This window comes from Volvox carteri (genome assembly GCF_000143455.1).
Source record: "Volvox carteri f. nagariensis unplaced genomic scaffold VOLCAscaffold_25, whole genome shotgun sequence".
NCBI classification, from domain to species: Eukaryota; Viridiplantae; Chlorophyta; class Chlorophyceae; order Chlamydomonadales; family Volvocaceae; genus Volvox; species Volvox carteri.
The window spans coordinates 1,435,743-1,502,581 of NW_003307568.1; the positions used below are offsets into that span (position 1 = coordinate 1,435,743).

Sequence of the window (66,839 nt, forward strand, 5' to 3'; positions counted from 1 at the left end):
CAGACAGCAGTTGCCCGCACAGGTCGATGATGAGCTGTTCGGTTGGGTGGCGCGGGTGGGGTGGCATAGGGTTCGATTGGCGGCGGAAGCAGGGCCCAGGGGTTTACAGCAGGGCCAAGCAAGACCAGGCACTTACGTACCCGCTTGGACGGTAACAAGCGCAAACACGTGAGCCTGGCGATGCTGCGAGTGAGCGCGAGCACAAGCACTTGCTAGTCAAGTATTGCCGCAGTTTACATGCAGGTGCGCGCCTACTTCCCACTGGCTGCTTCCAAGGGCGCATACGGCAGAGGCCGCGGCGGCGCCCCCAGAGCGGGCCCCCAGTGCTGACCGACCTTGTGTAGTGACTGATCGCTGGTGCTAAACGCCGCATCACTCAGAGCACTCAACAGCGTCTCCACGCCGTCCACCTCGTGGCCGTTACCGCTGTCCATTGATGCAACGCCCACGGCCGCGGCGCAGGCTTCCTGCAGCTGCCTGCCCTCCAGCCGCCGCGCCAGTGCAAGCAAGCAACCCAAGAGGTGACGAAACCCAGGCGCTGGTGTCACAGGGCCTGCGGCGGCGGCGGCGGCGGCGGCATCGCCGCCGCCCCGGGCGGCCAAGCGCCACGCCAGGGCGTGCGCCACTAGCAACACCGGCAAGTCGGGCATCACCGCAAGCGCTACCGCAAGAGCTGACGGCTGTAGCGCCTGTAGTAACACCTTCAGGCCCAGCAACAATGACTCCAGGGGCTGTTGGAACAGGGGCCGTCCGCCGGGACCTGCTGTGGGAGCCACGGCAGTGACGCTGGCGCCGTCCGTCGGCGGCGGCATGGCTTGCCGGATGCGCGTCGCCCATTGGGCCAGAACCGCGTCCAACTGGGCAGCCTGGGCGTCCTCCCACAACGTTATCGGCCCTAGTTTATGGATTGCGGGAAGGACCTAGCGACGGGCGGAGGAAGGAAGAATGGGAGGCAGGAATGAGAGGCGTGAGAATAAAAATGTGAATGATTCAAAAGTCATGGGCCAAGGACCAGGAATGTGCCGAGTTCAAGGCATGCACTCCTCCCTGCGAACGGCCCTCTATCCCCTTCCCCCTCCGCTGCTGCCGCTGCCCCTCCTCCGGCTCCTGTTCCCTCTGGCCCCCAGTCGCTCACCAGCGCCCGCACCGCCTGGTCAGGGTGGGCCGCCAGCAGGTACAGCCCCGGGTAGCGGCCACCGTCTGCCAGCTCATCTGACAGGGCCTGATCGCGGGAGAGCGTCCGCAGCGCCACCGCGAGGCGGAAAACCACCTCGGCATCCGCGAGGAGGGAAGGGTGGCTCAACGCCTCGAAGAGACCCAGCACCAGCTGTGGTGGGGATTGAGCAGGGCAGGCCCGGGGAGAGGAACTGGAAACACCGGCAGACGGGCTGATGATGTGGGATAACCTGGTGGTGGCCGAGCGTGCATGGGTTCTAAACCCGGTGGTTCCTTGATGCGAATAATGACAGACCGGCGCGGCATCAGGCGCGACCCACATCGTTGTAAGGCGGCAGTCACCCACAACGTCGACTTGGTAAAATGGCAAGGTAACCTACTGCGGCAGTGTTGTGGATGAGAAGGTAATACGTGCAAGCCCGCGCACGCATCAAAACGAAGCAACTAAAACAATGCTCTCCCTACATGTAGAACCTTAGAAACCCGCAGTGCAACCAGGATGGAACGCACCCGGGGAGAGGGAGCTCACCTTCTGGGGCGGTGCCGCGAGCCGGTCCGCCTGCTGCAGCTCCCGCTCCCCCTCCTCCAGCCACCCAGCCACGCGTTCGGCATCCTTCCGTGCCATGATCTCCAACAGGACTTGAACCTGGGTCGCCAGGACACGCCGTACAGCGGCCGGGCAACAACCAAGATGTCCCGCAGCCAGCCAGGACAGGGGAAAAGTCAGCAAGACCAGTTGCCACGTCCCCATGAGCGCAAATCAAGGCCATGCGAACGGCGAACGGCAATCGCCCGTACTTCAGGGGAAGTGGGTTCCCCTGTGATGCTCCTGTTTACGACCGTCGCCAAAGTGTCGCCAAAATCCCGGCGCACCAACTGGGTTGCGGCTGTACGGACTGCACCTAAAGCAGCGGGTCTCATAACGTCGTACGCGGGCCTATGCGGGGCGTTCACGGGTATACTACACGCTGCTGGTCCGTGCACACCTCAAAGGCACGGGCCAGGCTGGGGTATATCCGTGACCTGGCCCTCCTAAGGGGAGCAGCCTTTTGTCCCGTGCACCCACTACTATGCATAAGGTGTCTCGACCCGTCTATGTATTCACAGAGTCGGGTCGTTCGGAAGCTGACCTGGGGTCCAACGGACACGGTGGCAAACGACGCCCAAGCCGCATGGTACTGTCGGATGCACTGGGAACATGTCGACAACTGCTGTGAAATCTCTTCCCATATGATTTTCACAACCGGCTGTGTTTCGTAAGACAGCACCTCCGATAGTGCTTGTGTAACTGCCGGGTTGGGGAGGAAGTGAGGGGAAACGGACAAGCAATGAGACGGAGGGAACTTGATTTGGGCGGCTCTCACGCCTGGGTGAGAGTGAGGTGGGCTATGACCAGGTCGAAGAAGAGATTATGACCACTTCAAGGCATAAGAACGACCCAATCCTGTAACTCTGTTATTCTAAGCATAGCTGGATCCACCTCTTGTGTGCGAACACCACCAATGTTGATGCTTCCTCAGGTACTCGTACGCCGCCTTGTACCACCCCTATTCAGCCATGCCGAGTCAAATGAAGCATAGTTATATTGTGGTTGCGAAGAAAGAGCCAAAGGTCACCACACCTGCCGAGCTTTCTTGTCACCGCTAGCTTTAACAACATCCAATTGCTGGATTAATGCATCTTCCTCGGATGCATCCATAACGGCAAGCCCGGAGCTTATGAACTATGGCACGCTTCTTCAGCGGCCCTTCTTCTGACCAAGGAAAATCATGCGCGCCTAATCCTGACTACCCCTGCAGAAGAAAGCCTATTATAAACTTTAAAAAATAACCTTACCTACCTACATATCAGGATCGACCATCTACTGTGCTTATTTCAGGGTCTTCGCATGCGGTACTCGCGCAGCATATCGGTACATGCTGTGCTGCAGCACAAAGCAGGTAGCACGCTCCGCTTAGGAATTAAATGCACCTCAACGTGAACGGTGTCTAAAGATTACATGTGTAGCCATTCTATTTAATAGTTAGTACTGGCCGAATTGTCGTGCGAAAACGTTACGTCCTAATATGGTGACCTTGTCGCCCGGCAAAGCCGGCGCTTTCTCGCTATGCTCTACACAGCACGTTACAGAAATCCGGTGAAAGCAGCACAGATAGCATAAAGGCATTGAGGAATGAACTGGTATCCAAAGCGTCAGCAATCTCCCGTGGCCCACATGCACGTCAAAGTCTTTCTTGCCATCTTGTTCGTCATCATGACTCGCATCACATTTAAGGCGGCCACGACTATTAAGGTTTCCATTATCACCGAATATGGTCCAACGCCTGGTCACAAAACAAAATGCCTAATCGGTACGACCCCAAATGCATCATTTGGCGCATATTACACACTCCGGGACTCACTTTCGCTAAAAGACGCCCTCTGCCCGGAGGCTGCCCGGGGTCAGCCCTTGTCGTACATCAGACTAACATGTCTATGTAAAATGGACAAACGCTGCAACATGAGTACGATACGATGCTTAGAAAGCAAATGCGGACAGAAATGTCCACATATATAGGAAAAATATTTTCCTGCGCCAACGCCGCCGCTCGCGGGCCCCAGAGCGCAGGACGGCCGCAGTTGCCCCTCCCGCGGGTTACCGCTCCCATCCCCCCGGCAGCCGGAAGCTGCGATCAAGGGCCATGCAGCAATGGTCCCAAATCTGGACAACAGCGCATGCGTATGCTCTACGGCCCAAACCGCGCCAGCTGCAAACAGCCATGGAAAAGGCCGCTACAACGTCGCATTAAGCTCAAGCGCGTGAAGAAGCACCTTCTGCGCCAGCATCCGCCTGCCCGCGCTGCTACTGCTGCTGCTACCGTTGTTCAAGATGCCGTTGACCGTATTGGTGACTTTGCTGGTGATTGTGCTGCCTACGTCGGTGCTGTTAATCGCCGAGGTGACGTTAGAGATGATCGCCTGCGCGCCCTCCTGGACCTTTTTCCGGTTGGGATTAATGATCTTGATAACGATGATCGCCACGACACCCAGTACGACCAGAAGCAGCAGAAACGCGATGCACCTGTGTCCGCAAGGCCACACCGTTGATCTTCGCGACGCGTATACAACCCATAGCGCTGCTTGCAACGCAGTAAACTAGCGGCGCCACTTTGCTGGTAATGCAAACTGGTCCCTTCGCATCACATCACAAGTTTTCCGATCCTACGCACAAAACACGCTGCTGCAGGACAGCATAGCGTGTAGGTTACATTAGCTGCCCAGTGTGCCTAGGAACGTCTGTGGGCTGTCATGCCGTCTGGCCCGCCCTTGCCTGCTTGCTGCCATCGCCCCCTCCCACTGCTAGCTTACTTGTCTGTGAGGAGGCCACGCGTGATATCGCGGATGATCTGTGTGGCCTTCTTCATTGTGAACTCGATTTCATTCAGCTGGTCCACAATGTCCTCCATTTTCTTCGTCTGGTCGTTTAGCGTTTGCCCAAGCTGCATGCAGACAAATAGAACAGTGAAATAGAGTGCGGCCGTGGTCAACCCAAGCACGCGATGCTGCCTGAAGCGAAGTACGGACATGGGGATAAATGGACCTTCCTCCAAACCTGAACATGCATTGCGCATTCGCTGCGCACCCCGCATGCCTTTCACGACAGCCAGAAGGGGCATATACCTAACAGCAGCCCCCAGGGTCGCTTACCGCGACGCCCACTTGCTTGGTGTCCTCAGCGATTCGCTGGGCCCGGTCCAGCGTCTTGTCGATATCCGCGATGTCCTTTCGCCCCTTACTCATCAGCTGCTGCATGGACATGGCTGCATAGCAGGCAGCGAGGTGTCCGCATACCACAAGATCCACATGAATACAATAGCCATTGCGCTGGCGCGGCCTGGGCTGCTAGCCCTTCACTATGTAGTGTACGGGCTCCGCGTAGCAGACCTTTTCCCCGTGACTTAAGAGAATCGTAACCCCTTCCCGTGGTTCTAAACCCGATCATATCTCCCCTTTCCCAAACCTGACCTACCCCACCTAAACCACCCTAAATGTAGCCATACAAAGAAGGCAATTTCCCAAACTTCGTCAAGCCAACACCAATGGTCACTCGCCTTCAAGGCCCATCTCAACTTCTCCAGCTTGAGCACCACTCAGGAGGTCACCCTTATTCCCCTCATTCTGCGCAAACTGCTTCTTCATCTCGATAAAGCCGTTAAGCTCTGCTGCCATGGCCCGTTTGCGAGCGGTAAGCTCGCTGGCTGGCATCCCATCCGCGCGTGCCTCCCGCTCAAAGTCCTTGATAAGCCTGAGGGGTTTGAAGGAAGCAGCTTGTGTGCTGTATGCACTGCTAAGCCGAGGAATACTCCTTGGCAACTGCCTAGTGCAACCCAAACACACGACTTGACTCACGACTTCGCCTCCTTAAGCTTGTTGGTAATATCCTTGATCTGTGCATGTATCTTATCCGGTTTTGATGTTTTATGTAGTTTCTTAAAAGCCCGGTCCAAGTCCTTGAATATTCGGTCACATTGCTCCTCATACTCCGTCCGCTCAAAAACTATTTCCTCCTGTGGAGGCGGAGACTCCTCTTTAGCCGCTTTAGGAGGCATGGTTTGCGAATCGCCAGACGTTAAAATGGACAGCAGCTGCAAGTAGTCGGCCTAAGTCACATGGCAAGCCTGCCCTACAATTGACATGGCAAGAAGCTACCTATACACCAGAGGAATGGCTTAGGACACAAGAACCGCGAGGAGGTGAACAGAGGTTTCTTAAGGCACACGTATAACAAGAGGTCGCACAGTGATGTTCCTGACTTAATAGGTACAGAGTCACAGCGATAACCCTCGCATGTTTACATATTCACTATTAGCTGAAGGGGAGATGGCATGAAACAAGCAGTAGTTACTGTTCTTTACGACACCGGTTGACGAGCAAACAAACAACTTTGATACATCTAGCATGGAACGGGAACTATCCCATCTCATGCTATTTCTCGGTGTTATTTTTCGCGTCATGGCAGATCCCGATGCAGACCGTGAAGCCCGAGGCCCGCTAGATGCGGACTCTGACAACGAGGACGGCCCCGAAGCGCCGCTCCAGGGCCAGCCGCGCCGTGAGCGCTTGGAAAGGATTGCTCTATTCGACTTTTTGAGGCTCGTAGCGGGCAACCGCGACCTCCAGCCAGGCTTCAGGACCGTCGAGGAGCTAGTGAACCACCTCAAGGCAAACGATACCATTACAAGGTACTTAAAATTGTTGGTTCCGAAGGCTTTAAATTGTTTGGACATCGATCTATATGAGCAGCTGTCGTGAACACGCTGGCTTCTCCCGGTCGTTGCTGCGAAACAGGTCCGACAGCTGACGTTATACGCTGGGTTCCTCGGACGTCCCGTCAATACCATCCCGAGGCTAACCATACCTATGTCTTTGGAATTTCAGTGTTGAGGGCTTTGTTTTCGTCAAACTTGAAATCCTTCCGCATTTTCGGTTTGTTGCCAAACCCTCCACTGGCCCGAGTTAATGTTTGCGCCATCGGGTCCCATTCCCCTTTTCCCTTCCCACCCAGATGCTGCTCCTAAAGATGTCGATCCACACACTCGACGCGCTGACAATATACAATTTCTGCATGTATCGCCGTCGCCCCGCGCTTCAAGTCTCGACCCACATCACCATACGACCTTGCAACCGTTATTACTAGCTTATTTTAAATTGTAGATTTGACACATTGCAGTGAACCGTCAGACACAACTCCCAAAATACGAGCTAAGCATCGAAAAGCCCGACGCACCAGCACCCGACAAGCCGATGCTGCAAATCCCCTGCGTTGTCCCATCCTTAAATTTCTGCTCTGTTAGGCCCCCGCTTGCGGCGATCCCAAAAACTTTACTTCCACCTCCTTGTAGGATTACCATGTGGCTTCGTGCCGGACATGCGCACCCGGTTCGGCAATTATTTCCAGCAACCCTTTCCCTTTCGCTACTTGGTAACGCTCTGGACGCACAATATCCCATCCTCGTGCAACCCTTGAATGACCACCGCGACCCCACCTCCACATCGATGCGAGCGTCATTACCTCGAAACCCTCAACCCCCAAAGTCCCCTCGCGTTTCCCACGCAAATGCGCAAGCCTTTCTTGTGTTTGAAAACCCCCAACAGCCATCCTGGCCCCCCTACGCCCTGTCCTTACGCTCCATCCTCTTCTTACCTCGCTTCCTCTCCCAGCTGCGACACCTTAACCGTCGTGCTGCCTACCGGCAACCACCCTTTATCTCCTCCTCCTAGTCTCCTGCCTTATCCCTCCCTCTCCTCTCCTTTCCCCGCCTCCCCCTTCTCTTTACTGACTTCCCGCGCTTCAATAAGAGCCTCGCATTCCATTCCACCTTCCCAACTAAATTTTGTCGGGTTTAACACGGTCCCTCCTCCTCACATCGGCCCCTTAACTCCCGCCTTCTCTCCTCTGCTACGGCTCAGTGATGCGGTCTCCCGCGCCATGTTGGCCTGTCCTCGTGACCTGTTTGTGCCTCCGGCGCACCGCGGCGAAGCTCTGGCGGACCGACCCATCCGCGTGGCGGAGGCCGGGTTCAACATCTCCGCACCTCACGTGCAGGCGGTGGCACTGCAGGCCCTGGCATTGGACCAGGGGCAGAGGTGGGGTAGGCGAGCTGTGGAAGGTTGGAGGTTGGGTGCTGCTTTGGGTTCACCGCTTGCGGTTTCAGAGCAGGGCGGGGGGGAGAGGGGCAGCAGCAGTAACGTTAATCATGGTGGCAGTGAAGCTGAAGCTGCGGATAGGGGCGTGCTGGTTGCTATGATGACAGGCGATGAAATTGAAGAAGGGCGGAGCTTCAGCAGTAGTGGTTAGTTTGGCAGCAAGTGTGGTTCGTTTCATAATGCTTGATGTTCGCGACGTTGTTTTAACTGATCCCAATTGTCGACACTTCCACCTTCCACAGCTCCTCCGGGTCTTCCCTTCCTCGCCCTGCTGCCGTTGTGCTCTCCTTGCAACGTGGCATGATTCCCTCCTTTCCCCCTTTCCTCCTTTCCCTCTGCAGGGTTCTGGATGTGGGATGTGGTTGCGGCATCGTTACGGCCTATGCAGCATACCTGGTGAGGGAGGGCCGGGATGAGGGCCTCCGGGGACAGCGGAACAAGGGGCAACCAAAACACAGATGGTGCTGTGGTGGGCCAAGTGATTAGAAGTCAATGAACCAAGTGCCGACATCCAAGGTTGCTGGGGGGGAAGTGCGGGGGAGCGAGGATAGCAAGGGGGACCTGCGAGGTGGCGTGGTAGGATGGAGTGTTGAAAATCCTCCGAGCTGGGGTCGTGCCCTTACCTGACGCCCTTGGGTGGCGCCCTCCCTTTCCGAACGCACATACATACATACATACATACATACATATATACATTCATACACATACTAGGGTTTGGCACTACTGGTAAGGCGCGACCATTGCCCCCGGGAGATCCCGGGATCGATACCCATTAGGGTCAAAAGTCCTTCCGATGGTGGAAGGCATTGCGCCCCTAGTTGATGGACGGTGGTGACCTGGGATAAAGTTAACCCGCGAGCCGACCAGGAATGGAGTTGGGCCGCTGTCGACCCGGCAGATTCCGTTGGATGCTGGTGGTGGGTGCGGAACCTGAGCGATCCACTGAGAAGTTGACTAGGGTGACTGGCTGAGGGTGCCCCGAAATACCGGGGAAGGCAGGGTTTCGCAGGGTAGCTGCCACGGGCGAAGATACACCCCCCTGTTTCACACATCATACACATATACGGCCATATCATCCATCCTCACAACGTTTTACTCGCGCCGCGGTCTTTATGAAAATAAGCACACACCCTCATCCATGTTTATCTCCTCCCTCCCTCCCTCCCGCACCGGCGGCCGTGTCGCTCCAAGACTGGCTCTTCTGGCGATGTGGTGGGTATTGACATCCGCGACAGCGCCATCAACTTGGCCACGTCCAACCTGCAACGACTGATTGCGCACAACATTGAGTGAGTGAGTGTGTGAGTGAGCGAGTGAATGAATGAATGAATGAGTGGGTATCCTAGGAGCCTTTTTCCGCCTCCATCAGCACCACACCACAACATCCACCCATCCATCCACCTATGTTACCCATGCGCCCACTCATTCGCCCAACCACTCCTCCTATATGATTAAATCCAGTGGATCCTGTCACAGTGGATCCAAAAGTCGTACAAATGATTACGTATTGTTTGCATGCGTTGTAGTTTGGATGTTGCAATCCACCCTGGCTTCCTCCCTCCGGGGGATGGGAGACAAACCCCACCCAATCCCAAACAAACACGTCGGCAGTTGCTTTCCCCCTTGACATCCCCCTGCTGGGGGCTTAGGTGATGTATGTGGGCCTCCTTGACGCCGTACATCTGGGCCCCCTCCCCCCCAAAAACAAACAAACTCCACCTGCACAGGTTCTCAGAGGTGTCAGCGCCAATCCGCATCGAGCGACACAACGTGTTTATTCCCCTGCAGCGGCACCGGGGCAGATACGATGCGGTGCACGTGGGGGGAGCCATGCCGGCCAGCAGGCTGGGGGCGATACTGGATCTGCTGGGACCCAAGTGAGCGTGGTAGAGGTGGTAGTGGTGGTGGTTGGACATGGGGCCAGGAGAGGGAGCAGCTAGCCGAGAGAGGTCTTATAGAACATTTCTGTTATTTGGGGGGGCCGAGAGACACTCGGTATGGGTGTGTGGGGGTTGGGGTTGCGGGGAATTGGGGGTGGAGTTAATGCTTATTGTTCACTGTATTATTAATGGGTTAGTAATGGTTTATTGAGACCTCCCTGCCCCCGCCAGAGGTACGAACTATTCGTAAACCGGGTTCTTTGCATCCTGGATGTACCCATGATTACGCGCGTTTCCCGCCTCCTTTCCGTGCGGTGGTATTTTTGCTCCAGGGGAGGCCGCATCGTGGCTCCCATAGACAGTGAGCTACGACTGATATCCAAGTAGGTGGAGGGGTAGGGATGGGGGAGGTGTGTGAGGGCAGGTCAAAGAAAACACAGCCGTATTCAAATGTTGTTCAGACCTGGACGCAAATGCCCTTAGGGCCGATACGCGCCAAGGGTGAGGGAAGGAGCGGGGAACCAAGGGGGACAGGAATGTGCTTAGTAGAGGATAAGGGGAGATTGTGATTAGGGGAACAGAGCCACGGGAGGCGAGAAAAGTCAAACCAGCGGGAGATGGCGAGCGGGAATGGCCGGTACGAGGGGTTGGAGTAAGGCCAGGAGAAGGGCGTCAAGGGAAAATAGGGCTGGAGGGCTCCGAAATACGGTTTCACCTTCCATACGAGGCGAGAGCGGCAATAGGTCCACCGCGGGTGTGGAGACTCCTCTTGCTGACGAAGGTGCACGGATCGAGAGCTCCTCCACTCGTCCCCCCTGCATGCGAGGACGTGACGTGCGTCCTGCAGTCGGGCGTGCGGTTGCGTACCTTTCACCTTCCCATTTCTTGATACGATGAGTGAGTAAAGCAACCTTTCAGTCTTCTTGCCGCATGTATGCCCCTGTACGGCAGGTTTCCCGATGGAACTGTACGGCAGCGAGTGCTCAGCCAAGTGAGCTTCAGCGAGTTGGAGGTGAGGCGGAGGAGGGGATGGCGGAGGAGCGGAAAGGGTGTGCTTGTGTGTGGGGGGGGGGGTACCTGAGGTGGCTGGACGCGCAAGTGCTTCAGGCGCCTTGCCGCTTGCGCAGCGTCAAGTGTATGACTGTACTGTGTTGCTCTCTACCCCCGTGTCCCCGTGTCAGATTCCTCGTGATGTGGAGGTGGTTCGGGCCCTACTCGAGGAGCAGGCAGAGGCCGCCAGGTGAGGTGTGTGTGTGTGTCTCTGCACTATTTTCATCTGGCTGAGGCGCGAGGGGAAGATGTGTATGTGGGTCCCATGGCGGTGCAGTCTTGACGTACCAACCAGCCTTGTCCGTTGATGTGAGAGAGAGAGTGTGTGTGTGTGTGTGCTTAGGTGTTAACCGAGCCGCGAGTGAGCCGTGCGGACACAACGCGGCGAAAGAGAGTGGGCTCTGATGGGGCAGCGGGGTTCACAGCTGGGGAATGGAGAGGATATGTGCTGATGCTCACCGACCCCTTGCCTTTATGAGCGACAAGATAGTAAAAAGAAGACAGGGGGCGAGGAGGGCGATAGTGTGTGGAGGGCAAAACAGGTATCCACCGGATTTGGAAGCTGTGCCCTTGTATCGCTGTGATTGTCCAGCTACGGGAAGTAGATAGCCCCGCCCACACAAACTCGCACCGCAAGCAATGTCTGTGCCCTACATCACGTCACCGCGCCTCCGGTGCTATTTTTCTCTTTCCCCCCCCCCCACGCCCCTTGAGTCTGCAGATAATTCCCCCCTTCTTTACCCTTCCCTCCCCTCCGTCGTATCCCGAGGTCGCCGCCTTTAAGAACGCCTACTGGCCAGTTCTGCTCCTTGGCAGCAGCTTCACTCGTTCATGGTTCGTCTTTTCCCCCTCCGTCGTACGTATCCCCTTGCTTACCCCCTCGTTCTGTCTCCTCCCCGCCTGAACCCGCCCTCAGGCGTGTGGAGGTGCCTGCGTCCACCTTCGCATCTGACCTGGCGGGTCTGGGAGCTCCAGGGGTGGATCTACAGCAAGCGGCGCAGAAGGCAGCAGCCGCTGCGGCGCCGTGCTCAGGGCCGTCGTCGTCGTCATCGGGTGCAGCTGCTGCTGTAGGTGGTGGTACAGCTCCAGTGTCCGAATCCTCCCGTCGTGGAGCCACCAACGGTGTGAGGTGGGTGCAGGGTGGACGGTGTTAAGTGTTCGAATGGCTCAAGCACACCCTGTCTCGGGATGCGGCTGCTGGTGCTGCTGCTGGTCGCTTGTTTTTGCTTCACGATCTGTCAAACAACATATTATATGTCGCATTTGTACGTCCTGTTTATGTTGTTCTGGTTTATTGTGTGGACGTTTGTGGGTGCGTGCGACGAGACGCTCATTCCGCCCTGTTTTCACACATACCCCATTCCCAACCCTTACTGCTTTACGGCTTCGTTCTACTGCTTTTCTTCCGCTCTTATTCTTAGTCTTGGCGGCTAGGTAGGTAGGTAGGTAGGTTTCCGCGGTCGTCATCATTACATCATCCCGAGGTCGCCTCCTTCAAAACCGCCTCCTGGTTAGTTCTGTTCTTGCACACTCCTTTCTTGGCAGCAGCTTCAGTCGTTCGTGGTTCGTCTTTCCCCCAACCCCCACCCCCACGAAGTCCTGCTCCTCCCTCGTCTTTCCCCCCTCAGGCCGCGAAGTCAAAGCTCCCTGGAGGGCGACCACACCGGCCCCGCCACACTGCCGCCAGCACACCGGGCCAGCTCCAAGGGGAGCCAACTGACGGGGGAGGCGGAGACCGCCGCAGTCGGCGCCGGTGCCGCCACCTCCTCGGCCACCGCTGCTGGTGGCGGCGTGGGTGGCCACGTGGGGACCGGCCTTGCGTCTTTCGTTCAGAGAGCTGGTGTGGGCGGTTGGGGCTGGCAGTGGGAGCGGCCGGCACAAGCACGGACCAAGGCCAAGGGCCAAGACGACGAGGCGACGAGGCGGAGCGATGTGGAGATGGACGAGGAGGCTGGTGAGGAGAAGTCGCAGCGGGCAGCGGCGTCAGCGTCAGCGGAGGCGCCGGCGGGTGGGTGGGTGGTAGTGTGTGAGGTGGTAGTGGGTTGGGACATTTCCTCTGGGAGTTGAGGCTGCAGGGAGGGATGGCCCCAATGCTGTGCAGGCCCAGGGTTAAGAGGTTTATCAACAGCGTTTACGTGTTTGGTGTTGGTTACATACGTTGCGAAGCACGTGGGTCATATGGCGGAGGTGATCGCTCTCTGGGCAGGCGGGGCAGGTTCCCGTCAGAGTCATGACGAGGTGGGGGAGGTCGGGGGGTGGGGCCCCGCCAGCGGCAGCTTTGGTAAAGAGCGGGTGGTCAATGTTGTCAACTGTCCCATGGGTCGTGGATTGTACCGTGCAGGGCCCGTGCAGATGGAGAAGGCGGAGGAGGAGGCAGAGGTGGAGGCTCTGGAGCGGCGCGGAGGTGGGTCTGGCGACGGCGACGGTGACGGAGGCGGGTTGCCGTACCTTGCCGGTGTGGCCGAGGTGCTGTCGCTAGGCCCTACGGACTGCGAGCTGGAAGGTGATGGCTGGCGCCTCCCAGCACACAAGGCGGTGCTACAAGGTATGTGTGATTATGTATTGTACATGGAGGCATGTTTGGCTCAAGGGGCCCGAAATCAAACCCACCCACCCATCCCTCCCAAACGCGCACACCCGCGCCCACTCCTCTCTTCCCTGTTTGCAGCCCGCTGCGAACTGCTGCGCGCCCAGCTGAGCAGCGGCATGCGGGACAGCGACACCACCACCTACCGGGTACCTGAAGCGGTGGAGAGGAGAGACGCGGTGGAGGCTTTCCTTAACTACGTGTACAAGGTACGGGGCGGGGCTTTGAAATTTCGATGGTGGTCTCGGTGCGTGGGGTGTTTGGAATGCACAGCGGTCCGGGGGTTGTCTAGGGGTTGGAGAAGGGGGAAGAGTGTGTGCGGTATGTGTTGGAAACAACGGAAAAATGCATTCGCAGGCCAAGATGTCTGAAAAGCCTGAGATGCCAAAATCCTCAAGAGTCAAGTCCCAAGGGCAGCTATCCTAGGAACCTGCTGCAGCATACAGAAGCGTTGGTAGGTCGGTAGCGTCTCTTGGCATAGATAGGGGGGGCCGAAGATGGTTTAGCTCACATCAGTGATAAGGGCCCACAGCGAACAAGCCGCGTCGCCATGACTCGCGTCGTGGTGCATAGTACTTCGGTACTGCCGAAGGAGGTGTGGGATGTGATGCTGACAGACAGCAACGTCGGCACTCAGAAAAAGAAGCCCAGATGTGGCGGTAATCGGAGGCCGTCCTAGAGGCTGTAGATCTTGTGTGGTTGCAGCTGTGTGTGTGCTGTCTACGCAGGCCGGTTCAAGGTTACTTACTGAGCCTCTCTGTGGAAGCATCTGTAAAGGCCCACTCGCTTGTTCAGCCCCTACCTTGCTGCGCAGGCCCCCTTTCTCCTTCCTGATTCCGCCCCGCGCCTCGTACAATCCTTGCTCAGGACTGCTTACCAGATGATGTGGACATGGAGCTGGTCCCTCAGCTGCTACATGCGGGAATATACTTCGGATGCCACAGGCGAGTAGGGGGAGGGGAGGAGGCCGAGAGAGCCCAAGACACGCGAGCTCTCAGGTCTTGGAACGCGGCGGGGAGAGAGGAAGGGTGCGGCGAACCCCTGGACCGGGGCCGCTATTAACATGTCGCAAGTAACACCCTCCTTTATTCCTCACGTTGGCAGTTGGCTCTTCTGCAGTAAACTGAGCTCGCTTACTTGCTGCAGGAACAGGGGGTGTTCCTAACCCCTGTCCCTCCTTCCCTCCCACCCTCCTGCAGGCTCGTCCGCCTGTGTGAGTCCCTGCTGGCTCGCGAGCTGGTGGCGGCCGCCTCCTCCTCCTCCTCCCAGGATGCGGCTGCGGGTGCGGGTGCGGACCCCGAGCTTCTTGAGGCAGCAGTGGCGGCTGCGGGGCCGCTGCTGGCCCTGGCGGACGAGGGCGGACTGGACCAGCTGAGGAGGGTGGCCATGCAGTTCGTGAGTGGGAGTCGACCTGGGTGTGGGCGGCAGGGGGAGAAGACCCTGGACTTGTGTCCCTCACACACCCTGAGGTCAGAACAACCCTAAGTCATTCATTCGCGGTGGTGATTGGGAAGAGGCGGAGAGGGTTTTAGGATTGTGATGCTGCCAGACCTTGAGGGGGGAGGCCTATCTCCGCTGCCAGTTTCCTGCTAAACGCCATCATTACACGCGCGCATGCAAGCTGTTTGCCGCGCTTTCCGGTCCCTTGCTTTGTCGGCCTGGAATACCTAATACCTTGTAACATATACTCTCCCAGTTTTGCATGCCGCACATGATTCCGCGCCGCCTTTTAGGCGATATGGGGCACGGGGGTTTTATTGCATGAATGTTTCCGCCAATCTCTTCCCCTTACTTGCCATGGGGATCCCTCAACTCGTAAACCTCGCATCCTACCCCGCCTGCCCTGCCCTCCCCTCCCACTACCGTCCCAACCCCGCACCATACAGGTCTTGGACCACTTCCCCGCCGTATCCGTCAGTGAGGGCTACCGGCAGCTTCCCCGGCCGCTGGTGGATGAGGTGGCCAGGGAGGCACTGGCCCGGTACAACTCCCTGCTGCAGCAGCTGGCGAAGCTTGGTGACACGACTCAAGGGCTGGAGGATGCGGACGACTAGGGTGGAGACATATATACTGGTTCGGGCTGGGGGGGGAGAGATGAGGCGAAGTCCATCGGGTTGGGGTAGGAGAGTGCGCTGTGGTGGGTCCTGGAGCATCCAAATACCTGGAAGACGTGGCGGTACGACAGACGTGGCGGTACGACAGGAAGAGGTGCGTCCAAGGTTCCTAGGGTTGGAGATGAAGGGAATGGACCCTTGCGGCGGACGCCATTTACGGAGGGGGGGAGAAACAGCGCCATTTCCTTTTGTCGTCTCCCTGTCGCAGCGATCTGATAGGAAGGCCGGGAGCTGATAGGAGGGCCCGGGCTAGGCGCCAGGGCGGAGCCGGGGCTTGATGCGTTTACCTGGGGGGGAGCGGGTGGCTCTGGGTTCAGGCAGCCTCTCGTGGTCCTTACGGGAGAACTTACGGGAAGGCGCCAGTGCGCCACATCGCATGTTACGAACGTCTGTACCGCAATGTAGTATGTACAGTAGCTGTGCATAAAGATTTCCCGTTTGTGTTGTTGGCAGGCGAGTCGGCTGCATCCCCATTTTTATCGCAGCAATGGCCGGATTCGGTTGTGGAATGAGCTTCGCACCGGATATAGGTGGGCTCCGGCCTGGTGGCTTTATCCATAATCCTGGAATAGGACAAGAGGACAGTTGCCGGCGTTTGTTGGTTTGTGCATTTCCTGGTAGTGGCAGGGTGGCTAGCTGCTTTGCTTCAAGACGCTGACGTCTGTGTCTAAGCGGTGGTGATGTTGGGGTCCTGTACAAGGCGGGGTCGTGACGTGGCGGCGGAGGGAAGGCCCTGGGGCCCCTGGCGGCGGAGGGAAGGCCCTGGGGCCCCCTACCGGGCTTACCCCTGGAGGTGAAGGTATGGGCGGCCGCAGGTGGCCGGGGTGGCAGTGCGGCAGCAGGCGCATCTCCCGAGGATGTACATTAGATATCGGTTGCTGTACTCGTCGTGTTGATGAATGTGTTTAGGTTTATGAATGCTTGAAAGCCCGTATGTTGCTTCGTTTTCTCCTGCGCCCGGAATACATTCGCGGCTGGCGTGCTAGCAGGTTGTTGCAGCATATCCACTGAAATATAAATAAACGTAATTGGATTAGGAATAAAGGTTCAGATGGCCAGGGCGGCCGAGTAACGCACTGTTTTCATGCATAGCCAGAGGTCGCCTGAGAAAGCAACTTAGGCGGCGGAGGGGGGTGGGGGGTACCAGGCAAGGGCAGCGTCCGGACATGTGATGGTTACGCAAAGGGGGATGTACTGGATGTGACTGGGTGCAGCTCTGCTTAGGTGGAGGGCTCTGTGCGCTGTAGGCGGTGGTATTGACTATTGACATTGCAGTAGAGCCCCCGGGCACCTCGCCATCTCCACCAGCACATCTCGGTACTGCACCTGGTGCTGGCGCCATGGGAGGGGAGGGGAGGATGGTCGAAGGAGTGGTGGAATGGCGCCGGATGCGGGCTGGGTGGGTTGCGGTGGCGGCGTGGCGTGAATCGCTGCCGGGAAGCCAGGGGGGAGCTAGTGGTGGTGTGGAGCGGTTTTCATTACAGTGGTGGCTCTGCCTGGCCTCGTAAGGACTCCGAAGTCGAGCCGGTCCGTCCTCTGCACAGCTGACCCTTTGAAGGGGCCTCGCGCGTGTCGCGCGTCTCTTCTCTTGGCGGAGGAGGGGAGGTGGAGGGAGATGCAGATGCGCGATACTAGCCGGGTTCCTCCGCTCCACTGTACGATGTTTTCCATTGGAAAGGTTGGGTTCTTGTAACAGTTGTCAGATGGCAGTTTTCTTGATGTTGATGTACTTAAAAAGGCGGGAACTGCCATTGCGCGCCGAACTCCCTTCTTTCATACCCAAATACCCAAATCGAAATCCATGCCCCTTCGCTGGGGCCGAAGGGTGCTGCAGAACAGCATGCATGCACGAAGGCATGTAGGCACGCAGAGGAATTGAACTCCTGGTATTTTTTTCGACGGAGAGGGGCCTTCGGCTGAGAAGCGCAAGCGGCCTGCGCGATGCATAGGTTCGCTGGTTGCTGCTGTAGGTGCTGCTGCCGGAGAGGGGCCACTCTCGTGTTAGAACTGGCGCAACACCAAGAAGACGAATTAAAGTTCAAGGATGCTACTGAAACACAACAAGTCGTGTGAATATCACATTCCAACGCGGCGTATTCGTCCCTCCTCGCATCCCACAGAACGGACGAAGTTGACGCATGCCGCGAAGGATGGCTTTGAGAACTTGTGCTTTTAAGGTTTCTATGAACCATGGGGATAAAGCGCATGGCATACAGGGTTTCCTAACGCAAGCACACTTCTCAGGACGTGGCCTAACGGCAGATGGTGGCTCCTCAAAAACAAAAGTAACCGGTTCTCTACATAACTCACAGTAAATCAATAACCCAATTCCTTTGCCATTATCCCGTTATGGTGTTAACAGTTCATGACTCATACAAGGTCCGAGCAAACGCAAATCTACAAGGCTTAATCTGCTCACAGTGCTTAAATCATCACAAAATTGGATTTGCCATGTTCGTTCGCAATACTTCCTTGATAGCCCAAAATTGTCTATGCGAATGACGATGCACATGATCTGCTTCGTTTTGTAGCCATGACTTAAAAAGGGGCTGGAAGGCCGCCCCATCACAGCTTACACTTTCCCTTTAGGTATGGCTGATTCAGAGCAGCGTGGCCAGGGCAGCAGCCTTGGCTTCTGCGGTGGAGGAGTAGTTGCATGCCAATTAGCAGCAATCAACCGGCAAACTGTTACTTCAACGCTCCTCGGCGTTCCTCCGCACACAATTACTTCTTACCGGCACCTCCAGGGTTCCCAGCAGCGGCGCAAGAGTGGCCGAGAGCGTTTGCACCAAGCAAAGAGCTACCGGCCATACCTGCGCGCCGCGGCCACATCAGCCGCAACTTCCGCTTCCCGCGGTGGCCCTCCTACCCGTGATGGCCTCTCTGAGGAAATCAGAAAGTGGCAAACCCTTGCAAGCGTAGGGGAGATGTGCCGCAAAACTCGGAGGAAGATCTTGGTAGCACGGCAGCGCCAAATTGGAAATTTGCAGCGTGGCCTATCGGCAACGAGTGGCGCACGTGCTACGGCCACGGCCACGCCTGCAGAACTCGTCCTTCTCGCCCTCGAGGAAAAAAAATTCACTATCATGAGGGAGCATTTGGCGCACCTAATTTCAAACTTCGACGTGTACGACATGGCTGTCCAACTGACGGCGCGTGTCGCTGAAGGCACTGGCGGCAGCTGCAGCGGCGCGGCCAGGTGGCCGCCACCCCCTGGGCCTTCTGACTCCCTCTTCCAGGTCCTGATTCCAAATGAGGTGAGGTAGGGGTCCGGGGGAGGCGTCGAATGGACGAATCGGGGGGAGGGGCTGGCCGGACATGGCGGTAGCCGCCATCGAGATGTGAACCTCAACTCCGACCTGAGTGCGCATACACCTACACATTCCCGCACATGGCCACGAGCGGATGTGCACTCCGGTGCCATTTCCATAATGTCGCGACACAGCGCAGAACGCTCTTTTTTACAAACATGTAAGGGACGTCACCGAAATCTGACTGCAGCAGCAGCACTCACTGACCGTGCTGCTTTTGGGGCCTTGTGTGCTTTGTGCACTGCATGAGCCCCGCATGGCGTCACTCAGTGGCCATCGGTCACCACTGTTGCCAGCTCCGCCAGCTCTACCTCCTCGGCCTCGGTCTCCGTGTCCAGCAGCGTCCGTACAGCTACCGGGGTGGGAGCCGACGCAGCCGAGCTGTGGGCTTCGTCGCTTCCCTCGCGGGTGATGGCGCTGTTCATCGCGACCATGCAGCTGGTGGAGCTGGCCAAGGAGGATTACTTGGGTGTTGACAGCGATATGGAGGAGGCAAAGGAGCAGGGGGAGGGGAAGGAGGGGCGACAGCGGTTGGCGGCTCTTACGGGGCGGCGGTTGTTGGACCAGGCGGTTGTACTGCTGGACGCGCTGGTCAGGTATTGCGGTACGACCTTTGGGCGGCTGTGTATGGGCGGGAACGGGCAGGGAGAGCTGTCTCAATTAGCAGTGGGGGGCCGGGGGGGTTGGGGGAGCTAAGTAGGGGGGAGCAGGGGAAAAGAGGGGGGAAGGGGCGCGGGGCGCAGTACATCACTTAAGGTTGGCCCAGCACAGCTCGGTACGTCACTGCCGCACATACTGCATGTTCGTACTCTTCCCCATCCGCATGTGCCCCCTGCCACGTCCGCAGGTGGCCCCTCCCTGCTGTACTCGGAGCTCGAACTGCTGGCCTACCTCGTGTACGGGACGAAGGTGGGGCCCCGGGGCGGAAAGGAAGAGGAAAAGGGGGGGAGGGAACGGGGCCCCGGGGCGGGAGGAACTGCATCGTGTGTCTGCTGTGTTTGCGTGTGCACGCATGCACGTCAGCAGCACCGCGACGCGTGTCAACTTAGTGTTACCTCCGCCTTCTCCTCCCCCCACCCACATTGCCATCCCCTCCCCCCTCCCCCCTCCCCCCAAACGCTCGCACATCCGGCGCGACGGGGTGACACCAGGACGCGTTCAGTGACACAGAGACCCTCCTGGACGCTGTCGGCGCCGTAACCAGCCGTACGGCATCCTCCTCATCTTCCGCCGCCGCCGCTGCTGCCCCGCCGCCTAAGGCTGTCCTCACCTCCGTCGCAATGCTGTGCCGTGTAGCGCGCCGTATAGCGGTGATGGCGTCTCCGCCGTACCTGCGACGCATCTTGCACATGGGTACGATGATTTCGTTTATTAAGTTCATTGAAGACGCGCCGGTGTCCGGGGACGTGGCGTCAGCGGCGATGGAGGCGGTGGGGCGGGCGCTAGGCAAGGCTAGCGTGCGTTTGCGTCCGTTTGACAGTCGGCGGCGAGTGCTGGATGCCATACGCACGGAAGCGGCGGAGGCACTGGAGCAGCGGAGGCAGCGTACGGCAGCGAGTGCACCCCCGGGACGGGAACACGACAGCGCGGGGGCCGCTCTGCAGAGCCTGCTGTCCAGTGTGCTGGGTACGCTACCTGAGACGGTTCAGTCGGTGTGGGACGCGGAGGGGCGGAGGCGAGCGGCAAGAGCAGGAGGGCGCGACGGTGAGGCGGCCGCCGGCGATGATGAGGATGGGGACGACGTGTTGAAGCTACACGGCGCTGCGAGGGACGAGCAACTGCCCGTACGACGGCGCATGGCCAGGTTGCTCCTGGATTTGGCTCAAGGGGTGAGGGGGCTGACGCCGGGGTGAAGGAGGGGGAAGGGGGGGGAAAGGGGGAGGAGGGGGAAAGGAGGAGGAGGGGAAAGGAGGGGAAGGGGCGAGGGCTGACGGGGCTGGGGAATGCATGGTCGGTACGGGGCCCAGTTAGAGTTGGGATATGGTTGAGGATTGTGGTGTTTAGGGCTGCTGTATGGCGATAAGCAACAAACCACCAACCACCACCAACGAATGAGCCCATCACTTGCAACACGCACCCTCGGCCCTGTGTACGGCACCTCCATACACGCACACACACGATCCATCCTACCTCCGTTTTGTGTACCCCCCACCCGGCGGGGCCTGTTGTCGCCCCGCAGACCCTAGGTGGGTTCAGGATGTTGGTGTCCGGTCGTAACGCCATGTCGTACACGGCTGTCGTCGCTGCCTGCGTAAGCCTCTTGAACGGGAGGACGGTGGAGGCCCTTGGCCGCCTCCTGCAGGACGGCGGCGAGGGCGCCGCTGAGGCTGGGGCTGAGGTTGCTGCCGCGTTGGCTGACGCGCAGTCCGTGTTCGAGGACAGCAGTGCTGGCGGTCGGGCACTGGGCCCCGTGACGATTCAGACGATCGAATCTAGAAAGCTAACCGATATCGTGGCCGCATCTGGCCAGGTGAGAATGTACGATGTGGCGGGTGGGGTCATAAGGCCGCTGAGGTGTGGCGTACGGCAGCAACGGCAGTGGAGCCCGCGGCTTCGTTTGTACGGCATCGGACGTGCCTGTGCCGACGAATGTGTCCCGACATGGACAGATACTGATACAGTTTTACACTTATGAGGGGGTTGTACTGAACTGCCCGTACAGGGTGGCGACAAATGCGTCCTCCTCTTTGTTTGTATGTATGTATGTATGTATGTATGTATGTATGTATGTATGCATGTATGTATGTATGTATGTATGCATGTATGTATGTATGCATGTATGTATGTACGTGTGCAGGGTCGTCACGTACCCCACCCCGGGAGCCCGGGGGACCGCGGCGCAGGAGCTGCTGCTGCGGCCGTCGGCGACCCGGTTGTGATGCTGGAGGTACGGCACTCCAACGCGGTTCTTTGGGCCCTATGCTTTGATTTGGCGCCAGCGATGCTGGAGTCAGCAATTGCGGTCAACGGCAATGAGTTCACGGAGTGAGTGTACGGAAAACAAAATGGGTCGCAAAGCTGTGAAGAAATTCATTTGTGGTGGGGCAGCAGAAGCGGATGCTATGTATTCACTGTACGGCAGTACAACCTTTCCATTGTTTGTTTTTCCGGAACAGGGCGGCCTTCTTCAACTGGTACGGCAGATACTTACCAGTGGCCCGGGACTCCGCCTTACGAATCTGCACGTCGCATAGTGATCCTAAACCCTAAGCTTGGACCCCGAGTGGGCGTTACTTGTTAGTTACAGACAACCGACAACTCCTATAAGTGTTCGTGTGCTGTTCGGTGTGATTATGCATAGCAGTGGGGATAGCTGGCGCGCCTTTTCGGGAAGCCTGCAGCGGCGTCTGGATGAGCGGCACGCTGCAGTACTGCACCCCCTGCCGAGTACGGCCCGCGGCGCGGCGCGAGCGGGGGGTACGGACATGGCGCTGGCAGCACTTGCCAAGGTATGGCAGAGCCAGCGCATGTACGGCATGTATGCGGCACTGCGCATGCCGATCCGTCTTTCCGGTTGGCTGTTTTCCGTTACTGCTGTCTTGTTGTTGTTGTTGCTGCTGCTGTTAGCAGTAGTGGTAATGGTGGTGGTGGTGGTGGTGGTGATGGTGCCGCGAGGTGGCCTGAAGGTGGGGGCACCTCCCCTCCCCTCCCCCTGCCGTCCCGTGGTACTTTCTTGTCGTCTTGCAACGCCCGCCAGCTCCCCCCCGTAGCTCCTCAACAGCTCACCGCACCTCATAACGTCAGGTCACCTCACTGTGCTCATCCCCATATCTTCCCATATCTCCCCCATCATGTCCTGCACTCCCCCGCGCCCTAAGTTCCGCACCGCCTGCGTGGCCCAAGGCCGGGACTTCATTGTCGTACCCATCGTACGTCCCGTACTGGCCGGAGGGCCGCTAGATGACCCGCTTGCTGCCTACGAGTTTCGTGTGCACACCGCCGTGGCGCGTAGAGAGGAGTCCCGGAGCGCTGTCCCCTCCACGACACCGACAGCATCACGAAGTGGAGGTGCAGGTGGAGGTGAGGATGGGCTGGGTGGGGCAGGGAATGAGGGAAAGGCGGAAAAAGGAGAACAATGTCAGGAGGCGGTAGATGGAGCGAAAGGGGAGGAGGGCGTTACCTCAGAATAACGCCCGTACTGTGTCGTATACGTGCTGTGCCACAGGTACGATGGGTGGCAGCGGGTCGGAGGCGGGAAAGGATACGTACGATGACGATGATGACGGGGGCCGCGGCGGCGGCGGGGGCGGCGGCGTGGGGCCAGGTACCCCCCAGCTCGCTGGGGGAAGCTGCGGGCTGTCAGGGCGGGGCGGGAGGGGGAGGGGGAGGCGGCAGGACCCCATTCCCGACGTGGTCAAGCCCTTTGACGATGGCGATGATTCTTGTGGATCAAGAACCGCGGCCACTTCCACCTCCTCCTCCTCCTCGTTCTCCCATCGCGAGCGGGTCAAGGGCCCACAGGGGGTTCGTTCGGAAAGCAGCAAAAGCGCCAGCAGCGGCGCCAACGGCGATAGCGGCAGCTACAGCAGCAGCAGAAGCTCCGCCACGACTTGGTCCTACCCGACATCCGCGGCGCCAACAGAAACCGAAACCACAAGCGCAACCGCCACAACCACTTTCCGGCTCCGTACTCACTGGCGGCAGCGCCGGGCGCACGCGGTCAACTGGGCCTTGTGCTGCTGGCTGGGCCTTACTGACCCCAAGCAGAATGAGCTGGACCAGGAGCTGGCGGTCCACTGCGGCCTTTCTGGCAGCCAGGCTGGCGCCTCCGCGGAGAGCCGCGCCTGCAGGAAGTTGTTGGAGGGGGCGCTGGCCGGGGTTACACTGGACGAACGGATACTGGTTCCGGAGCGGCTGATTTTGTTGGTTCTTGAGTGCCAGTGCGGGCACCCCGAGCGGGTGCTGGTGTTGCCGAATGCGCTGCCGGGGGCGTGCGAGAGGTGAAGGATAAGGTGGGAGTTCAGGGTGCCCTGGTTAGGGGGGTGGCGAGGACCTGGAGGGGGTGTGAGGGGGCCGCTGTTAGAGGAGGCGGAGGCGGTAGGGGGGCCGGTCAACAGCTGTGATGGGGCTGCGGCTTGAGTGCGTGCGTGCTTTTGTTGTTGAATGATGCTCAGGTGTGGGGGTGTGAGTGTCACTGGTCTGCTGCTACGGCTGCTGCAACTGCTGTGGCTGCAGTGGCGGCTGTGCGTTACCTGCGGGGCGTGTGGGTTTGCGATGCTGTGCGGTGCGGCGCGTTAGTCCCTGCACTGACCATTGCCGAAACCTGCGTCCAGGTTGGGGGGGAGGGATATTGACATGGGGCAGATTGCCTAGTACACGGATATTGCACACGTATCTTCTGTTACTGACTCCACTTGCTGCAGCTATTTGCGTGGTGGTCGTGGTGGTTGGCGAGCGTGTTGCTGCATTGGTTGCGAATTTGCGTGTCGGCCGGGTAGCGCGTACGAAAATTGTCGGATAAGTCGACGGACGCGAACAAGTCAGTGAATAATTGAGTGAATGCGTCCTCCTCTATGATTACGAAGGGACGAATATGCAGCCATGATAACGACGTAGCGGGAGTGTAGGCGGTGTACCGGTTTGCAGCTGTCGAAGGGGAGGGAGAGGGGGTCCTGGCGTCGGGTTGGAAAAAGGGGGTTTGCGGGGAGACCTCGGGTGCAGGTGGGGGTGGAGGTAGTGCGGCCGGCAGGGTTACGAGGCGCAGGCCGGTTTCATTGATGGCAGTCCATGGGCAGCGGTTTTTTGTCAACCTTTCGGCGATGATGCCCGCAGCATGGGATGGCTGGCTGACAGTGAGGGTGGGATTCCGAAGGTTGACGCCGGGGCCCGAGAGCGCAACACAAGGACTGGATTTGCCGGCCGTGGCGAGGGCCTGCCTTAATAGGATCCCGAGGCCTAAGCGTTGTTAGTCGGAAACACAGTTTTTTTAATTCTCTATGACTACAGTGTTCTCCGAGGGACTTTGGATTGCTGCTGGCAATAAGATGCAAGCATTGTGCAGGCGTACGTGCTTTAGTCATGCATATTGTGATCTAAACCGTTAACGGCCACTTGGCTGCCCATAATGCCGCACAGTCTGTGATTAGATTATATTGTCCTATTGGACGCCAGTTTCGTAGGGCCTTGAGACCAATTTTCCTTATCACGCAGCAGGATTTGCCCATGCGACATTATCTCGGAATTTTGGGGCAGGACATGCCGAAGATGCACTCATTAATCCATTTACCCTACAACGCAATTATATACGTGCTGTAAACCGGCTGTAGGAAGTTGGTATTCGTTCTCGGGACCGACAGATGGCGGGCTCAGAGCTTGGTGGTGCAGCTGGCGACGGCCGCCTGATCAGCACGAGAGGTGTAACAGCTCAGCTATCTGATATTCAGCGTCAAAACGCCCTAGCGGCGCTCCTGGGCGTTTCCCGTCTTGCCCTATCAGGCCGTCGACATCGGGAGGGCCCGGACCAGCTTCGCAAGGGCGGCCGGGAGCGCTTGCGGCAAGCAAGATGCTATGCGCCGCATCGTCGGGCTGCGGCCACGTCGGCCGCAACATCTGCATTTCGTAAACGGGACAAATTGATCATGGAAATTGAAGAATGGAGAAAATTTGCATGCCTGGAAAGGTTATACAGCCGAACTAAGTACCAATTATACCTTGAATCCCAGCAGCTGGCGGCGGACCTGTCGGGACGCAGGCGTCCAAATGGTGCCACCCATGCGGAGCCTGGCTGTGCTGAGAACGCGAGGTCAAAAGAGGACGATGTTTTGGCTGCCACGGCGCAGTCGAGGCACTTAGTTGAGCTGGGGCGGCGCCTGCACAGCACTGCGTTGGGTTTGGACGTGTACGGCATGGCAACGCAGCTGCTGGCACTTACCACTGCTGCCGCAAAGGGCCCCGCCCCGCCTACCACCTTTGATTCTATATTTGCGTTCTACCAGCCGGAGGCGGTGAGTGCGCCTAGGTGGGGCGGCAGTGCGGGGGGGCCGGTAAGGTGCCGCTGCAGACGATCCAGATTAAGTCCCGAGTCCGCATAATGCAATGTTGTTGTGCTTTCTGTTCCGGATCCCAAGGCGTGGCGCCCCTTGCCCGACTCACCAACCACGGTGATCCAGACCTCTCAGCTCTCCCCTCTCAGACCGGTTTACAACGGGCAAATGGAGTCACTGTATCCGCATTAGAAGTCCTTCTCCACGGGCTCGTCCCAGCCCCTCACCCCTCACCCCTCAACCCCCCTGCACGCAAACACAACTCAGGACGACCAGCAAAACGGGCACCTGCCCTCCTGCACATGATCATCAGGATCATGATCATCCAGAACACCGTTTGGGTATTTACTTACTTCAATATGCCGTACAGGTTCTCTCCTCCGTGAGCACCACGAACACCGCCAGCGCCTCCGCCGCCAGCTCTACCTCCTCGGCCTCGGTCTCCGTGTCCAGCAGCGTCCGTACAGCTACCGGGGTGGGAGCCGACGCAGCCGAGCTGTGGGCTTCGTCGCTTCCCTCGCGGGTGATGGCGCTGTTCATCGCGATCATGCAGCTGGTGGAGCTAGCCAAGGAGGATTACTTGGGTGTTGACAGCGACATGGAGGAGGCAAAGGAGCAGGGGGAGGGGAAGGAGGGGCGACAGCGGTTGGCGGCTCTTACGGGGCGGCAGTTGTTGGACCAGGCGGTTGTACTGCTGGACGCGCTGGTCAGGTATTGCGGTACGACCTTTGGGCGGCTGTGTATGGGCGGCGGGCAGGGAGAGCTGTCTCAATTAGCAGTGGGGGGCCGGGGGGGTTGGGGGAGCTAAGTAGGGGGGAGCAGGGGAAAAGAGGGGGGAAGGGGCGCGGGGCGCAGTACATCACTTAGGGTTGGCCCAGCACAGCTCGGTACGTCACTGCCGTACATACTGCATGTTCGTACTCTTCCCCATCCGCATGTGCCCCCTGCCACGTCCGCAGGTGGCCCCTCCCTGCTGTACTCGGAGCTCGAACCGCTGGCCTACCTCGTGTACGGGACGAAGGTGGGGCCCCGGAGCGGAAAGGAAGAGGAGGAAAGGAAGAGGAAAAGGGGGTGTGTGATGATCACTGGTGTCCCAATGGGGTGCTTGTCTCGCTGTCATCGCGGCGTGTGTTTTTAACGAACACATTTCCATTCTCCATCTCCCCTTCCCCCCGGGGCGCTTCAATACCCCCCCCCAAATAGCAACACGCCACCTCCCCCTTGACCTCCCCCTCAACCCCTTCCTAGGAAAGCTTCGCAAATGACAACGTGTTTCTGGAAGCCGTCGGCGTGCACCAGAACTGTGGCGGCGCCGCCGGTTGTACGACATCCTCATCCACCGCCGCCGCCACCCCTCCCCAGAAAGCCGTCCTCACCTCCGTTGCCGTGCTGTGCCATGTGGCGCGCCGTATCGCGATGACGTCACCTCCGCTGTCCTTGCCGCGGGCCACTCAGATCGGTTCCTGGCGGATTCCCGTCACGCGGGCTGTTGAGGTACCGCTGCCGGACTACCTGGTGCGCAGGGTGACGGCAGATCTGGGCCGCGTGATAGGACATGCTCTCGCGCACTTGCATACCGCCGACGCCCGGCAACAGGTGCTGGATGTCGTACGACGGGAAGCGGCGGAGATGCTGAACCGGCGGCGGCAGGCCTTGAATGCGCGGCCTGCGGGGACGACGGTCGGCGACGGCGGCGGCCTCTCAGAGGCCACCCAGCGCTGGCGGCTGCTGAAGCAGCAGCAGCAACCGCAGGATAGAGGCGACGACGAGGGAGGCGGCGGCCGTGGCGGCGCATTGGGCGCTGCAGCGGGCAGCAACGTAGTCCGCGTGCAGCGGCTCGTGCGGGAAATTGATGAGATTGAGGCGGCTATGTCCGTTGCCGTGCTGCTGCATAAAATGCTGGGTACGCTACCTAAGACGGTTCAGTCGGTGTGGGACGCGGAGGGGCGGAGGCGAGCGGCAACAGCAGGAGGGCGCGACGGTGAGGCGGCTGGCGGCGATGATGAGGATGGGGACGACGTGTTAAAGCTACACGGCGCTGCGAGGGACGAGCAACTGCCCGTACGACGGCGCATGGCCAGGTTGCTCCTGGATTTGGCTCAAGGGGTGAGGGGGCTGACGCCGGGGTGAAGGAGGGGGAAGGGGGGGAGGGGGAGGAGGGGGGAGAGATGCGGGTCGGGGTTTTGTCGACACAAATTGCGGGATGAGGGGTATGCTCGCAATCGATGTGTGATCCCACTGCTACTTGCACAACCACCAACCGCCAACTAACTAACTTCCTTGCCGGTCTTATCTCACTGCCACTTTCATCTCTCCTCTTCTCAAACCCCCGTAACGCTGCGCAGCGGCGCAAGACGGTGGTGGCGGACGGTCCTGGCGCATTGTCGTGGATTCTCTCAGCCGCCGCCGTATTGGGCCGGTTTAACTGGGTGACGAGCAGGACTATAGCAGGTTGCGGCACCTCTGGGGGCGCTGGCGGCACTGCCGCCGCCGCCGCCGCCACTGGACCTGACGGCGCCGGAGACCCGGAGCCGCGGGCTGCCATAGCGGCGGCAACGGCGGCGCCGCTGTCGTCGCTGGACTTCGGTAGGTCTGTAGGTGACTTCACCACTGCGGGCCTGGGGCCGGTGATGCTGGTGGATCTGAAGGTTTCGGAGCTGCGGCGGCGGCCCCAGGTGAGGTGATCTGGATTCGTATCCACCGGCGGGGTATTCGGAGAAAGCGCCTTCGGGTTGGAAGGGGGGGTGGGGGAGAGGGGAGTTCAGGCTGGTGAGTGAAAAGGGGAAGCCCTTAGCATAAGCATTTGCATGATGTTGTCAAGCAAAACAAGGGCCCCCCCACCCCACCCCACCCCGCACCCCGCACCGCACGGCAGCAGCGGCACAGGGAGCCACTTTCCTGAGGGTACCGAATAATCGAATTGACTAGGAGGAGGCGGAGTTACCCTCTTGTCTGTCGATATGTCTGTCTATCTGTCTATTTGTCTGTCTATCTGCCTGTCTATCCGTCCGGTGTTTATTCCGGCCAACTGCTCTCGGCTATGCGTGTTGTTGCTACTGCGACCATTGCGCACCCCCCCCGGAGGCGTCGTTCGCAATAGCGCAATTCCACTACTGCCGTTGTCGCTGTTACAGTGCGGCAAAGGCGGGGGAAAGGGGGGAGTCATCATACGCACACACTGATGCAAAGAAATAAATGATATACTGCTCAAGTCGGGGGGGAGGGGCAGGGGGGCCGCATCACGTCAGGGACCGGTGCCTGAGCTCCCACTCCTGCTGCCGCAACCGCCACCGTCTACTGGAACTAGCGCAGGGAGCGGAAGGCGAGTCCAGTACCGAGGCTGCTGCAGCTGGCGGCAACAACAGCCATGGCATTTCTGCTGCTACCGTTCCTGCCGTACAGCTGGGTCTGAGGCAGGGCAGCGTGGACCTTTGGGTGCCCTGCACTGATGTACGGCAGCTGGGGACCCAGTGCACGGTTTGGTTCCAGGGGGATGAATTGGAAAAGTGGGTGGATGGTCGCGGGGGTTGGGGGGGTTGGGGGGTGGGAAGGATGAGGGGGTGGGACTGTTGCCTGTGACGTCCGTCCCGTGCAGCTGTGTGTGGTGTCTCCCTCCCTCGGGAGTCCCCCCCCAAAACACACACACACACACCTGCACCTGCACCCACATTCCTCTCCCACTCGGGCCCTACCACCACCACCACCTAAACTCTAACCGTGTCCCGTCATGTACTGCCGCCGCTGCTGCCGCTCGCACTCATTGGAAATGCTGTTTCTTGCGGCTAATGGTACGTAATGGTTGCGTGCTGGTCCTGACGTGTCCGTACTGCGTACGGTGCCCTGTGTACGACAGCCGTGCTTCTTCTCGCCGCTTTGCGAGGGAGCTGCAGTGGAAGCTGGACGAGTGGCACGGCGCGGTGCTGAGTCCTTTACAGGGAGCAGGAGGGGGAGGGGGAGGACTGGATGCGCTGCTGGCCGTCCTGGCCCAGGTAAGGCACTGTCGAGTTTTAATGTTCCTGTACGGCGTGGCGTACGCTTGGTGTGATGTCGTATTGTGTGTCGTACCGTGAGGCTATCTGACAGCTCGACGGCACACCCATGCACCTATGCACGCAATGTCCCTCCTCCTCCGGGAGGTGTGCTGCCTTCATTTCCCCTTCACCGCTGGACCTGAATCCGTGCTCACAGCTGGAGCCGTAGGCCGTGTGCGTGTGCCATTTCCCCCGGGCCTCTCCCCATCCTTGAACCCCACGGGTCGCTCGTGTCGCCACCAATGTGTATTTGAGATGACTTGCACTGCGCTGAGCTGCGACGGCGCCACCTAGGGTGAAGTTCGTTGCGTCGTTCGTGGTTGTGGTTGCGATTGTGGTGGACCCTCATTTCCGCTGTGTGACGGCCGCCGCTCACTTTTCCTTCCCAAACCCTCGGCCGTTTTTACTCCTTGCCGTACACTGCTCCTTTCTTAACTTTACTCTCCTCTGTTGCTGTTGCCATCCATCTCCCACTGCTAACCCCCGAACGCCGTCTCGTTGGATTACGACTTGCGGCAGGTTCGCACGCAGTTCTTGGATCGAGGCCGGGACTTCGTTGTCGTACCTGTCGTAGAACCGCTTCCGGCCGAGCAATCCTGCATGGACTTGCTTGGGCCCCTGGAGGTTCGCTTGCGGGGGGCCATGGTCAGCAGGGGGGGGCCCCCGGCGGGGAAAACACACGGCGCAGAGGGAGAGGCGGCAGCAGCAGCAGCAGCAGCAGCTTCGCGCAACGGGAAAGCGGTCTACGGGGACACGCCCAAAGTCAGCATTAGCGCCGCCGCCCCGGCCCCGACAACCACCACAACTGCAGCCTCGACCTCGCCCGTGGTGCAGCTTCGTCCTTACTGGCGGCAGCGGCGGGCGCTGGTCCTCAACTGGGCCTTATGCTGCTGTACGGGACTTATTGGGTCGGATAATCTGGTGACCTCCCGGCAGCGTCGGGAGCTGGATGGGCTGATGAGGCGGGAGAGGACTGGCGAGGTGGCGGATGACGGCGAGGTGGCCGGTAACCCGGAGAGGGTAGCCAGGGAGCGCAGGCGGGCGTTGCTTGTGGAGCACTGTTTGGGGCCGGTGTTGGATGTACGGCACCTGGTTTCCGACCGTCTAATAATTGTCGTACTGGAGTGTCGTCCGGGTAATGAGACGTCAGGGTAGTGTTTAACGGGTTGGGGTTGAGAAAGGGATAAGGTGGTGGCGAGACTGTGCTGTAGTTTTGCCTTGTAAAGAAAGAGAGAGAGAGATGGGGGGGAGAGAGAAAGAGAGACATAGCGCCCTGGGAAAGGGCCGTGAAGCCCGGGTCCGGTGTTGGTGATGGGGGAGAGGGACATGGGGAGACGCGGCTGGGTTGACGAGGGGGGAGTGGCACCTGGTAAGTCTGTGTGCGTGTGGGAGGCAGCAAGGGGGGGGGGTAACGACTCAATAGTCGGAGTGCCCCGAGGACCCGGCCCGGGTAGCTAACCAGGTGAACCCGGTCCTCCTGGGGCCGGAGGGGGGAAGACGAACCTGTTTGAGCGAGCGAAGGTGACACCGGAGGTGGGGAGGAGGCTAGAGCGGTTGGGCAGTGCCAGTGATTAACCTGGACCAACACACAAATGGTTGTGGTGGAAGGGAGCGGTGGTAGTTAAAGTGATAGGTAGGGGTAGGTGGGTAGGGATGGAGGTGGGCCCAGGGCCTCACCACCGGGCTGAGATGACGTCCGGGATGAAGCGACAGATATACAAACAGAGATACGGAAACAAGCTGACTACGTGGGTAGTAAGGAGCAGGAGGGGGGAGGGTCAATATCATCTTTTCATACACAGTTCGTTTTGCTGCAGTGGCCGTAGTAGTGGTTCTTGTAGTTCTTCAGTTCCACTGTCAGGCGTTTGATGGGCTGAGGCGAACTGAGGACACCATTGCCCAAATAGGCGTTGGCGTTGTTGTAGCCAGGTGAGGAAGGATTCCCGCCAGCATCACAGTTGGATGTCCTCAGCTCACGAGAACACCACCCGGCATGCACCGGACACAGTACCACGGAGCTGGGGGGGGCCCCCATTCGCGCTCTGTCAAAGCCGGGTCTCAGCACCCCCCTGACTGGCGGTGGTGGGAGTGGTGGTGCCGGCGGTGCTGACAAACGTTCGGTACACCACGTCTGTGGCGTGTGCCAAATCTCATCACCATCCCGGGCTTCCTGTCCGTCCATCTGTGACTCTTTCTGTCTCGGTACACGTCCCCCTCCTCGCGACTGATAACTTGCCCTAACACGCCTGATGAGCTCCACACACACACACCCAGCCAGCTAGCTAGCCAGCCCGCGAGTCAGCTGTCCTGTCAGTCAGCCTGTCAGTCAGTCTGTCAGCCTGTCAAACCTTCTCCTATCCAGTCCGCCAGTCTACGACCCGAGTAGCCCCCCCCCCGCAACCCCTCAGCCTTCCTGTGCTCAGCTCACAAGGATAATACGCGATGCAAGTTCACGTGGTGGGTGTGAGCACACACGAGCCACTACAGGGGCCAGCCGCGAGCCGTCGGGGCACCTTGCCACCCCACGACCACCACATAGCCCATAACGTCCCCTGCAGCGCCCCTCTGCCACCAGTCCCCCCAGTCCCCGCGGCGCTCCTCCCCCCTTCCCTCGTCCGGGTCCCCGCCCCCGGCAGGTGGGTTAGCGTGTCAACAGGGAGCCAACGGTGGCTACATAAGGCCCCGCGTGTGCTGTGTTTTGCGGCTATCCAAAGATGGTGTACTCGCCGTACTTCTTCTCCGGGTCGTATATCTGTGCACGGCCGTACGGCAGGCGGCGCGAGGGCGAAGGGCGGTGCGGGGAAGGGGCCCCAAGAGGAAGGAGAGCACGGGGGAAATCTCGTTCAGAGGAAAGCCAAGTGTGTGTGTGTGTGTGTGTGTGTATAAACGAACTGAGCCGCAAAGCGGAAGGGTTGGAGTGTGTATGTGTCTGTCTGTCTGTCTATGTATATCTGTCTGTCTGCCTGTGTGGTGCGGGGGTTGTTAGTAGCGGATTCGGTGAGGTGGCTGAGGGAGGGAGGGGGGGTACACCAGGGGCAGAGATAACCAGCCGCGAGCCAACGCCCCTCCCTCCCTCCCCCCCTCCCTCCCCCCCTGCTGCTGCCTCTGCAGCCGCTGTCAACCCCCACCACCGCCCCCTAGACACCGACAAGGTGGCCACCAGCAGAGCGCCACCAGCTGGCCCCGCACCAGGAAGCCCCACCACCACCACCTCACGCATACACATATACATACACGCGCACACCCCGGCATCCACATCCTCACCTCCCACCGACTAGCCGGGAAGATGTGTTTGTTCTTGTCGTACCAATGCCGCTCCACAACCTGCCAGAGGTGTGACGCTTACAGGGGTTAGGGAGGTAGAGGCCGTACGCCACGTACAAGCACACCCAGACGCACCTTGCCCGCGTGGCTGTCCTGCTTCTCCTGCGTCGCGTCGTTGGTCACGCGGATATCCTCTCGAACACTGAAGTCGAACAGCGGACCGGACTTCCCGCGGGCCTTGTTCACGATCAGGTCGTAAAAGGTGTGGTGGTGCGGCATGATCAGATCTTCCTGGAGGGGGTCCAGAGGCGACCGGGGGACCCAACCCAACAGAAAAAGGGGGGTTGAGGGGGCATATGCACAGTCAAGGAAACCAGCAGCTGCCGACGTCCACAGCGGGGTGGGAGTGGGGGTGGGGGTGGGGGGAACGTGGTGGAGAACGGAGATTGATATGATATGATACGAGACGACGTGGGCATATATATACGGTACGAACCACATGGCGCAGGGGGGGGTCCTGAGCGGTGAGAGGAGCAGATGCGGGCGTTGGTTGTCGGGGGGTAAGACGAACCACGAACGAGTGAAGCTGCTGGGGTCGGGGGGTAAGGGACGGGTGAGCTGAGGGGGGTTTGATCGCATGTGGCACAAGAGGGGGCAGGTGAGGGAGGGCCCGCGGGTAGCGCCGGAAGGGGGGATGTCGCCGCGCCAGCCTAGTGAATTGCAGTCCCAGTCAGAACTCGCAGGGCGTGGTGGTATTTCGTCATCCTGTCGTACCTTGATGTACATGAGGTTGTCCATCCCCACGTGCCTCAGCTCCCGGAACTCGGGCGCCAGCTGCTCCCGGACCGCCTTCAGGAAGTTGCCAATGGAGTCGCCCTTCTTGATCGTGATGTTGCGACTGCGCATGCGTGTGTGAGAGAGAGGGAGAGGGAGAGAGAGAGAGGGTGTGTGTGTATTGGGGAGGGGTGTAAGCAGCGAGGGGATGTCAGGGGTGGGGTGGAAAGCGGGGGGTTGAACTTGATGACGCAGGAAGCACTGCGATGAGCACCTACTGCCGTATTGGGTTGAGACGGATTGGGATGGGCTGCGCCGTGACGGGGGTAAGACGAACCACTAGGCGAATGACGGGGGGCGGGGTGGGGACACCCCTTTCCCCCCTCGACCCTCCTGGACTATCCGCATATCGCTGGTATCTGCTTCATTCGCCAGTGGTCCCCCTTATACCCCCCGACCCCACCTCCCGGGTTACGGCCCCCTGCTGCTGCTCTCCACACCTGCCCACCCCCATACAACACACGGCATATGCATACGTGCAAACAGACAGGCACAGACAAACAGACAGTGCTACACAAATCTACCCAGGGGCTGCTCACCGCCACTCACCGGTGTCCGGTGCCGTTCCAGTAGGAGTAGGTGATGGCCAGCGGCTCAGACTTGATCGCGTCCTGGGCCAGCTGCCACTCCTTTCGCAGAGCAGCTCGCATCTCAGCCTCCAGCCGCTCACGGTCCCTGCGACCCATGGGTCAGGTCAGCAGTAGGACCGGGGAGGGGTCCAGACCGCAGGCGGGACACCGTAACTCCAGATCGTCGCCGCCGCCGCCGCACTGCCCCGCTGGGGCCAGGACGGCGGTTTAAACCTTTCCCAATCTTCCCAGCTGGCCTTTAGCCTTCAATGACCCCCGGCTTGCCCTCCTCCTCTTCCCCACCCACCTCTTACCCTTCCCCCCACTTCATCCCCCCCCGCTCGCTCGCTCGCTCGCTCACTTGTCCGGCAAGAAGTCAGTGGCCACCGTGGGGTCCTTCCCGAACTTGGCAAACTTGCGCTTCTTATTCGCCGCCACCAGCGCCTCCCCGCCGTCACACCCGCCCCCATCACTTCCGTTGCCGCTGCTGCCTGCGGGCTCCTCACTGCCCACACGACCTTCCATTGCCGTACAGGGGACGGCGGCGGCGGCGGCGTCAGAGGCGGGGGGATCAGCCACCGGCGCTGCCGCGCGAGCCCAGGCGGGCATCGTTTTAAAGACCGGCGGCGGCGGCGGCGGCGCTGTAGCGGGGTCCCCCTCCTCGCCATCTCCGCCGTCTTCATCCACTAGAAAGCTCAGTTTGGGTTTCCTGGCCTCCTTCGCCCGCTTGCGCTTCTCCCTCTCCCTGCTGGCCGCGTCCTCATCCGCCTCCGCCTTCCGCCGGTGCTCCTCCTCCAAACTGGTGGGGCAGACAAGGTGCGGGGGAAGCGAGCGGCGGCGGGCGGTGCGGGGAAGAGAAGGAGCCAATAACATTCATAAACTTCATTCCGAATCAGCTGCTGGAAAGTGCTATGCCAGGTTCTGGGGCCAGGTGGGTGAAGTGGGGTGAGGAGAAGGTGGGCTAACGAGTCCAGAAGTTGCCCAGTGGCCTCCACCCCCTGGTGTGGACGAGGACCCTTATGCCCCGGGGCGCTGTACTTCCTAGGCTTGTTTGGTGTAGGGAGAGACGAGGCGAGGAGTTAAGGGGCTGGGTTGGCCGGGGGGAGGAAGAGCGGGGACAGGCGAGGGCCCGCCAGAGCAGCGCACCGCCACTTCCGACCGCAAAATCCATTATACGACAAAAAATTCCGATCCCGACCCACGGGTCGCTTAGGCCGGGTTTGCCCTCTCACCCCATTTCATTCAGAATGTTCTTCTCAAAAGTCTTTCCTCCTTTGTTTTATCTCCAGCCTCCCAACCACCCTAATACCCACCGTTCCTGCAACGTGGTCCGCTTCTGAATGAACTCAGCTTTGGTCACGAGACCCACTGTCTCGTTCTTGAAGGCGTGCTCCAAAGCCTGGAGCAGGTGGGGAGGAGACGAGGAGAGGGATGCAGAGCGTTCGTGTGCGTGTGTGTGTGTGTGTGTGTGTTGAGATCGCATGCTAAGGAGCAAGGAAGTGTGTGAAGGTTGGGGTGCAGCTGTAGGCAGCGAGTGTGTATGGATAGGAGCGCTTTTTTAGTGCTTTTAGTGGTGTATTAAGATGGGGCACAGAAAGGCTTTCTTTACCCTATGCACCTGAGAATCATATGCTCCCTAACCTTCACCCCACACCCCGGAGCAGGTGGCCCCCTACCATGCGCGGGAGGGGGATGCGTGGGCCTTTCATGCGAGCTGCCAGCTGCCCGGTTTAGGAAACGGAATCCAAGCCGAAATAACTCCCCATTTGGTGTTCCCCGCCTAAACGAGAGAGCTCGGGCCCCCCTCTCAGAACCCTTCAAACTTAAGGAGCACTCAAGGCGCTCGTAGGTGTCGCTGCTTCAACCCCCCGTTCCGATCCAAAGCCACGGCCCCATGGCAGAGAGCGAAACAGGCTGTGAAGGGCAGGCACAAACGTGGAACTTTGTGATAGGTGAGACCATCTTCTTGACCCGATTCCTACAGTCATGGCGCACCTCCTCGGTTGATGCGCCGAATTGCCTAAGGCCAGCAGCATCGGCTTGGTCTTTGGTCTGCTTTTGGAGCGCCTCGAACTTTTTCCGCTGCTCCTCACGCTGCTTCTCCATGCGACGGATGCGCTGCACATCCTCGCCGGTTCCCACATAGCCGTTGTTGAACATCTTTGTGCCGGCAGGCACGCGAGGCAAAGAAGGCGCCCCGCAAGGCTTTGCAGGCAAAGTGCCAACGGAGCGACTTGCGTAACTACAATTTCGTTCTTGCCTTTAATACCGGCGTTCAATCGTTTCTTACAATTGCAACGCGTTAACCAACATTTGAGTGATGGGGACCAAAGCTAATGATTTACTCCTATCCTTGCCAGCACGCCGAAACTGAGTTCCATTAGCTTTATGAAAATCCACAAATACTCGGTTGACGTTGCCCCATGTCGCAAGCTCTAGCTGCATGAGGCACAGCCCTTACGCAGATGACAATTGCTTGTACGATTGGAAAGTCCTTCCAAACACCGTGGCGACAAATGCGAATCCTCTCTCAAGTTCAATTATACATTGAATATCGTAAGCACACCATGAGCGAGGTATGTACATGCTAGCCACCTTGAAGTATCAGCTGCTCTTACGGGCATACGGAGGCCAGTTCGTCCCTTTGCAAGGTCATGCTAACGACATAACTTATTGGCACCGTTCAGCCTCATGAACAGGCCCAAAGCCTATAGCAGCCACTTACGGTGCACCCTTGCACTTCCTGCCTCCTTTCCTTTCCCCGGAGTACTCGTATCACGCAGCTCATGTCTTACACTTTGAGACACGAAGCTTTACGACCCCGCATCATGGATGATAGCACCGGTTGGGCCCAACTCGGCCGCGACGCACTTGCGGCGATCTTCTCCTTCTTGAACCCCCGCGACCTGGCTGCCGCTGGGTGCATTTGTCGAGACACCCGCAATGTGGCGTACGACAATGCGCTCTGGCAGCCTCTTCTGGCCCACTATTTCGGCCTCAACGTCCAGGTAACTCTACCCTTCCATGTTAGGTCACGCCTTCCGCCTCATGCACACAGCTCATGCACCCCCTCCCGCTTCCCCCACTAGCATCCCCAAAAACTCTTCACACTCCCCGTTCCCCGTTCCCTTTCGTCGCCCCTGCACCCTTGTACAGGCCCCCAACCATATGAGCCTTGCTGCCCTTTTCCGTAACCTGTACGAAGCCTGCAAGCCAAGCAGCAGCGGCGGGAGTGGCGGCAATGCAGCCTCCCCCGTTTCCCCCTACCTCTCCCCCTTGTCTGGCGCTATTTCCTTGGAAGGACTGTACACAGATGGCGGCATGGACATGGGTGATCCGGCCTTTTGGGTGCGCAGTGTTAACGAATGTTTGTGTGCGTGTGTGTGTGTGTGATATGGGGAGTCCCAGATGGCAACGGGAGCTTGGGAGACGGGTTCCTCCCCCTCAGGTTCCCAAGGTGGGGACGGGGGAGGGGGTCCAGGGGAAGGTAACGAGGGGGGGTGTACGGAGGGTCTAGGGGGAGAAGCCGGAAGATGGTGGCGTGGCCCTGGTCCTGGTCCTGGTTGTGAGGTTGTTATCCCTTGCAGCTCCCCCGTCGCCCTCCCCACTCCCGGTACGGCATGTGTTTCCCCTGTCCCTGTCCCTGTCCCATTTCCTTCCGCTCCCCCGTGTTCCCCCGTGTCGCCCCGGGTACGTCCAGGCGGGCAACGTGTTCCAGCCCCATGGCTGGTCCCTGTACTGCAGCCGGGCGGGCAGCAACGTGCACTGCATAGCCCAACTCAAGGTGGGTCTGCCGGTAGAGGGCTGTGGGGGTCCGGGGGGCGGGGTCCGGACACCGGCGAAGGGGGGGAGAAGAAAGGGGAGGAGGCGGTGTCCAGACTCAGTCTGAACCCCGCGGGTAGCACATCTGTCCACATCGTGTCACATCTATCCGCCAAATGAACCCGCAGAAACCGACAACCTCCCCCGGAGGCTCTTCCAACTCGTCCCCTACGACCTGACTCCCCGCACCCGCACTGGCCGCCGCACCGGCCGCCGCACCCGCACCCGCACCCGCTGTCAGGCAGTTCGCTCCGAGGACCCCTTCACTGTCTCCCACCGCTCCGAGCTGATCTCCCTCGCCTCAGAAGTAGCCTGGCTGCTCTTCCTGGGCCGCATGCCGGCGAGGATCATGCAGCGAATGCTGACAGCAGCAGCAGCAGCAGCAGGTGGAGCGGCGGTGGCGGTCCCCGCTGCCGGCACAACCAGCAGCAGCAGCCGCAATCCTGCCCGCACTGCGGCCCCTGCCAGCACCGCCGCCGCTGCCCCCAGGGCTCGGGCGGTGGTCGCCCTGTGTGAGCGGCTGCGTGACGCCATGCGCCACTCCCTGCGCCGCTGGTCCACTGCCGGTCTCAGACGGCTGGTCTGGCAGCTCATATCGCATTACCACCTGCTGCTGCAACAGCAGCGGCAGCAGCAAGAGAGGCAGAAGGGCGGTGGCAGCGGCGGCCCTGAAGGAGCAGCTGGCGGACCACTCCCGGTCCCGGTCCCTCTTCCACTGCCCGACCTCGTCGGCTGGGGACAGGCCGCCGCCACCGCCGCCGCCGCCGGCGAGGCGACTAAGAATGGCGATATCCGCGTTGGCGGCGGTGGCGGGGGGCAGCCGCCTGTGGAGGCCTTCCCCGAGGGGGTGATGATGACGGAGGCGGTGGAGGCGGTCCCGCTGTCGTTGCCCCCCCGACTGGCCGCAGTGGGTTGGGACATCGTGCAGGCTGCAGGGGGCCGCAGTGTCCCCGGCGGGCGGGAGCTGGTGGGGCTGGGGGAGGACGGGGCGGGGTTGAAGGTGTGGTGTCGGACGGCGAGGGAGTACCTGAGCAGCCCCGCTCTGGAGTGTACAACATGTGAGTGAGGGAGCGAGTGGTGGGGCTGCGGAGGGAGGGGGGGAGGAGGGGGAGGAATGGTGGGCGAATCAAAGGAAGAGGCGCGAGGGTGGTTGTGGCTGTTAGTTGTTAAGTGGTTGATTGGTGTGGTGGTTGGATACTGGGATGACGATGGGAGAGGACAGCGCGCGGTGGTGAGCGGGATTGGGGTTGTGCGCATGGGGAGTGGGGGCCGGTGTGGAATGGTTCGTGCACACATTCACCCTTATCAATCAGCAGCGTGTGGCATTTTAGAACGTGCGCTTCTGCTGCTGCTGCTGCCGAGTGTGGGATGCACGGAGTTGGCAACTGGTAATGGGGGTTGTCGGGCCTGTAATGACCAGTGCTGACACCCACCCACCCGCCCACACCCCGGGGTGACGGGGGCGATGGCGCGCTAACGCCGCAGCCATCATCGACGGCATCACTGTCTCCCGCACGGGCGAGTTCACGTGCCCAGTGGCGTGTGGAGCCATCTTCCTGGCGCACCGGAGCCCGGCGACTAACCTCAGGCAGGTGCCGCCGCAGCCGCGGACGAAGAAGCCGCCGCTGTCGCCACTGTCGCCAGCGGCAGCTGGTCGGGACAAGAAAGCCGCTGACGGCGCCACCCAACACGTCAGCAGCTCCGAGGAGGGGGAGATCGGTGTGGTGGGGCCGGGGGAGAGGGAGGAGGAGGGGGGGGAGCAGAGGGACGTGCAGCAGGAGTTCGAGGGCATGGTACGGCAGCCGTACGTGCAGGCGCTGTCGGATCTGACGACCCTGGCGGCGGTGGAGGCGGCGGCGTCCGCGGGGCTGCTGCCGCCGGTGGTGGCGCGGGGGAGCTGTCCGAGGGAGGGCGGGTGGGTGGAGTTCCAAAGACCGCCGCCAGCCGCCGCGCAGACGGCGTCGCCATCCTCGCCGTCGAGGGTGCCGTACGGGTCAAGGTTAACTGAAGTACCTGCCTGGAGAGCCGCAGAGTCTGCCCCTGTGGCGGAGTCGGCGGAGGCGGCGACGACGGGGGAGATTGGGAGTGCCGCAGCGGCTGGGGTCCCGGATGCCGGCGGAGGCGGCGGCGGCGCGACGGCGGCGGCTACGATGGCAGCGGGCGTTCTGTGGCCTGTGGCCTGGTTCAGGTGGGGCGTGGGAGTTGCCGCTGGGGATGCCGCTGTCCCTTGTAGTACTTGTTGTACTGATGTCGTACGAATTGGTTGCAGTGGTGAAGATCATAGCTGGTGCAGCTGCTGCCTCAAGCAGTGGGGCCGAGGGGGGTCTCTGGGGCGGGGAAAGCTGACACACACACACACACACACACCCCTTCGTGTACACCCATCGGCATGATCCTCATCGCGGCTCAAATCGTTATGTCACACACTCCCTTATAGCCCTCTAGGCGCGCAGGTAAGTTAGCGAGGCCGCACAGAGGCCTTGAACCGTCACTGCTCGTGTAGCCATAGCTGTAACCGTCCTAACCGATGCCGTAATTGTTCTGATTTGCCGTACCGATGCCGATGCCTTACCCCAGGTTTTTTCCGCACGACGGGTTGGGCGACGAGGGCGATCAGGGTATGGCGCTTCCGCCGGTACTGCCGCCGCCGCCGCCAGTTGACGATCCAGACGATCCAGATCCAGATCCGTATGTAAATGCGCCTCCGTCGCCGATTCCGGTCGCCGACCTGCTGCCGTGGGACAGCGGGGCGTTGTTCGGCGGCGACGGGGCCGTAAGTGGCAGCGATGGTGCAGGTGGTGGCGACGGCAACGCGGCCGTTATAGGCGGCAGTGCAGACGGTGGTGGTGGTGATGATGATGACGATGGTGATGATGATGATGGTGGTGGTGGTCAACATGTCCATGCTGACGGTAGCAGCGATGGCGACGGCGCGGATCTTCGCAGTGTGGAAGGCAGTAGCAGTGTGGAAGGCAGTAGCAGTGTGGAAGGCAGTAGCACCGAGGAGGTTGAAGAAGATGAAGATGAAGAGGAGGAGGACGAGGACGAGGAGGAGGACGGCAATAGCAATAGCGCTTTGACTGACAGCAGCAGTAGCATCGACGCCGACGGCGGCGGCGGTTGGGGCCTTAACGGCGACGACACCAACACAGACGAATGGGAGGACGAGCTGGACTTCTTGTACGGCATTGAAGGCAAGCCGTATTCATACAACGCGACGGCGGGTCAGTCGTACAGCGATAATGATGATGACGATAAGGATGATGATGAGTTGGCCGTACATACCTTTGCCGCTAGGGGCCCCGGAGCTGACACAGATGCTGCCGCCAGCGGCGGGTCGGGGCCCTCTAACGCCGCCGCCGCCGCCGCCGCGGATCCGAGGGCTACAGGGCCAGTACCTGACGGCAGCGCGGCGGCGGCTGGCTCCCTGGAGTCGACCGTTGAAGAAGCAGAGCGGCGGCGCTGCCAAGATCCAAAAGCGAAACGGCGATGTCGTCAAACTCCTCATGATGACGACGAAGACGATGATGATGACTCTGGTCGTTCACAGGGGCCGCAGCAGCCACTCGGCGGAGGCGGCGGCTTGGGCTGCAACATTGCAGGCGGCAGCTGCGACACGGGTGCGGTAGAGGGCGCCGGGAATTTGGCTGCTGCCGCCGCCGCTGACCGTGCGCCGTTGTACGACTACTGCGGGGAGATGCTCCAGGGTGTGCCGCTGATGTCCTGGCTGAACCACCTGACCAAGCCCCACGTGGCGGGAGTGAGTGGAGGGGTGGGGGGCGGAGGTTGTGCTATACCGTATGTATTGCTGCGGTTGCTATTGCTGGTGTTACTGGTATTGCTGCTGTTACTGGTATTGCTTCTACTGGTATTGCTACTGCTGCTGCTATTGTTATGCTACTGCTATTGCTGGTGGGGCCCTGGTGGTGCTCTGGCTGCTATCAGGTCCCGGGGAACCCACTTCGGACCCCTCCTGGACTTGGGGGGTGAGGGGGAGAGGCCAGCCCGCGGGGGAGGGAGGGGGTCCCGGGCCCGGGCTTGGCGCTGCTCTGCTTCCCATTCAGCCTTCCCCGCGCAACATCAGCCTTCCAACAACCGAACCCTTCATGACCGGTACCCTCCCATTTCCTGCGTAACTCTAAACACTTTCGTCTGTAGGTCATATTGGGGTGGATAGCCGACGTGGCGGGTATGCAGGCGCTGCGCCACACCTTCCAGAACGTGCAAACGGCGCTACAGCCCAGCGTCGCGAAAGCCCCTTCCCTATCCCCAGCCACATCTATAGCTACAGCTGCAGGAGGCACGGCTACAGCCGCGACGCAAGGCGCATGGGGAGCAGCACCTCAGTATGTGTATCAGTCATTGGCCGATTGCTCATCCGCTGCAGCGGCGACGTCGGTGCCGACGCCAGCAAAGACCGGCGGTGGTGCGGCGGCTGCAGCGGCGTTGTCGGAGCCTCTGGCAGCGCTACTGCCGCCAGACAACTCTGCGGAGCGCGCCTTCGAGGGCTTAGAGCCGGTTCCCCCGCTGCTGTCCCCGCCGCCACTGCCGTACGAGCTTCTTGGCAGCCCGGATCCGGGTGCTCACGGGCCTCCTGCTGACCTGACGCAACCTGGGCAACAGACCGCTGCCGGCGGAGCAGCAGCAGCAGCAGCGGCGGCGACGGCGGCGCAGCCGCCTCCGTCGGGCCACTTGTGCATTTCGCTGTGTCAGCGCTGGGTCGGCAACACGGTGCTGCTGAAGCTCATTTCCCCGGAGGACCGCACGGAGGCGTTCGGGGAGGAGGCGGACCTGCCGCCCAACATAGATGTGCAGTTCCTGGCGCTGCGCGGCGTGACGCTGGCGCTGCGGCCGCCGCTGCGGGTGCTGCCGCCGGGCTGATAACAATGATGACGACGACGATGATGATGATGATGATGATGATGATGATGGTGCCGCGCCGCCGGTGCCCTGGCATGCACCGACAGAGGACTTCTTCGGAGTGCGCGTGTGTGCTGCTGTATTTGCGTGTTAGGTCTTGGGGCCTAGGGGGGAGGTATGGGTAGGAATTTATCCAAAAAGTAAAAATCGGGAAATCAACTGCCGATTGCCCTCAGGAAAGTTGCGCAGGACTGGTGAAGGAGTCCAAAGCCGCCCCCACAGGAGACGCAGCTGCTCTCCCTTGGTGAACTCCATTACCTTCACGACCACCGAGCTGTTTGTTGGCCGTGTTGTCCCCTCAGAGGGCATGTACCGTAGAGTCATCCTGTGCTGCACGAAGTGGGGGAGGAAGGCAACTGCATGCCGTTCGAACTTGCGGCCAGCAGCAGCAGCGGGTCCAACCAAAGTCCAAAGAGCTACCCAGTTATCAAGTAGTCGGCCGCTGGTTGAATGGCACCTCGGAACTGTCCTGTCGGGAACCGGCGAGTGCGAGATTTGTGAGGGGGTGTGAGGGCGCATGTGGTTAACTGCTCTCAACAAGGCTACCACCAATGCCACCGCCTGCATCGCCTTTCTTGGCGGCCGTACGCCGCCTGCGTCCCCCCGCCCCCCTCCATGTGTTTATTGACGAGATAAACAATGTCTGCTAGACGGGTCCCTGTACGGCATGGTCGCTGGACCAAGCTGACCGCGCGCCTGCATGGCCTTAGCCTGCATCGTAACGTCTTCGCAGCCCAAAGGCAATGCGGCTGCAACCGCCTTTTAAACTGCCGCAGTGGTGCTGCGCACTGAAACCGATTGGCCAGTGAGGGCCCCAACGAATTGCCAATTGGCCCTAGCTATGTATACGGTCCATGGCCTCCCGGCTTTGACGGAACCCCCCACACTTGTATGGAACTTGTAACTTGCTAAGAGACAGGGGTGACCGGGAAGAGGCGTGCAGAGGGTGTGTGGGAAGGGGTAGCGCCGATCAGTCAGTGGATGGGGAAAGGGAACTCAAGCAACAGCGGTCACATATATGCAGAACTGATATGCTGCGAGGGATGCGAGCCGGAACCCAGGACCGGAATTGCGGGAAGTTAAAACAGGCTAGCATGGGCCAGGTGCAGTACACCTGCATGTCGTACGATGCTGAGGAACGTGGCCCCATGGTCGCAGCTGATAGCTTCTCCCCGTTTTATGATTAGGAACAGGTTGTGGGCCTCCCGGCGTATGACAAGTACGCATCTCCATGCACGGCGGTGGCGAGGAAACCACGGGGAGCTGGGGACCCGTCTCCCGGGCGGACAAAGGGGCTGCTAACGGGCGCGCGCTCGCCGAGCTTCGTCTTTTGCGTTCGCTACCAGAGGGATGTTCATGGCCCTAGTACAGAAAGCTTTATTGCTCATTCGCGACTTGTGGATCAGCCCAGTCTATTTTGCAAGTTGCCAACAGGTGATGGTGTTCGGTACATCCTCCTACCGTTAGCCAAACGACCTGGACGGGTTGTGTTTGACGAGATTGGCATTGATCATGGATCATGTATAACTATCCATAAACGAACACATAATATGTCAGGCTGCAGCTCATACAACGTTGGGCGATTAATCTGTTGTCTGTTCTGTTTGTAGACAGGGATCGTACATCGCTCGTCCGTTCTCGAACATCTTTGCTCGGCATAACAGTAGCATTCACATGTACTGTAGAATTCCATAGAGCTATTGACATATTACAATATAATGCAGCTTTTTGCAGCACGTCAGTCGTTTGGGACACTCGGCCGACCTACGGCGCAGCCCCGTGCGGCTAGCGTCCGGCCAGTGCATGCTGCTCGTGCCTCTGTAAATCGCCGTCGCGTTCTTTTACGGGCGGCCGAGGTACAGGTGCTGATCAACGCTAGTGACATACGCGCAATCGCTTTTTTTACCGAGGTGGCACTGGTGCTGAGGGCCGCCGCGTCCGTCTTCCGCAGGATGCCCCTGCCGAAGCTGCTGACGCTCCGACTCTCTCTCCCCTTGATCGGGCAAAGAAGGCTCTGGAGGATGGCTCGCTGGATAAGGAGGTTCTGGTGAGCAAAATCTGCACGAACAGCTTAGTATGCCTTGATAATCAATACTTAACACATTTACACCGCTATCGGCTGATCTCTTTGTGATCCATTGTCGGTCGTCGGGTGAAGCCATACGAGTCCGATTGCAGTTTTCTTATCACCTGCATAAAGGGTTTGCCCCTACCCTGTCATCCTTGATGCACGTCCATGCTTACTTACCACAGAGTGGCTGCCTAGCTGAATTGGAGTTGGAGATGGAGCGTATGCGGGCGGAAGCTTCGGCCACCATGGAGCGGGCATCGGCTTTAGAGGCGAGCGCGAACAGTGCCAAAGACCAATACGTGCGGCTGACGGCGGACTTTGAGAACTTCCGTCGGCGCACGGTAAGCCTCAATGTGGCTTGACCCCCCATCCATTCCCCTCTCCCTTCTGCTCAGCACAATTGCCCACTGACACCTAGGAAACATTGAGCCGCCGATGACATCCCTAGCTCAGAATGGCACCTTCCCGCCATGTCCAGATTCGCATTTACTCCTCCAGACAATACTCCTCCAGACAAAACCCCGTCTCCACTTTGAAGCCCCATGGAGCCGTGTCCCTCAATGCATTCCCATTTTATGCGTCCATAAACGAAAGCTGGAAAGCTGCCGTACGAAGCCGTTTCGTCCCGTGCGCGTCAGTCTTGTCCTCCGCCCGGGCTCCTCTTCCCTCCGCCGCCTCTCACCGCCGGCGCATCCGATCGCGTCCTGGGACCATAACACACTACACGGCTCTGCACGGCACCGCACTCAACCGCGGCTTCCGTCCCCGACCAATGGGTCCCCCACTTGTCCACCGGCGAGGGGGAGATAGGTCCTTGTTGCACCCCCGCCCGCCCTCCAGTGGTTCGTCTACTCTCCCTTCTGCCCCACCCCGCCCACCCCTCCCATGACTTCGACTCCTCTTTGGACCCATCGCTGATCGCCTCTGTCCGGTGCATTGCCTTACCGCATTTTGAATGGCTGGTTGGTTGCCTGGCTGACTGCATATTGGTTTGTACTGACATACATACAGAGAGAGGAGAACGCCCAGCTAACGGACAATGTTCGTGGGGACGTCATTAAGGAGCTGCTGCCCATTGTGGATAACTTCGAACTGGCACGGACCCAGGTGGGCCCCATGCGGTGAAGTGGTGTGGGGGATGAGAGGTCCAGGAGGGGGCGGAGGAGCGTCGTAATGGCTTCTTTGAATTGGGATCTGAGGGATGAAAGGATGAATTTGTAATGAACCCAGCCCCGGGTCCCAAGTCCCAGGTTCCAACCCAGGCGGGAACAAAAAAGCAAATCCCGAGAGGAGGTGCGGCAAGGTGGGGGAATTTTTGCTGCTGGAAGTTCTGGGCGCTGAAGGTCTGCTGCTGCTGCTGCTACTGCTGCTGCCAGCGCTGTGCAGCCGTGACTGAGTCTGGGCTGGGAGGGAGGGGGAGGAGCACTCCGCGGGACGGGGTGGGAGAGGTTGAGGTAGAGGGGGAAAGGGAGTGTCATTGCTGGTGTGTCACATCAGCACAGCGGAGGAAGCGAGGGGGTCTTATGTGTGCGTGTGGCGCTGCCTTACGTGGGTAAGCAGGGCAGGGCGGGCCTGCCGGCTCTGCACCTGACGGGGCGTGTTTGTGCGGGTTTTATCGCCCAGAGGACCTGTTGGCGTACTAGTCGTTAGTAAGGAGTCGTTGCTGCAGACGCGAGTACGGCTCGTGTGTGTGTGTGTGTGGTTGGAAGGAGATCGTGGAGCCGTCTCTTGACAGGGTCTTACGCTGGTGTGGTCATAGCTAGCTTGCTGCCTGCATGGCGGCGAGTTAGCCGCCTGGCAGGCTACCTATCGCTGCCATACGGGGGAGGGGAGGATGGGGACTCCAGAAGGGGGCTCGCTGGGAGGGTTTTGGCGGGCTGGCAGGACGTGGTGGTAGTGGGGAAGGGGATGGGAGGTTGTTAGGGAAAGGTTGGCGAGAGGGCTTGGGAATCCTACGTTGGCGAGCAAAGGGCGCGGTGTTGTTGCTTGGTGGGCTCGAGAAGGGGCCTTGGTTTGGCTTCTCTGGACATTTGTTGAGGTCTAGGTCGGGTTGGCTCCTGTCGCTCATCTAGTTGGGGGCGCCAAGCGAGAGGGAGGGGCGGAAGTGTGGAATACTCATGGTACGATACGGCAGCACCTGTACAGCATGTGTTGATGGACCATGTGGCTTTGGGCATTTAGTCTTGGCGACCGACCCCTGGATACAGGTCTTCACAGCTCCTCCAACATTTGGATACGGGTAACTTGACTGTACCAGTCGTGATCATTTGGGATCAAGTGTGGATTGGGGGCATCTGAGCCTCATGGCCTTACACCTGCCGTCCGCTCAAGGCTAAGTTTAACCGCCGCTGTACGGCATGTGGGCTATTTCCCTCCCTGGATGCAGGTGAAGGCGGAGACGGAGGGCGAGGCGAAGATCAATAACTCGTACCAGGTGCGCGCCGTGTGCGTGGGGGGGATGCGGGGCACGTTTTTAATTGTTGAGGTTTGGGAGTTTTGATGGCGGGATTTGTCGTGAGCGGGTGGCGGAGTGGGCAAGCGCAGGAGGCGCCAGGGTGAGGCGAACGAGTCGCTTTGGTGAGGACGTCTCACCCTGGAACACCAGCGCTAGTGCGACGGATTCTCCGCGCCTGGCCCTGCACTCTCCTATCAATTGGTTTCCCGCCGAGCTGAGCCAATGCCCGGTGTGTTAATTGTCCCCACACATTCGTTACCTTGTGTTCCCAGCTATCCGGCTCCCCCCACACCCTCTCCCCCCTCGTGCCGTGAACGTCGGCAGTTAAGCCTTAGCTTATTCCATATGATTCGGGCCCTCTTACCTACCTTCCGTCCTACCTACCTACCTACCTCGGGCGCCCTTCAGGGTCTGTACAAGCAAATGGTGGACATGATGCGCTCCCTCGGGGTGGAGGCGGTGCCCACCACGGGCACGGCCTTCGACCCCAACATCCACGACGCCATCATGCGGGAGCCCTCCAACTCGCACCCGGACGGTACCGTGTTGCAGGAGTTCCGGAAGGGCTTCAGCATTGGAGGCAAGCTGCTGCGACCAGCCATGGTCAAGGTGGGTTGTTGGGCCGGTGGAGCGGGGGTGGGGAGTGGAGCCAGGATAAGGGCCGGGTTGGGTCTTGCGGCTGCACCGTGGATGTAGTCAGACGTCCTTGTCAGGGGTGTGGAACGTCGAGGAATGTACGTCTGCTTAGCCGTACATGTTTCGTCACTGCGTATTATTGGCAGGTCTGGGTTTCGGGTTCATGTTCGGATCCTAGTTTGGCGCCAGGAGACGGTCTAACAGGATTGGTCGTCGCGCTTTGCGGAAGGGAGGGATGGCAGGGCGTGTCAAAACATGGACGGTGTTTGATGGCGAGTATATAGGAGCGTTTTCCCTATTGGCGGGTGGCTGAAAGAGAAGTGCTGAAACTTAGGGAGGGGGGCATGGCGTGGGTAATTATGGATAGTAAATCCGTGTGTGATATGAGATATTGGGAGGTTTGTCGTAGTCGGAGGTCTGTGCGCAACCTAATATGTCCTTGATGCTTCAACTAGACCACTAACAATTTTGCTTATTACCTTTGCACAATTGACGGTTTGCAGGTATCGTACACGGAGGAAGGGCCAGCGAATAGCTCGGAAGAGTGATGTCTCAGTGACTATATATTAGATGTGTGCAGGAGATTTATGAGGACAGTGGTTGTAGAATAAGAGGTTGGGTGGATTTGTTTCAGGTCTGTGTCGAAGAAGTGAAGCGTGTGTGCAAACCGGATTGACAATGTATTCATGAATACTGGGGTGGCTGAGTAATATATGTAAAGCAATTGTGTTACGGAAAATTGCATGCTTATCAAGTTTACAAAATATGTTTGCAATTCGCAGACTTTGGCCGAAACTGCTGACAGATATTTCAGCTCTCGGTAACGTTACGAATCATGCCACTTAGATCGTCAGTAATGCAACCATAGTATCCGCAAACTTGCCTTACATGTACGTTCGAACTGGTACATCTCGATTTTAAGGCGGAAATTTGTCATAACGATAACTTCCACACACATTCTTAAAAGAATGCTTCAACAGTAAATCAGCTCCGCGCGAACTCTCTGCCCTTCCCTAGTCATTTCTTCGAAAACTCTTATACGACCCCTGCGTACCAACGTTTCCTTCGAGACCCTACCACTATATTTCTGCATGCCTGTCGTACAGAGCTGCCCAGCGCTACATCGAGGCCCAAGCGCGGGTCTGCTCACCATTCCGAAAACCCTCCTAACAGACGCGTTCGGTACGAACGCCCATTCCAAACCGCAGTAGCTGCTTCACGGCTTAACAAGATCCGGCAGCTCTTCGTTGTCGGAATCCTCCCCTTCGCCATCGCCTGCTCCTGCAAACTCATCGTCCTCCCCTTCGAGAGGGCTGAAGTCCATGCCGCCCATGCCCCCAAGGCCGCCCATGCCCCCAAGGCCGCCCATGCCTCCCATGCCGCCCATGCCCCCCATGCCTCCCATGCCGCCGAAACTGGAGAAGTCCATTCCTGCGCGTTGGGTAAGCGAGATTTAGCGCATTCAGGCTTCTACCCAATAGGATGCCGGAGCAGCCTTGTCATTGCAAAGTCAACATATTGGTTGTGTCGAAAACATCGGAACCTGCTGTGGCGAAATCAGGCAACATTTTGCGCAAATCAACTTACCGCTGAAATCAGCTTCAGGCTTCTCATCCTCTTCGTCCTCGTCTACCCACTTATTCCAGTCGCACTTGATGTGGGCGAGGTGTCGGCCGGACTCCTTTGTCAAGCGCGGCCAGTGCCCGGGCTCCTTTTTTAGGATAATCATGAAGATGTTTCGAGGTGTGATGCTCACTTTGCTGTCGGCTGACTTTGCGTCGACTGCCGCAAAAAACGTAAGATCTAGGGAGTACTCATTCTGCTCTGTCCCGGCTTTCCCTTTGAAGGTAAGCTTCTCATCCTCGAGATCACAAGATTGCTCTTTGACGTCCTGAACGTCTATCGTCACATAGAGCTTGTCCGAGCGTTGTGCCCAAAGGACGGTCGGTACAAGGGGCATCCTGGGTGACTTGCAACGTTGAAGTTTCCGAGTAGTTAAACTCAGAAAGAACTCGCGTCGCGTTCGCACTATTTGGTGGAGGCAAGGATGTGACAAAAAGCTGTCCCGCGCTCACATATCCAGAAGCGCCGCGTGAAATCCGTACGATGATTGGAAAATAGTCATGCTAACTGGCTCGCTTCCGTAAACGTGAAACTCTCTAAGAGACGTCTTTAGATTATCGACTTGAACTATTGTGTCTGCCAAATTGGCCAGCACCCAGGCTTACTGGGCTGCCATGACTTACCACCATCCTACGGAGAAGTACAGAAAGCCAAGGCTGAAAGAACGCAATATATCAAATGTTTAAAGGAAAATACATGGTTTAGTTTGAGGAGGTCTTCCCGCCTGGGAGTCTGAGGCTCGATGGTCCTCAAGCCCAACGTGCCCTACTAGCTTACGGGGACAATTGAATTACCCCACACTTTGGTGGTTTTATGGAGTACGTCCTCTGGCAGCGATACAGGTTCCCATTAGTCGTGTTTGTTATTTTGGCAGCTGAACTCGACCGTCAGCGGCACTCCGCGAGTCTCCTTTCCCTGCCTTGCATTACCCTTATAACATTTGCACACCTTAGTCCACACCCTGTGCCCGCCAAGGCTTCATCTACGCGCATTAAACAGAAGGGAAACATCATATCAGGGAATTCAACTTTCAAAATGGAAACTCATCCTACCCTCAGCAGGGGCATTCGCATGCCATCAGCCAACGTCCAACCGTGTATAGCGCGCCCGAGGACAAAAGCGGAGAAGTTACAAATCCCTTTAACCCTTACCCCCGGAAATGCTCAAGCTAACCCACACGAATTCGCTCCGTAATTAGGTTATCATTTCTTGCTGGTCCCAAAGCCACCAAAACCCATCAATGCCATCATGTCCGGATCTGCCTCCCCGCCATCCAGGCCCCCTCCTCCCGTCCCTGCTCCCGCACTCCCCGCTGCCGCCTCTGCCGCCTTCCGCCGCTTCTTTTCTCGCTTCTCCTCACGTTCCTTGGCCTCCGCGCTCGCAGCCGCGTCGAACCCATCAGGCACGTAGTCCTCCGGCGGCGGGCTCCTGCGGCTCTTGAGCTCATCAAACTTGTTCTTGACCTGCTCAAGCGTGGACTTTTCCACGCGCATGCTCATTCCCAGCGCTCGATTGTGCCACTTGCCGTTGATGTGGTCCAAATAGCTCTGGGAGTCCCGCAGGACGCAATTGCAAACGTTGCAAAACCAACCAGCTTGCTGGTTGAGGGGCGTGTTGAAGCCGACCACCTGGGTCTTGCCTAAGCGCGACGTGAGGTCGATCTGGTAGTCACGCTGCCGCAGGAGAGACCGTTCCACGATTAGCCCCTGGTGCAGCGGGTCACGCTCGAGACGCCTCCGCCGGCGAATCTCCGCCGCCGTCTCCTCCCGGTCCTCGTCATCCCCGCCTTTGCCCTTTAATGCCTTATCCTTTTCTTCTGCTTTCTGGCGGTACTCCTCCTTGTCCCATGTGCGGCGCGCTGTATTGTCGACGCCTGCTGCCCGTTTGGGCGCCAACAGCTTGCTCATTGCTGATCCGGTGCTGTGGTGTCGCCCAGGTTTGGGTGCCGGTTTCCGAAGGAGTGCTCGCCCGCGCTCTCCTGATGTTTGGCTCCGTTTCCAAAGTTGCCACGTCCAGGCTATGCTGTTGCTGGGTTAGGATACACTAAAGTCGAGACGCCTGCAAAGGTGAAGTGGTTGGTCCAAGGGGCCCTCAGCTTGGGCGCGGTGCCAGTGCAACATCTGTACAGGTTAAGAGGATATTTACCTTCAGATGTAGACGCATACAAATAAGGCTAAGGCTTAACCCAAATCTATGTAACTTGACGAGTTAGACTGTAGAGGTGCCAACACCAATAATACGTATACATCTCGCAATCATAAGTACAAAGTTGTTGAGGAGTTCATATTTGTATGGGGAAAGCCCCTCTTTGCATCGTGCAACGACAAGATGACGCTGTTGGAAGCAGGGCCTAAGGCAAGCGGCTTTGGAAACAGTAGTATTTTAGCTTGGAGAGAGTAAACATTTCAAAAAATTCCCCGTGTTGGTTGCTGTTCGACCTTGCACGGCACCCCAAAATCCATAATGTGACTGCACAAGACAGCAATGTTGCTCGTCATGGGGAGTTAGACCAAGTCTGTTAGTAAGTTCAGATTTGGGTTAAATTGTAATTTGCTCAACTGCGAAGCTTATGCATGCTCGTATGCTGAGAGACCCGCTGACAGCCGGTGTACAGAGGGTTCACTGTTATGTCCGAATCACCTCACGCAACGCAGATATAGCTTGGTGCCATGCTTGCGACCTAAGCTGGGCCTCGCCCTCAAGGCCGCAGCTGGGTTTTTAATTCTTCTAGGGGTTTGCCATTGCTGAAAGCCGCGGAACACCATGGACGCTGAAAGGACTACGGAGAACCTCTATTGGGCTGTGGTTCTTCAACAGTACGTAGATGCAAACAGCCCAAGTGATCCTGCGTCTGCTGCTGAACGGAAGAGGCTTGTTGACCATCTTCAAGCGAATCCGTGCTCTGCGCAAGCATGGGCGCAATTTCTGATGCACGAGGAAGCTATGTTCTATTCAACATCCGCAAGCCGCACCTTGAAAAACAACGCCAGGTTGCGACATCTGTTCCGGTGCGCATCGGACTTGGTGCCCTTGGAACATGGGATGGCTTCGGAAGCCTATATCTATTTAATGATTGGACATGCACGACACATTTGGTAAGTTCTGTGAAACTCGAAGCATCACAGGGCGGCTTTTTGGCAGCTTGAAGCCTTATTTCTCTTGAACCGAGTGTTGCAGGTACCGCCATCAGGACGAGGCCCGGGACCTGTTCAAAGCAATCAAAGCTAGGCAGTATCCTCATCGTGGCGCGCTGATGTACTACGAGTGGGCTCTGCTGGAGCACGAGGCCGGCAATACCACCAAGGCCTTGTCTGTACTGGAGAAAGGCCTCCGAGATCGTGCAGAGCCCCGCAGGTGCAGACAGAGCTGTAGCGGCATTATTCAGAAGCTTTGAGTAACGAGTGCGGTTGACAGCACTGCAAGCACATTGCGTGGGGTGCCGGGGGTGAGCAAGGGGGTTACCATTTGCATTGATCACAGCTCTCCTTGCTTTCCGCTTGCCTTGTAACGCAGTATGCTGGAGGGGCTCATGGCCCGCTGGCAACCTACGCAAGGGGTGGGAACAACATCAGGCAGTAGTCGCGGAGAGACGACGACGGTGGTGCAGCAGCGGAAGGTTCATTTCCAGGACGTATCGGTGGCAGCTTTTGCTGCAACCAGCCTTACAGGTAGGGACCATTGTTTGCTGAGTGGGTTTCGTGGGGTCGATACTCGCTTGTTGGCTAGATCTTACCCCCAACGTTTTGACGATGGTATACGTGCTTCATGTGCGTGCTCACAACACGTACAGTACCTTGGATATATCGCTCACATAGCAGCCACACACAATCCGAACATGTAGTGCATGTATGAAGTAAGTATGAACCATCCAACCCCGCAGACGGTGCAGCATCCTTCAGGCGCACTGCACCCTCGACGCCTGGGGCGAGCCTCAAGGACCCCAGCGATTCTGCGACCTGCAGCTCGGGGGGCGGCAGCTCAGTTAGTAAGTCCATGACCACAATGCTCCCCGGGGACCTCAGCCTCGGATTTTCGACACAGCATACAGGTTGCATGCCAACTAAAAGCCAAGTGTCGTACCAAAGCCACGCATATGAGGAGGACATCACCAACTGCAGACCTGGGGAAGACAACAGGACTCCGGGCTTGCTTGGTGCCACGTCGCGCGGTGGGGCTGGCGGCAGCGGCAATACGGGCACGGTCACATTGCCTACGGGAATTGGCTCTGCCTTGAACCTGGTGGCAGGTGCAGCCGCAGTTGCAGCGCTTGGTACTGGCTCTTCGACCGGGCATAACACGACAAGTGGCAGTACGGGCTACCCGATCTTGCGACGCTTCGGCTTCAAGAGCAAAGCAGTTCGGATTAACGTAGAAGATTCGAGGGCCGTGCAATCAGAGGGTATGAGCTCTACACTGACTGGTGTTGTGTCGCCTGCCATGCCGGCGAACAGCGCTGCACCGATTCTCAGCAGTTGCACGAATGAGGCAGCCACGAGTCGACAATCAGTGGGCATGAGTCAGCAGGAGCCGCCAGCGGAAGAATGCAAGATAGACGGCATCGGCATTGTTACCTCACACAGCGCATTGTCCTCTTCACAACCCGTGGCTTCTGCGGAGACGCAGGCTACGGACGACTTGGAAGAGGGAATGACACGGAAGAGGCGTGCTGCATCAGATGCTGCCGTATCTCCCACACGTTCGGTACTGTCCGTCGTGCTGCAAGAAGAGGGCCTGAAGCGCCGGCAGTCCCCGGACATTGTACCGGCCGCTGGCCCGTCCTGCAGTGCAGGATTCCCCACGATACGCGGAGCAGCTGCTGCATACGGTGCGGATGGCAGCCCATCAGCACGGCTGGCAGACGGACATGTCGACGGGTGCCCGGATGCCGGAAGGTGCAGCTTCATGGGGCCCTCAGTGCCATCTGAGCATTTACCTGTGCATGCTTCGGGGTCAAATACGGCACCTCCTACCGTGTTGGCGGTCGAAACGGCTCTTGGGCATGATAGCTTGGGCGGGTGGCGGACGTCGCTGCCCCAGGCAAACCTACCTACTCCCTCTGCAGTGGTGCATCAACGGGAGACGTCCGCGGATGGCTATCGATCCAGTTACTCCACCGCCAGCGCTAGCCAAGCTGCTGGGCAACATCTGGAGCGGCATAGCAGTAGAAACGTGGCTATTCCTATGCGCAGCACCGGGTCCCAGGGTCCCTCCTACCCAGATGAGAACGTGGTTCCTGCGGACACGGCAGAGGCTCCGTCTGGAGACGCATCGCCTCCTGTGATGGATGAGAACCAAGCTCCCTTGCTCGATGCGGCGAGGGCGACCAAGCAGGTGCAAGCTGTGACCTCCAGCGCGCCTGCGCCGCAGCATCAGCTCCAGTACCTCGATAACCGGGAACCGCTCAGGTGTGGTGCCGCCTCGGGGTGTGCTTTCAGGGAAGTGACGGATACTTGAGGGCGTCAAGATTTCCCAGGGAAAAAGACGAAGAAGGCTGCTAGTTGACATGTGATGAAGCTGTTTGGTAAGCTAGTAAGCTTGCTAGTAAAGCACGCGCAGGGACTAAATCCGGACACACACCTGCTGTGAGGCATTTGCTTGGGCTTGGCCTGTGGCTTGGTTCCTTGCTGTTGCAGGCCGGTTGGGTACGCGGCTTCAAGGCCGGTGCCGCCGCCGCAGGCAGCTGCTGCTGCACCGCAGCAACAGCCAGTGCCCATGCAGCCAGTGGGCAATTGGCCTGAGCGTCTTGAGCAGCGGCAGATCCGGCCCATCGAGAACGAAATGTATGTGTACGTGCGTGGCATTCGGTACCAGAAGCTGGATCTAGCTGGCAAAGGCGGTAGCAGCAAAGTTTACAAGGTGCGTCTTGGCATTCTTTAGTTGGACAGGCAGGATTGTCCCCAGCAGGATGGGCCCTGGCTCTTTTCCGCATACCCAAGGAAGGCATTCTTAGTCTGTGAACATGCGGTTTGGGTAATAAGCCCGAGTGCTTTGGGCGTCACACTGTACACTTGGGGCCCCTACATGAACTGCCCCTTCCCGTTGCCCTGTATGTGCATTACTTATCCAATGCCCAGGTGCTGGGTCTCAATCGTGGCATATATGCGTTGAAGCGCGTGCGATTTCAGAACAAGGACAACGAGGTAGGGATGTAGGGGAGCGAGGCGGGCTAAGGGCCAGAATGCTCACGGCGGACGAAGCCTGCACATACATGTTTTGCTTTCCATGTACGTGCTCACATGGGCGTGCGGCAAGGCGACGCAGCGCTCGCCGGCTGAAATATTAATGGCAGAGGCACAAGCTTTCGTTCGCTGCTCTGCGAGTGCAGGTAGTCAAAGGTTTTGTCGAAGAAATAACGCTTCTGCGCCAGCTACGTGGCAAGCCGAACATCATTCAACTGATTGATTCGCAGGTCAGTAATTTAATGCGTGCCCCTGTTGTGTCGGTTTGCCCGCTGCACAGCCTATCGGTCTGGATGGCTTGCTATTTATGCCCGTGCTGTGAGTAAGTCCACAACGCGTAATGGCCACGTTTTGGCTACTAAGAGTGGTCAAGGTCGCCCGGGTCCTGCATGCCATGTATTACACCTGCATATATTTCCACGCAGGTGTTTTACGGCCAAGGCTCCACTGGCGTCGGTTTCGTGTACATGGTCCTCGAGTATGGTGACATTGACTTGGCCAGGCTGCTCTGTATGCATGAGGAAGCGCGCCGCCGCGCCACCAGCGCCAACGGCTCTGCAGACGAAGGTGCCGCCAGTAGCGGCTTGGATATGGACGGGAGCAACTGCCAAGAGATTGACGCCAACTTCATTCGTCTGTACTGGCAGCAGATGCTGCGCGCAGTAAAGTGCATTCATGATGCCCGTATCGTGCACGCGGATCTAAAGCCCGCCAACTTCATGCTGGTCCAGGGGCAATTGAAGCTCATCGACTTCGGTATCGCCAAGGCGATTCAGGGCGACACGACGTCTATTAATCGGGAATCGCAGGTAGGATGTGGAGTGCTCGGTTCATCGGTGCATTCCTTCACATGCAACACCCATATGCTGCATTTGCACAAGGCTTGTGCACATGTGGGCCAAAAGCTGAGAAACGGCTGCCGCGGTCCCGCAGGTTGGTACATTGAACTACATGTCGCCGGAGGCCATTCAGGGCGGTACCCAAAACCCTTTTGGCGGCCCGCCGGTCAAGGTTGGCCGGCCCTCCGACGTCTGGAGCCTCGGTTGCATCCTCTACCAAATGTGGGTGCTGGGATGGGTAGATGGGCATGCGTCGTTATATGCACTGCGACCGGCGGGTTTTCCTTTTCGCATCCGATCCCCAAACCTCGTCGTGGCTTTAAATAGGAGCATGCATGCCGAGAGCACAATATATCTTCACTTAAGCGCTCATCAACTGACGATTGGCCTATGTCGTTTCCTCGGCAGGATCTACGGTCGGACGCCGTTCGCTGACCTGACCTTTATACCGAAGATGAACGCAATTTGCAACCCGGATTACAAGGTGCCTATGCCCGATTGCGGCGAGCCCGACGCAGTGGACTGCATTCGCAGGTAGGGCTATGCTGATATCGGAACAAGCCGGAAAGTTAGGGCGTGTTACCGTGTGACACAAAGTCACCTTTCAGGCACCACGCGGCAGGGCTTGCGCTATATGGTTCACAGTTGTCGCTTCAGGGTTGGGGCTTGTGGTACGCGCAGGTCCCTTGGCTATGGAGTATCAGCCTGGGTTTAATGAAGCGCCCGAGCACGTGATGCCATGTTGCAGGTGTCTAGACCGGAGCCCAAAGACGCGAATTTCGCTTCAGGAGTTACTGGACCATCCCTTCCTGCATCCCAATCGGCGCAAGCACTCGCCGCCCAAGGTGGTGGAGCGAGCTCTGCCGCCACCCTGCGGCGTGGCGTCGGGAATGGGAGCCTTGACGGAGGAACAGATTAAAGCAATCCTGCAGGTGGGCGCCGGTTCGGTGTCCTTGTGTTGGTAGCTTTCTGCAGGTGCTTAAGCCATGTGCGTACTATGAAAACATTGCCATGCGCTTCAGCTGAGAAATCCATTTTTCCGTGTTGTGTATCTTGCAGCTGGGCGTTGGTGGTGGAGGCCCCACGGACCTGGACAGCATCGCACGGCGCGTTATGCTGCAGCTGAGTGGCCGTGAGGGCGCTGTGGGGGCGGCTGGAACGAGCATGGTGACCGATTCCGTTTCACAACCAGCGGCACAATGCGGCGCGGGTCGATTAGTTGAGGATGCGCCGCCATCGTATCCGAGTGCGGCACTGGCGCGCCCGCCACCACCGCCACCCCCTCCACCGCCGCCGCCCTTTCAGGCGGGTCTATCGCGGGCGCCACCACCACAGCCATTGCCAGTAGCTAAGCCACCGGCAGCGGGTGGCGGCCTGCTGGATAGTGCAGCACGGCCTGCAGGGCATCAGCGTGCAGTGCAGCCCGTGCCACAACCGGCACCACGGAGCGGCTCCGGCCCTAGCGGCATGGGTGACATCGCAGCCATGGTAGCCGCTGCGGCAGCAAAGCGGTAAGTCTACATTGTGTGCAGTGCATCAGGGAAGGAAGTTTCAAGTTTACTTTTGTGTATCTCCTCGCGATTAGGCGCCTTATAGAGGCGTCCCAGGTCGTGCACTAGACAAATCCTTTCCGTTGTTCCCTTACCTCTTTGTTGCAGGGCTCTAAGGCCGCCAGGGGACATGAAGGAAGACAAAGTTAAGTCGAGAGCGCCTACACGCGCAGCAGCATTGCCTGTCGATCGGCCGCCCAGCGACCGGCCCGCCAGCGGCAACGGCTTCATGCCTCTCGCCGGCGCCGAGCTTCAGGCGGCCATATTGCAGCAGAGGGCACAGCTCCGTCCGGTGCAGGAGCAGCCGACGCGAAGCAATTCGCAGCCTCAGCTGCACGGTAGGGCTGGCGGTGCTGTAGCGGGTGAGGCCGAGGGGGTGCTTGAGGCTGTGCTACGGCGGGGCCTCGAGCGCTTCCATTTCAGCGACACCGGCGATACGCTTTCGAACACAGGGGACTTCATGGAAGCTGCCATGACGGCTAAGCAGAGGGAGGGTTAACAGTGCGGATACTGCGCCGAGAAGACAGCGTAGCTAGCCGTGTTGCGTCTCGATAGGCAGCCTCTCGAAGCTACTAGGGTCCTGCTTGCGGAGAAGGTAGGCGCAGGGCTACTGGTGTCTCTCTGAGGTGGATTTGTGTACGGCTGGTTAGGTTGCAGTCGGAGTGTGTAAATTTCTGGAGGGTTTTGAGCTGTAGCCTCTGCGACAGCACGGGGCCTGGGATATAACGCCCTGAGGTTTGATAGTAAATGGATAGCCCTGTGGGGCACCTTACGACTTGTGAATCTGCATGACAGTTGTTGAGGAAGGGTGGCTTTCCTCACTTTATACTGTCTCAAACGCACGTGCTTTCCTATATTCAAGAACTTGTCGAGCGTGGAGTGCAAAAGGTTAGGGAGGCTCTCCTGCCCTTCCATACCGTGCCGTGCAGATCTGCGAGCTTGACGATGGGTGAGGACGATTCATGTGTGTCATAGTAAGGCATGTCTGTTTGGCGATTTGGAGACGCGCGGAACCGTGCAAAATGGACGGCCTTGCCATTTCGGGATAGCGGAATTAGGTTCTTGAGGGCGGTGGCCTAGTTTCTCAGCTGATATATGGTTGCTGAGGGGGTCGCAAGAACCGCACTGGCACACAAATGGAACCTCTGTGTCACGTTTTGACCGCAGCGTTGGAGTTAAATCCAACTAAAACTCAATTTATTGACTTTCGGCTATACGTGGCTTTATGCTCTTTGGCCGTGTCCGTCCGAAGGATACCGCGTGCCGAAGGTGTTCCTGCCTCCTGACGCTTGCCTCAGTAGTGCAGAGGCGTTAATGGTCGGTGTTTTTGCGGGATGGCCTATTTCACTTGTGGATTACAGTATGGAGCAAGGTGGTCAGGTTTTTAGGGGTTTCGCTTGGATTGGAGCCAGTGTTCTTAAAACGATTTCACCGTGGTATTTTTTTAGGGACCAAGTGGTTACTGTGGGGTTTTTCCTTGGTAACCACCTTCAAAATTTTCCCCCAGTGAGTATGCTGAACTGGAGCCCACTAGAACCATGCATCCGAAGATCCGACTTCACTTGACAAGAAGCCGTCTGAGCAAGCTTTTATCCACTTTGACTCTATGTACGGCAACGCGTTCCCAAGCCGAAGCATCACTGCTCCCATCCAAGCGTCAAAAGCATTTTTAGGTGGTCACTACGGGTCTGTGGCCAAATTTCTTGGCGACCACCTGGTTACGGGCAGGTGACTCAAAACATTTCCCAGTGACCACCTTTTGGAAGGGAATAAACCACTTGGTCACTAGTAACCACTTTTAAAAACACTGATTGGAGCAGTAGTCAAGAGGCGTTATAGCTCCTCTCCTCAACGGTTGCTTGCGGTGGATTCAAGGAAAGAGCTTTGCATAACGGCCATCGCCCAACATTTGGCTTAACGTGAACCCCTGCTGCCAGAACGTTGTAAAAGAGACGCGCCTGTGAAGCTTTGTCACATTTGCCTGGATTACGTTTAGCCGCAACACGCACGGTTTCCACTGCGGCACGGAGTAATGGCGCCAATTTTTCTTGTCACTGCCCCCACCTACCGCCGGTCACTTCGCTTGCATCGTAGGCGGTCATCTCAAAGGCCCGAAAACACCAGGATAATCCAATGCAAAGGGTGGAGCTACTGACTGGACGCCCACGGGAAATCAAAGGGCTTTGCAGTTCACTGTACGGGAGCATACCCTAGGTGAGCAGTACGCGGTACAGTGGCCAGGCTACTTGACCAGAGGTGACCTGCTTTCCCTGATGCAGTTCGTGTAGCGCATCTCTTTCAACAATGGCTGGGTGAGGCGGCTGCAATGCTTCCACTTGCAATGCACCTCGCATCGCCCCGTTGCCGTACCTGCGTCAGTGTTTTGGCTGCCGTACCTGCGTCAGTGTTTTGGCGCGATGACTGTCAAGTTATGCTCCGCCGCAACGCAGACATAATTCAAGGCGACTCACTCACTTAACTTTCCGGCACAGTTTACTGACACTAGTAACATACTTTCTGTGAGCGGGTAAGTTTATTTTGAACAGCTCCCAAATGTGGGCCTGCTAGCGGAAATCCTCTCAAGTTATACTTCACAAGTTTATCTAGTTATGGACACTTCCGCAACGGAAAAGCCAGAAACGGATGTCGACGTGCCAAGGGCTCTCATCAAGCGCATCGTTAAGGCGAAGCTATCCGCCCTGGCTGAGGACGAGAGCAAGGATTTTGGGATAAGCAAGGATGCCCTTACAGCCTTGTCGGAAAGCACCAAGGTGTTCATCAGCCTGATTGCGTCGACTGCGAACGACATTTGTCAGGAGAAGCGCCGGTGAGCTATGTCATCTTTATCTAGATAGTGAATTCTGTTGTTGTGGATACCATGTTAATATCGAAGCCTGGGGTGATGTGCATTATCCCACGTCTTGCGTGCTGTGCCCCGAAAAACCCTCTAACCTTCAACACCCTTACCGTTTCTCCCCGACAGCTCCACAGTCAACGCAGATGATGTTTTTAACGCTCTTCAAGACCTGGACTTTTCAGAACTTGTGGCGCCGTTAAAAGAGCAGCTGGAAGGTACGGCCCCTTGGTTACGTGCTCTATCGTGTCTGCTGATGATCGCCATACCATGTCAGCTGGATGGCATTGCGTACATTGAGCTTGAGCTATTTCTAACCTAGGCCACGACCATTGCCTCCCGCTATACACGCGCCCCACTCCCTCCAGCGTTCAAGGAGGCTGTCAAGGAACGAAACAAAAACAGGCCCTCCAAGAAGCGCAAAAACACCGTAGACGCGCAGGTGGCTGTTCCCCGAAACCTTAAGCAGCAACAGTACATGGCTCAGCACCAAAACCAGCACGCAGCTGTGGCGGCAGCCCCCGCCGATGCTGACGCTGACGCAGTCGGCGGTGTTGGTGAAGTCCTAGACGGGGGGCATGGCAGTGTCGTGGATGCCGGTGGGGAACCAGATGAGCTTCAACACGATGCAGCCGCTTTGGACGCCGACGTGACGGCGGACGTTTTGGGGGGACCCGCAGACGATGACGGACTTGGCGGGCTTGGTATGGGCATGGGCCTCGGCCTGGTTGATAGTGATCCGACTTGCCTGGGTGACCCCTCGGACGTGGGCGTGGAGGTGGAGGACATGCTAGTGGATGCGCCGCCTTAATGGCTGACCGCAGCGCTTCGCTTGCATATGGGACAGGTGACAGCGGAGCAGGAGGGTGGGCTGTGCAAGTGGGCATTGAGAGCAACATTCAGGACACTGCGACAATGCTGCAAGGGAACTATTGTAGAGAACGAGCACAGCTTAAGGAAATGCCAAAGTCGGCATGGTTGTTTTCTTTCCTGGTCTTGTCTGTGTGCCGTGTCGCCAAAAAGGGGAATCGTGATTAGTATTTCGGTGCTCTCCTTGTGGGCAAGGAGTTGTAGGACGACCGCACGGTCCGTGAAAGCCGTATCGCCAGCCGAGGGTGCTTGTTGTGCAGGGGTTTTATCGTTCTGCAGGGGAACATGGAGGCGTAGGCCGGGCTAGCCGGGCCTCGCTGGATGTGCCTTTCCTTGCATGTCACTCTCTAACCCCCGGCTGATTTAAGCAGGGTTGACTCTTGCCAGGACGCCGCCCGGTGGGAGACTTAGCACATATGGGTCTGGCTGGCCGAATTGCCATTGGGCTGAGGTTTGTATCTAGCAGTTCAGCAAAACCAGTAAACCCACATTCGTTCGCCTGCTGACCCAGCCATAGTTGGTCATCAGCAGCTTCTGGGTCCCGTTTTAGTTACGTCTCCGCAGCCAAGCATTTCCGCCCCGGTCGGGCAACGAAGGTCGGCCAGCAAGCAAGACACTGATGGAGACTGTCTCGGCCTTGACGTTGGCGCCGGACGGGTTGTGGGTACGGCCTGTACCGCGTAAGCAATTGTAGTTTGGTGCAGGAGGAGATGGCGGCCTCCACAGGGCGGCTCTTGCACCGGAAATCAGCTGCCGCTGCGCAGCACCACACGTCATACCTGGATGACGCAAGCAGCTGCTGCCGTACAAGTATAGAGCTTCAGATGGCAATATGCATTCTGGGCGAATGAGCGAATGAATCATGAGCCGTGAGTCGGCCCCTGCGTTGCGGCTCGGAAAGGAGGGTCACAGACCGTAGCTAGCGTGTCCAATATGTTAGGGCAATGCAGGGGCCGCTGTATGGCAGGTGTTGCTGAACTTTCGCACGTTTTCGAACCCCACCGTGTGAAGGTGTCGTGGTAATCGGGTTGGGAACAAGCATTGTTGGGTTGGTATTGCATGCTTGTAGCAGCTGAGCGGTGTTAACTGGCGAAGCAAACCTCTTCAGTCACCCAAGGATAACATCCTCACAGTTTGCCTGTCATCGCGGTCCGTCCACCACCCCGTGGGGGGGAGAGGGGTTTTACTCCTCTTTCCGGCTACTCTGACCAACGACCACCAATTCCGCAGCCCAACCGATTGACCAGCCAACTATTAACAAGCAACCAACAGATATATAAGCCAAGCTAATAACCAACCAACCAGCTCGCCGAAGCAGCACCTATCCCCTCTCAAACAACACTCACCGCCGCCGCCGCCCATTCCAGCTAGGAATGCAACCTACATCCACACCTACCCAAGGGAGTGACAGTGTCAATGGCCATTTCCTTGGGAGAGGGGTTTTGGAGCCTCACCAGTGTCACCACCCACTCTGCCTCAACCACTGCACCCTTAGCCCCACCACCCGTGCGCTCTCCCTCCTAGACTGCAAAACTAACCCCGTCTCTTGCCCCCCCTTGGGTTGCCTGCAGCGCGTCTTGGTACACCGCTGCCATCTGCTCTAGGATCCGCTCATGCTTCTGCTATTGCTGTCCTGCCTTGCCCGCCCCGTCCTGCTGTGCCTTGTCCGCCTCTTCCGCCTGTTTTGACGAGACACTGACATCCACCCCCACCGGCACGGTGCTGTTAAGGGCGGCGGCCACCAGGGACACCGGGGCTGAGGGGGGGCGGGGAGGAAGGGGAAGGGGGGAGACGGGGAGGGGAGGAAAGCGGTCGGAGGGAGGGGGGCAGGAAAAACGGAAAAAACGTGCCTGAGCGAGGATGACGAGGGGGCTGGAGGGACAGAGCCAGGGAGAGGAACGTGCAGGTGAAGGAAAGGACACGAGGAACCTTCAAGACACTCTGCAGAGAGAGGAAGGGCGGGGTGAGAAGAGCGGTAAAAAGGGGGAACGGTAAAATATGTGGGGTTTGTGGGGTGGGGGGTTGTGGTTGCGCTTTGTACAGGTTCTTACCGAGCTGTACCGCGTGTGTGTTGCCCACTGCACGACTCCACTGACACAACACACAAACCACACCTACATACACACGTACAAAGTCCTGGACCTCCCCCCTCACGTTGGAATGCCCTCATCTTATCGATGAGCTCCCCGGGGTCTGCGGACACGATGACGTTGCTGTGGTGGGGCCGGACAAAGCCCTGTCCAGGGAGGGAGGGAGGGAGGGAGGGGACCTGACCGTACTGGGTGGCGGCTGGTTTGTTCTTCAGGGTCGGTTCGGTTGTGGCTCCGGCCCAGAGAGAGGTGCTATCTGTGTTGGAGGTGGAGGTAGGATCTCCCCCTTGGGTATCCCCCCGGTGATTGACGGGGCGGATGGAGGGGGCTTGCCGTGGACGGATCACGGAAAGGAAGGAGGGGGGGGAAGGGGGGAAAAGGAGGAGTTGACGATGCGCCGGGGGGAAAGACGAACCGCGAACGAGTGAAGCGCCGGTGGGGGGGGATGGTCGGGGGGATTGTGTTTATCCCGGCACAACACAGTCACCTCTTCCACCTGCTAAGCCCAGGACAGGTCGAGAGCCAGCCACGCAAGCAGGGAGTCCGTGCTTCCCTTACTGCCCCTCTTTCCTGCCACTGGTGCGCACACACTCCCCCACCACCACCACTTGGCGCACCTCTGTGACCGCATGTCCAAAGAAGGCCAGCAGCGGGTCGAAGAAGCCGTTGACATTAAACAGCGCCACTGGTTTGGTGTGGAAGCCCAACTGCTGCCACGTCAGCACCTCCATCAGCTCCTCCAGAGTGCCAAAACCCCCTAAGGAGGAAGGGGGGAAGGGGGAACGTAGGAGGGGGGAATTCAGGATGAACCATGGGCGGGAAGGGGGGGGGAAGGAGGGGCTGGACGGAGGCCTGCAGCCCATAACATCCCCCCACCTAGCTTCACCCCCCCCACCTGCCTCACCCACCTGGCATTGCAATGAAGCCATCCGCATGCTGCGCCATCATCGCCTGAGGATGGATGAGTGGTTGGGCAGGTGGGCTACCTGGGGTGAGCCCACGGTGCGGTGCGGTGTGATGATGTGTGTGATGATGGGGTGTCCACCATATCACACCGCTACAATGTACAGCACAAATCCAGGGGCCCCGATCGCCCACCCAGATTAACAACATTTCACGCACCGCAGCAGCCATTGTTGCTGCATCAACGACCCCAGACTGCACACGCCGTACCTTCCGGGTGTGCATGTCCGCAACGATGTGGGTCCTGCCGATCAGTGTGCCTGATACCTGGCGGTTGGGAGTTGACGGGTTTCATAAATAGGCTGCAGATATCAACTGTCAACTGTCACTCCACGGGCCAGGCGGCAAATGAGAGATGGTTGGCCCTGTGCCGCCCTTGAGAGGGGGTGCGCCGTCTCTCTAACGACTGCACACCACAGTCCGACACACCGCAGCCGCACCTTGAGCGGTATCTGGCAACATCCCCCCCCGCTAAGTCACCGCTAGCAGCTCAAGTCCCAAAACCTCTCTCCTAAACTCCGCCAAGTAGTTCTCCGGAGACGCCCCCCTGGTCCCCACCCCTCCCCAACCGCCCTCTACCTAACCACCGTCGCCAACCCCACACACACCCAACCCCACACACACCCAACCACAACCAGACACATATGCATACATTTTTCAGTGTCTGTCTAGTTGGGACCTTAGGTACCCGCGTTATCTATAGTCGGTTCTGGTCGCCAACAACACTCTCGCGCCTCTCCACTACAGCTCCGCACATTTATATGGATTGTTGATTTCACATCAGCTTCTGTTCAACATCTCCTTGGTGAATCCAAAATTCAAGCTGTGTCTACATTTTCTCCTGGAAAGGGCTGGACACGTCGCTGGACCACGGAGCTGCACCAGTAAGGGTATTCGCGTACCCATCATCGGCCTGTTCCCGTATCGATATGCTCACATGAACTCTATTTAAAAGCACACACGCAGCTTTCCCAATCTCACCCCCCTGGGTGAGTCCGCACCTCCCTGGGCGCCAGGGCCTCGGGCAGGACTCCAAGAACTCCCTCATCCCCCAGGCCCCCCTGGACGGTGCGAGCTACTTCGCCCATAAGCCCCACAGTGCCGCCTGGTTCAGGAGGGACCAGGAGGGGAAGCAAGAGAGCAGGGATCGCCAACACAATGGTAGATAATCTGCTTTCTTCCGAAGCTTAGTTAATTCCAGCCATTACCGCCATGCCGCCAGGATCGGCGCGAGGACAAAAACAGGCCAGGAACAAGGGGTTGCGGGTATGTAGCGTCGGAGCACCCAGGGGGAAAACGTGTCATGGTGAAGTCGTCGCGTAACGGAAGGGGGGGGTTGACGGTAGAAGCTCAATAACATATGGCCGGATATAGTCCGGATTGGCGACCCGAGGGGCCTGCGGCCAGCTACATGTTCCCCCACTGCCGCCGGCGAAGTCCCCGACCGGGTGGTAGCAGATATCACGTCTGTGTTTTGTGGG

At 58.6% G+C, this 66,839-nt stretch overlaps 11 protein-coding genes across 11 annotated transcripts in view; 6 read left to right on the forward strand and 5 right to left on the reverse strand.

The window, feature by feature from the left end:
- Positions 1-3,948: 3,948 nt before the first annotated feature.
- npsn1 (Qb-SNARE, NPSN-family) lies at positions 3,949-5,765 on the reverse strand (the record flags this gene model as incomplete). The annotated part of the gene is made up of 5 exons (XM_002951781.1): positions 3,949-4,237; positions 4,525-4,655; positions 4,864-5,040; positions 5,287-5,461; positions 5,566-5,765. The coding sequence occupies 5 exons, from the start codon at positions 5,763-5,765 to the stop codon at positions 3,949-3,951; spliced, it is 972 nt and encodes a 323-aa protein (XP_002951827.1).
- Positions 5,766-6,168: 403 nt separating this feature from the next.
- Positions 6,169-15,434, forward strand: VOLCADRAFT_92375 (uncharacterized protein; the record flags this gene model as incomplete). The annotated part of the gene is made up of 14 exons (XM_002951686.1): positions 6,169-6,398; positions 7,627-7,803; positions 8,205-8,259; positions 9,055-9,152; positions 9,591-9,740; positions 10,695-10,755; positions 10,925-10,983; positions 11,710-11,922; positions 12,422-12,801; positions 13,135-13,338; positions 13,462-13,589; positions 14,248-14,408; positions 14,580-14,775; positions 15,267-15,434. 14 exons carry the CDS (start codon positions 6,169-6,171, stop codon positions 15,432-15,434), a joined length of 2,280 nt encoding a protein of 759 aa, XP_002951732.1.
- Positions 15,435-18,580: 3,146 nt separating this feature from the next.
- Positions 18,581-30,974, forward strand: VOLCADRAFT_92376 (uncharacterized protein; the record flags this gene model as incomplete). Its single annotated transcript, XM_002951687.1, has 21 exons — positions 18,581-18,751; positions 19,076-19,409; positions 19,653-19,714; positions 20,065-20,634; positions 20,985-21,056; positions 21,108-21,275; positions 21,693-21,790; positions 22,376-22,431; positions 22,649-22,825; positions 22,971-23,745; positions 23,920-24,029; positions 25,241-25,749; positions 26,159-26,507; positions 26,748-26,809; positions 27,037-27,894; positions 28,134-28,463; positions 29,191-29,294; positions 29,642-29,777; positions 29,925-29,993; positions 30,339-30,464; positions 30,654-30,974. 21 exons carry the CDS (start codon positions 18,581-18,583, stop codon positions 30,972-30,974), a joined length of 5,457 nt encoding a protein of 1,818 aa, XP_002951733.1.
- A 1,549-nt stretch (positions 30,975-32,523) lies between these two features.
- Positions 32,524-36,646, reverse strand: VOLCADRAFT_61744 (uncharacterized protein; the record flags this gene model as incomplete). The annotated part of the gene is made up of 9 exons (XM_002951782.1): positions 32,524-32,571; positions 33,084-33,143; positions 33,219-33,374; positions 33,858-33,981; positions 34,467-34,592; positions 34,848-34,900; positions 35,108-35,285; positions 35,800-35,885; positions 36,482-36,646. The coding sequence occupies 9 exons, from the start codon at positions 36,644-36,646 to the stop codon at positions 32,524-32,526; spliced, it is 996 nt and encodes a 331-aa protein (XP_002951828.1).
- Positions 36,647-37,253: 607 nt separating this feature from the next.
- VOLCADRAFT_92378 (uncharacterized protein) lies at positions 37,254-43,189 on the forward strand (the record flags this gene model as incomplete). Its single annotated transcript, XM_002951688.1, has 8 exons — positions 37,254-37,494; positions 37,643-37,834; positions 38,187-38,270; positions 38,550-39,366; positions 39,794-40,496; positions 40,886-41,062; positions 41,285-42,068; positions 42,467-43,189. Coding segments are annotated over 8 exons (3,720 nt in total), but the record flags the coding sequence as incomplete, so codon positions are not given.
- A 399-nt stretch (positions 43,190-43,588) lies between these two features.
- VOLCADRAFT_109146 (uncharacterized protein) lies at positions 43,589-49,123 on the forward strand (the record flags this gene model as incomplete). Its single annotated transcript, XM_002951689.1, has 8 exons — positions 43,589-43,659; positions 45,018-45,090; positions 45,180-45,275; positions 45,482-45,640; positions 46,311-46,406; positions 47,686-47,733; positions 48,163-48,363; positions 48,894-49,123. The coding sequence occupies 8 exons, from the start codon at positions 43,589-43,591 to the stop codon at positions 48,936-48,938; spliced, it is 789 nt and encodes a 262-aa protein (XP_002951735.1). The 3' UTR covers positions 48,939-49,123.
- Positions 49,124-49,131: 8 nt separating this feature from the next.
- On the reverse strand, positions 49,132-50,430 carry VOLCADRAFT_75159 (uncharacterized protein). Its single transcript, XM_002951783.1, has 2 exons — positions 49,978-50,430; positions 49,132-49,821 (listed from the first exon to the last, which is right to left on the reverse strand). Exons 1-2 carry the CDS (start codon positions 50,348-50,350, stop codon positions 49,607-49,609), a joined length of 588 nt encoding a protein of 195 aa, XP_002951829.1. The 5' UTR covers positions 50,351-50,430; the 3' UTR covers positions 49,132-49,606.
- A 785-nt stretch (positions 50,431-51,215) lies between these two features.
- VOLCADRAFT_92381 (uncharacterized protein) lies at positions 51,216-51,920 on the reverse strand (the record flags this gene model as incomplete). Its single annotated transcript, XM_002951784.1, has 1 exon — positions 51,216-51,920. The coding sequence occupies one exon, from the start codon at positions 51,918-51,920 to the stop codon at positions 51,216-51,218; it is 705 nt and encodes a 234-aa protein (XP_002951830.1).
- Positions 51,921-52,776: 856 nt separating this feature from the next.
- Positions 52,777-59,080, forward strand: VOLCADRAFT_121018 (uncharacterized protein; the record flags this gene model as incomplete). The annotated part of the gene is made up of 13 exons (XM_002951690.1): positions 52,777-53,108; positions 53,191-53,367; positions 53,527-53,681; positions 53,894-55,418; positions 55,647-55,869; positions 56,088-56,153; positions 56,339-56,422; positions 56,618-57,001; positions 57,126-57,253; positions 57,440-57,565; positions 57,780-57,963; positions 58,091-58,542; positions 58,690-59,080. The coding sequence occupies 13 exons, from the start codon at positions 52,777-52,779 to the stop codon at positions 59,078-59,080; spliced, it is 4,227 nt and encodes a 1,408-aa protein (XP_002951736.1).
- Positions 59,081-61,053: 1,973 nt separating this feature from the next.
- Positions 61,054-62,382, forward strand: VOLCADRAFT_105243 (uncharacterized protein). The gene is made up of 3 exons (XM_002951691.1): positions 61,054-61,408; positions 61,565-61,653; positions 61,804-62,382. The coding sequence occupies exons 1-3, from the start codon at positions 61,191-61,193 to the stop codon at positions 62,244-62,246; spliced, it is 750 nt and encodes a 249-aa protein (XP_002951737.1). The 5' UTR covers positions 61,054-61,190; the 3' UTR covers positions 62,247-62,382.
- Positions 62,383-64,352: 1,970 nt separating this feature from the next.
- Positions 64,353-66,839, reverse strand: part of VOLCADRAFT_61608 (uncharacterized protein) — a gene marked incomplete at both ends in the record, with an annotated part of 2,894 nt that continues 407 nt past the window's right edge. Inside the window, 5 exons of the mRNA XM_002951785.1 lie at positions 64,353-64,541; positions 65,013-65,152; positions 65,304-65,346; positions 65,569-65,625; positions 66,360-66,463. Coding sequence (XP_002951831.1) covers positions 64,353-64,541; positions 65,013-65,152; positions 65,304-65,346; positions 65,569-65,625; positions 66,360-66,463 — 533 coding nt within the window. The remainder of the gene's footprint in view (positions 64,542-65,012; positions 65,153-65,303; positions 65,347-65,568; positions 65,626-66,359; positions 66,464-66,839) is intronic.

Excerpts from the sequence above, each read along its gene's own strand:
- VOLCADRAFT_105243 (XM_002951691.1), top strand. The coding sequence starts at position 61,191 with ATGGACACTTCCGCAACGGAAAAGCCAGAAACGGATGTCGACGTGCCA. Across the intron at positions 61,409-61,564 it reads ATTTGTCAGGAGAAGCGCCG|CTCCACAGTCAACGCAGATG; the intron begins GTGAGCTATGTC and ends TCTCCCCGACAG. Across the intron at positions 61,654-61,803 it reads GTTAAAAGAGCAGCTGGAAG|CGTTCAAGGAGGCTGTCAAG; the intron begins GTACGGCCCCTT and ends CACTCCCTCCAG.
- VOLCADRAFT_75159 (XM_002951783.1), bottom strand. The coding sequence starts at position 50,350 with ATGCCCCTTGTACCGACCGTCCTTTGGGCACAACGCTCGGACAAGCTC. Across the intron at positions 49,822-49,977 it reads GCCTGAAGCTGATTTCAGCG|GAATGGACTTCTCCAGTTTC; the intron begins GTAAGTTGATTT and ends CCCAACGCGCAG.